Below are 72,089 nucleotides of genomic sequence, written 5' to 3'. Positions count from 1 at the left end.
AGCAGAGAGAGTCAATTATCACATGGTTTCACTTATTTGTGGAGCATAACAAATAACGTGGAGGACATAGGGAGATGGGGAGGAGAAGGGAGTTGAGGGAAATTGGAAGGGGATGTGAACCATGAGAGACTATGGACTCTGAAAAACAATCTGAGGGTTTTTGAAGGGGTGGGGGTGGGAGGTCGGGGGAGCCAGGTGGTGGGTATTATGGAGGGCACATATGGCATGGAGCACTGGGTATGGTGCATAAACAATGAATTCTGTTACGCTGAAAATAAATAAAACAAATAATATGGAGGACAAGGGTAGATGGAGAGGAGAAGGGAGTTGAGGGAAATTGGAAGGGGGGGTGAACCATGAGAGACTATGGACTCTGAAAAACAACCTGAGGGTTTTGAAGGGGCGGGGGGTGGGAGGTTGGGGGAACCAGGTGGTGGGTATTAGGGAGGGCACAGATTGCATGGAGCACTGGGTGTGGTGAAAAAACAATGAATACTGTTACACTGAAAATAAATAAAAAATTTAATTAAAAAAAAAGTAAAGAATGTGGGCACCATGGACATGCAATAGAGGACATGTTTCTGGTGAGAAAGAACCATGTGGGTTCCACAAATTACACTTCGTGAGATTCAAATGAACTGTTGCTACAGTGGGAAGAAAGTGGAAGACCTCTCTGTGCCCAAAGGTTCTATCTATAATATCTGCAATATAATTTCTCAACTGCCATCTTCATATGGTAACAGAAAAAAAAAAACAAATCTAAGTGATGTAACTACATGAAGTGTAAGGTATTGTATAAATAGTCATGTAAAATGTATGAAATTAGCTCATAAACTCATAATGAAAAAATATATTTTAAAAATTCTCTTTAAATTCTCTTGCTTGTACTCTGAGTGTCCACAGTACCCCTCATCTGGTGGTTCTTCTCCCTGGTCAACTTATTGTCCTGGAATCCCTGACAGGTTCAGACCTCTGGGACTTGGGTCTTGCCCACCCCCCCCCCCCCACACACACACACCAGCCATCATTTCTGGAATATCACACAGTCTCTGGGAAGCTACCATGGAGCATATTCCAGGCTTGCTTTTACCCAGAAACTGATGACTTTGACTTCTTTACAGCCTCTGAGAGACACTAAAAAGCAAGATTTGAAGCTTGATGTTTATGACCAGAGACTCTCCTCTGCTGACCTTCCTGCTAGGCAACCTGGGAAGCACTTCTCAATTGCTGTGAAGAACATCTGCTGTAATCATGGGCAGGTTTTTCTCTACCCAGAATTCTCCAGTTTCCTAACCAAGAGGTATCAACCTAGCTAGGAGTATTTTGAGAGTTGAGTAAGTGAATGGAGTATGTGTGCAGTGGAGAAAGAATCTCCCTATGTGATTTTTCACTATGCAGCTATTACTTCATCCTCCTATTTTTTATATTTCCCCCATAGATCTGTCTGATGGCCCTGGGCCCATATATCTTAGTTCAATTCTCCAGAGAAGAAACCTCCAATATTCTACTAGAGGGAGAGAGGAATGATGAGGACGAGTGGAGTTTCCTGTATGCAAGTGGAGGGGACAGGCTGGTCTAGAAGTCAAGTTACTTTTAGCAGATTTCAATCAAATCTCCAGTATTAAGCCCCACCCACTATGCAGGTCCCTAGAGCCCACAATCCCTGATCCTTCTGAGGGCTGTGCAATGGAAATCGGTTAGTGTCTTCTTGGCTTTCCTGTCCCATCTACCCAAGACCCATAGCTTCTTGATTTCTTGAAACCGAGTGGGTTATTCCTCATAGATCTGCTTCTACCTTCAGCTTCTGTTGTCATTTCTCCTGGTATACCTATCTTAGTGATTTTATGGGTTTGAAAAAATATTTCATTGCCATTTTAGGCAGGCTCAAGGAAGGAGTAAAGGCAAATGTATGGATTCAGCCCATTATGTTTGCTCACATATCACAACTGTATTTTCAAAAAAAAAATTTTTAAGTTGGATCCACACCTAGCATGGACCCCAATGCAGGGTTTGAGTTCACAACCCTGATATCAAGACCTGAGCTGAAATCAAGATTGGACACAACCAACTGAGCCACCCAGGTGCCCCTATTTTCAAATTCCTTAAGCCATTTTATATTTTCAGTAGAAACAACTGACTATATACCATTGTTAGTGGTATTTTCCCCAGCTTTTAGATAATGCAATTTAAAAATTATTTTAACAGTTGTTTTTTTTACTGATATTTCATTAGGTTAAAAAACTTTTAATTTCCTCTTATTACCTTTGAAATGAAACTTTTTTATGTTTATATATTTTTAATCATATTCATTTCTATCCTAATTTCTATTCTGCACCTCTACTCATAAAAAGGTAACTAGTTTATACTGTTATTTTACTAATGGCTACAACCTACTGTTACAACCACATTTTTTAAAATTTATTGGACAGACAGAGATCACAAGTAGGCAGAGAGACAAAGGAGGAAGCAGGCTCTCCGCTGAGCAGAGAGCCCCATGCGGGGCTCAATCCCAGGACCCTGGGACCATGACCTAAGCCGAAGGCAGAGGCTTTAACCCACTGAGCCACCCAGGCACCCCTACAACCACATTTTTTAATGTTTAAGGCCTTTAATCTGAGTAAAAAGTATGTATAGATATATATATATATATGTATAGGTACAATATGATAAAATCACATTTTGCTTTATTCCAAAACTATAATTAGACCATAATTTAAAAATTAAATTTCAATATGTCAGAGTTTACTGAAAAAAAGAAATTCTGTATCTCACACCTAGCATCCAAAATAAATCATCTCACTACATTTTAACTGATCTGCAAAACAAGACCGTCTGAATCACAATTTCAATTCACTATGAGACCAATTCTTTAAAAAACAAAAAAGTAAAGATATGTTGTTACAATGTAGTACAGCCTGAAAATTAAATAGTCATATAACTGGGGCACCTGGGTGGCTCAGTAGGTTAAAGTCTCTGCCTTCTGTTCAGGTCATGGTCCCAGAGTCCTGGGATCGAGCCCCACATCGGGCTCTCTGCTCAACGGGGAGCCTGCTTCCCCCCTCTCTCTCTGCCTGCCTCTCTGTCTACTTGTGATCTCTGTCTGTCAAATAAATAAATAAAATCTTTTTTTTAAAAAGTCATATAACCATATTTCCCTCAAAAGCACTCTACAGAGAACTTACCTGCCACATGAATGATTCCTCTTACTGTTTGTAAAATACTTTCAGGAACTTTGCTGAATGTAAGTTCTTGACTTACAGTGCTAAGTAACAACTTGGTCTTAGGAACCAAAATATTGGTGCAGAGGAAGAACCAACGAAGGACCAGGGCGCCCTCTGTGAGGACGACACCGCCCACAAGAACTGCAGCGGTGCAGCCGTCTACACCCATGGTGAGAAGACTGCACGGCGGCCTCAGGCTCCAACACCGGAACACCCCACCCCCCGACACCCCAGCCGGGATGCCGTCCAGCCCTTAGGCAGCTCTCCACAGACCTCTCTCAACAGACCTGCCTGGTCTGTTGTCACCCCAAAAGGCCTCCTGAGCGAGCAGCAGGCAATCCTGGAGAACACTTCCCTCCAGGAGGAGATGGCCCGGCAGATGAAGGCCTAGAGAAGCAGTGGGGAGCCCCTCGTGGAGGGTCCCACAACCCCTCACGCCCAAGGTCGCCCCAGGAATGGCCCAGATGATGCCCGACAAGGGCCCAGTGCAGGCAAGGACAAGGACAAAGCGCTCCCTGGATCCTGTGGCTGATCCCAGGCCAAACCCACCAAGCTGGGAACACCCTCGCCTGCCTTGACCAGCCCCACGTCGGGGAAGCCACTGCGCATGTCCTACCTGATGCGCATGCGCTTCACGCACTGTCGGACTTCGTGGGGCTCATCACATGCAGGGAGCACTGCACATGCTCAGTGAGTTGCGACAGCCATGGAGGGGAGACTTCATATGTACGCTGTGTTGCGGTTCCCTAGGGCTGGGGTCACCCCAGAAGGCGTGCAGAAACTGACTCGGAAAAAGAAGGTGGACCTAGTGAACTGGGAGGAGCAACGTCCTCGTGATGCAGCAGAGGGGCCCTGGACTCCGCGGTTCTGGAGTGACGCCACAGGCCAGGAAGTCAAGGCCCACGATGCCACCAGGCACGCAGCAGACCACCTCAGCACTTGCACGTGACTGGCCGGGTGTTGCCCTCCTTCCTGGGCTATTTGAGAGCCAGGGGACGCAGTGGACGAGGACGCCCGCAGCTCCAGGACATGCCTGCTGCAATGACTGGGATTCGAAAGTGTGGGCTAAGAAGATTTAATGTGGTGTCACCTTAAGAATAAAAACTGAACGTAAATGCACGGTTGAAATGCAGTCAGACTGGCCAGAAGTCAAAGTCCAGGCTGTGACCATATGAAGGCGCCACTTTAAGGGCAAAGTAGAAATCACCTCACACCATCTTGAGTTAGGCCAAATTTGAAGTCCTTGCATAGTCTAGGAATGTCACTCCCAAACTGAAGTGTGATAAGACTCCCAAAGGGAATAAAATGCAATTGGGGGGTGGGGGCAGGAGAGAAAGAACTGAAATACTAAGTTTGTAGTAATATACTTGGGTTAATTCTTCTGAAAAATATTAAGTGCATACAATGTGCCAGGCATTATTCACATATGAGGAACACTGAGGGTCCTGTTAATATAAATGATGGAAGCCAAGATGGCAGGGTGTGAGAGGGGAGCAGTCTTTCCCTAGCTCCTTGGAATCCAAGTAGGTACACAAAGTCACAGAAAGATTTACTGAATTGAGATTCCTCCCCTTTCTACTCTGAACCCTTCTAAGGTCTCTTGCAAGTGAAAGTTTACCATGTGGTGGTAGAGAAAGGACACTGTCAAACTCAGTTTAACAACACATGCTGAAAATAACCAAATGGCTAACAGCTACATGAAAAGATGCTCGACCTCACTAATCATTAGGGAAAAGCCATAATGAGCTATCACTGCCCATCTGATTGAATGGCCACCATCAAGAAGACAAGAGATAACCAGTGTAGGTGAGGATAACCCTCTTGCACTGGTGGTGGGAATGTATATGGAAAACAGCATGGAGGTTTCTCAGAAAGTTAAAAATAGAAATATCATACAGTTCCCGTAATTCCACTACTGGCTATACACCCAAAGGAAATGAAAACAGGGTATCAAAGAGATATCTGCATTCCCATGTTTATTATAGTGTTATTTACAATAGCCAAGATAGGAAATAACCTGAGTGCCCATCAATGTATGAATAGATAAAATGTGATGTATTTCTCCCTCTCTCTCTCTCTCTCTCTCTCTCTCACACACACACACACACACACACACACAGGAATATTATTTAGCCTTGAGAAAAAATGAAATCTTACCACTTTAGATGAAACGGATGGGCCTTGAGGATGTTATATTGAGATAAGTCATACAGAGAAAGACAAATACTATGTAACATGTATGGATACTAAAAAAGCTTAACTCAAAAACAGAGTAAAAACTTGCAACTAGTGGTAAATAAGTCTTAGAGATGTAATGGAATATAGGCAATGTAATGATGTAATGTAAAGATCTAATGAACATAGGTAATAATACTGTATTATAATCATCAAACTTACTAAGAGACTAGATCTTAAATTATTCCAACCACAAAAAAGAAATGATAATTATGTGACATGACAGAGGTGCTAAGTCTGCTACAATGACCGTCATATCACAATATATAAATGTATCAAATCAGGGCACCTGGGTGGCTCAGTAGGTTGAGTATCTGACTCTTGATTTAGGCTCAGGTCATGACCTCAGAGTCCTGAGACTGAGCCCTGCATCAGGCTCCACTCAGTGCAGAGTCTGCTTGTCCTTATCCCTCCCCCTGCTCGCCCTCTCTCTCACAAATAAATAAAATCTTAAAAAAAAAAGTCTAGTGTCTTCATCAAAGACACTTAACTGGCTAACACAAGAAAATCTCATGCATGGCCTTCTGTTGAAAAACTGCCAGAGATGGCAAGTATATGAAAAAACAATTCCAGAGCCTTCAGAGATCTGAAAACCACAGACACCAAAAGTGTTAAACCTTCTGGTTTACCTTCTGGTATAAAGAGGGACTGCAATGGACAAAGTGGCATCTAGACCAGACAGTACAGATAATACAGCAAATTATAAAGACTGTCTGAAACAGGATTCATGAAATGAGTAAAGGAAAGATTGGACAGTTAGGTTACCTGAGATGTGGGATTTCTCAGAACTCACCTCTTTTTGATAAAGTTTATGGACCACTCCTTCCTGCAGCTCAGCCTCAGACTTTATCTCTGTATTCTAGACTGAGTGTCAAGTTGAAGGGTGAGATGATTCCTACCAGGCTACTTCCTTAGCTTTGGGTTGTTAGACAATGAACTATGAGTCTCAGGGAATGTCTAATACAGGGACTTCCTCCTTCTGGTCCATGTACATCAATAATTTTGTTCCTTAAACATTTCTTAAGATGAAACCACCCAGCCTTCATCTGCACAAGAAAGAGGTTTTATTTGAACAAGAATATTTCATACAGTATCAATGAGATACTTTACATATGTCAGTATTCTATTTATGCTGACATTTAAGTCCAATATAACACCATGACTCTATTTCAGAAAAAAAATTTGTTTTGAGAGAGAGATGAAGCCTGTTCCTCTATGGGGTCTCCCTGGGTCCAAGATGCCCGTCTACTTCTAGAGTGTGGTCTCAGCGAAGTGGGAAGTTTGTCTGTCTTTCATCTAGTTTGACAAAACCAAAGAGAGATGCTGCCACATCCATTTGATACAAAACAACTTGTATCCTCCATGACTGCAGGAGCCTGCTAAGGCTATTTCTTTACTCGTAGGGAGTGGGGGAATCTCATCCCTAGCCATATTGCACATAGATTATCTTGGTCAGCATTAGAAGGGGAAAGGAAAGCATGAGAAGAGTGACAATGGAATAAAAGCAGCAAAGGTTACATAAAACAGTTGGTTTATCTCCCCATTATTTAGGAGATGTTACAGATAAGGAGACCCACCAAGAATTCAAGGAAGGTAGCCATAGATCAAGCTGATGGGATAATGCTGGAATACCTGGTATATCTTCATACATGCAAGACATTTAGGCTCTCCCAGATTAGTTGTAGATCAGAGAGATCCAAGTCAGTTATCTGGACACAGGCAAGTGAATTGCAAGTGTTTCCTCATTTACGTGGATGATCACAGAACAGGCAAGCTCTGGGTTTCTCTAGGTTTATGACTAGAAGAATGAAACTGATGATCTTTAAGGAAAAAAGTTTAAATTCTCATCAGAACCCATTAATGTATCAGTCACTAATTCCTGAGTGTGTGAGTGAGTGAGTAAATGAGAGAGTAATCATTTATACCTACCCAAAAATTAGGGGAATATAGGTGGTACATAGGGACAATAACCAGGTTTCTGAAAACTCTAAAAATCAAGCCACAAAGTCATATCATAATAAATAAAATGTGTAACAGAGGCATTTTAGAGACAAAATATTTCCTACAACCAAAGATGGAAAATCTATTAATTGATCTGTGAATATAGTGATGTTTTTTAATATAGTGATTAGATGGGAAGATGGTCACTTAGAAGAGAGGAAGATGAATACTTTGGGAGAAAAATTGTCAGTGCCCTGGCCCAAGGCCTCTCAGCCTGTCTGAACTCTGTAGTTGGGCACACCAAGCACTGACACGCATTACCCACTTTCTCTCCAAACAGACTTTCAATTTTAATTTGTTTTTATATGTGGCTTCCTCATCAAGTCAAAGAATTGTGCCACTAGCTCAAGTACAAGCTTGGCAGTTTTGTTCTTCCATGAAAACTAAAAATGGCATCTGGCTTATGCAGTTAGCTATTCTGAGCTTGGTAATTCAAGTCCATCTGAAAAAAGTCTTCAGAAGTTGCAAAGATGAGTGACACACCCTGAATAATGCTAATTTTACTAAAGTGAATTCATCTTCAGCTAGCTAACTGCCCACCTCCCCTAGACAGCTGTACCTTGTCTTGCTTCAAAGAGCTATAAAATGCCTGATTCTTTTAGTGCCAAATATATTGTTTAATATATGTCTATTTATATGTCCCATAATAAATGCACTTATTTAGGAAGTTTTACTTAACATGTGGCTTACTATAAACCCCAGATCATTTTTGCCTTATTCAAGTCCCACGACCAAACCCCACATTGTGCGCTATATTTAACGATTATTAATGATTGTTATTTTCTCTTTGGCACTTGGGAAAACTGCAAAAGTGCATTATATCTTCTCAATGCAAGAAGAAAATTTCCATTAGCAGCGAACATGTATGTGGCTGAACAAGAGAGATTTTCTAAAGATCTTATATTCAGAATCTTTGTTCAAAAATATTTAGAGATGAGGGGGAGGAGTCAAGATGGTGGAGAAGTAGCAGACTGAGACGACATCCAGTAGCAGGAGGTCAGCTAGACAGCTTATCTAAACATTGTGAACACCTACAAATCCAACGGGAAATCGAAGAGAAGAAGAGAAACAATTCTAGAAACAGAAAATCAATCACTTTCTGAAAAGTAGGACCTGTGGAGAAGTGAATCCAAAGCGATGGGAAGATAGACCGTGGGGGGAGGGGCCAGCTCCCGGCAAGCGGCAGAGCAACGGAGCACAAAATCGGGACTTTTAAAAGTCTGCTCCACGGGGGGAGACAAGATGGCAGGGAAGTAGGAGGAGGCGCCTTTTCAACCTGTACCCTAAAGTGAGCTGATTACCTACCAAAGAACTCCGATCACCCATGAAATCAGCCTGAGATCAGAATTATACACGTCTGGATCTCTACGGGGGCCAGAAGACGCTAGTGGGCAGGTAAAGTGGAGTGGGAACGTCGGACTGATATCGGAAGATAAACAAAAGGGGGAGGGAGCCACCAGAGATGACCAATTGGAAAATAATACCCCAATACGAGAGTGCCCTGCATCTGGGGACCAGCATTAACTTGGAGTCTTGTTGAAAGCACTCAAAAGAGCAAAGGATCGCGGGGGGAAATTGTGGGAATCGGGGCGGCTAGGGACAGGGGCTTAAGTCCCCAGACCCAGGACAGCCTCCCCTGGCGCTGAGCCAGAGAGAGTGCGGCGGAGAAACCTGGTCTTTGTCCCTGAGCCGCCAGTGCGCCCGAGAACGGGTGGAGTCCGGCTCCCGTGAGGGGCTGGGAGCCACACCAGATGGCAGAACGCGCACCTTACTGGAGATCCGCGCGTGCCTCACCCTCCCCTGAGAGAGGTGCACGAACACCCAGCCTGGTGTTCTCGGACCCACGCGGCGATAGAGCCCATAGAGCTGGAGGCGCCGCGCCCCAAACCCTCCCCTGGGAGAGGTGCGCGCAAGTCCGGCGCTCTTAGCCCCAGCCAGCGGGAAAATCTCAGTGTGCGATCGCTGCTTGGAACCTCTCTGGCAGTCTGGAGCTGCCCAGACAGCCACCGCTGCCTTGGTTTTGCGTACAAGCAGGAGATCCTGCGTCCCCAGGGACCGCGACTCAGAACCTGCTCTGCCAGCGGCCCAGCGGCTGCAGCACCTGCAGGGGAGCAGACTGAGGCTTCTCTCTGAGAGGGAGGTTGGGGTGCAGTTTGCTTTCCTCTAAACCTCCAAAAACCATCAAAAGCTGTCAAGGCGAGAGAAAAGAAGTGAACAAACATAAAAACCTCCAGAGAACAAAAACCTGAAAAAACTGTTTTTCTCAGAGCCCACCCCCTTGAGGGGGTCGGGAGGACTTAACTCAGGGAACATCATTGACTGAAAACCCACGTGGCAGCCCCCTCCCCCAGAAAACAAATCAGGAAAGAAAAAAAAAAAAGACTACAAGAGAACAACCACCACTACTTCATAGATACAACTTTTATTTTTAATTCTTTCCCACTATTCTGGTTCTTTTTTTTTCTTTTTTTATATAGATAATTTTTTAACCTATTTACCATCACAGTGAGATGTCCAGTACATCAAATTCCATGATAAACTTCTAACCTGAATTTTTTGATACATACACATGTGTTTTTCTTTTGCTTTTCTATTTTCTTAATTTTTAAAAAAATTTTTAATTTAGTTTAGTCCAGTTTATTCCTTTTTTATTTTTATTTTCTAATATTCATATAGAGTTAAACTTTAAGGTAACCCCCTTTCTCCAAGCAATGCTACCCCTATAGGTGAACCAATTTTTAATCCCCCTTTTTCTTAGGAAAGTTGAGTCCTTTAACAAAGATATCAAGATACATCCAGGAAGAATCAAAATAACCTTCCTCGCCCACACCGAGAATCTATAACCATGCTCCCATCTTTTTCTTCTGCCAGTGTCTCTGTGTATTTATGTTTGTCCTGATAGTATATAAATCTTATACTTGGGGTTCTTCTTGACAAGGCTCCTCCTTTTTTTCCTTATATATATATATTCTTTCTCTCGTCATATACTTTTATCAGTCTTTTTGTTTGTCTGTTTTTGTTTGTATACGTCATAAATCTTACCCTGGGGCCCATTTGGGCTGAACCTCCTCTTTTATCTTCCCTTTTTTTCCTGTCTCTCTCTCTCCCTCTTTTTTCTTTTTCTTTTCTTTTTTCTCTCGTTTGGGTGGGGAATCCTGAGTGCTCAGAAGCGTTCCAGGGTGCACCTTGACTGCACCACGGTCGATACATCCAGCTACATCTGTCCAGTCATCTCTCACCAAAATGACTAGGAGGAGGAATCCCCAACAGAAGAAAAATACAGAGGATGGGCCTTCTGCAACAGAGCTAATGGCTATCAACATAGACAATATGTCAGAAAGAGAATTCAGGCTAACAATTATCCAGGCAATAGCTAGGTTGGAGAAAGCCATGGATGACCAAACGGAATTGATTAGGGCAGAATTGAAAGCGACCAGCGAGGATGTTCATAATGTTAGGGCAGAGCTGAAGGCCACCAGGGATGAGGTTCACAATGCTCTCAATGAGTTCCAATCTAATCTAAATTCTCTAAAAGCTAGGGTAACTGAGACAGAAGATAGAATTAGTGATCTGGAGGACAAACAGATAGAGAGAAAGGATCAGGAGGAAGCCTGGAACAAACAGCTTAGAAGCCATGAAAACAGAATCAGGGAAATAAATGATGCCATGAAACGTTCCAACGTCAGAATTATTGGAATCCCTGAAGGGGAGGAGAAAGAAAGAAGTCTAGAAGATATAGTGGAACAAGTTTTTCATGAAAATTTTCCCAATCTTGCCAATGGAACAAGTGTTCATGTACTAGAAGTAGAAAGGTCCCCCCCCAAGATTATAAATTCAAAAAAAACATCCAGGCACCTCATAGTAAAATTGAGGAATCATAATTGTAGATACAATCTCTTGAAAGCCGCTAGGACAAAGAAGCTCCTTACATACAGAGGAAAGCCCATCAGAATAACGTCAGACCTGTCCACAGAGACCTGGCAAGCCAGAAAGGGCTAGCAAGATATATTCAGGGCACTAAATGAGAAGAACATGCAGCCAAGAATACTTTATCCAGCAAGACTGACATTCAAAATGGATGGAGAGATAAAGAGTTTCCAAGACCGGCAAGGCTTGAAAGACTATGCAACCACCAAGCCGACACTGCAGGAAATATTAAGGGGGGTTCTATAAAAGAGGAAAAATCCTAAGAATAGCATTGAACAGAAATATAGAGACAATCGACAGAAAGAAAGACTTTAAAGATAACACAATGTCAATAAAAACGTATCTCTCAATAATCACTCTCAATGTGAATGGCCTAAATGCACCCATAAAACGACACAGGGTTGCAGATTGGATAAAACGACAGGACCCATCCATATGTTGTCTACAAGAGACCCATTTTGAACCTAAAGATACACCCAGACTGAAAGTGAAGGCATGGAGAAGCATCTTTCACGCCAATGGGCCTCAAAAGAAGGCCGGGGTAGCGATTCTCATATCAGATAAATTAGATTTTAAACTAAAGACGGTAGTCAGAGATACAGAAGGACACTACATCATTCTTAAAGGGACTATCCACCAAGATGATCTAAAATTATAAATATCTATGCCCCCAATATGGGAGCACCCAATTACATAAGAAAACTATTAATCAAGATAAAGAGTCATATTGATATGAATACATTAATAGTAGGAGATCTTAACACGCCTCTCTCAGAAATAGACAGATCATCGAAGCAGAAAATCAATAAAGAAATAAAAGCATTGAATGACACATTGGACCAGATGGACCTCATAGATATATACAGAACATTCCACCCTAAAACAACAGAATACTCATTCTTCTCAAGTGCACATGGAACCTTCTCCAGAATAGACCACATACTGGGTCACAAATCAGGGCTCAACCGATACCAAAAGACTGAGATGATTCCCTGCATATTCTCAGATCACAATGCTTTGAAACTGGAGCTCAATCACAAGGAAAAGTTCAGAAGGAACTCAAATACCTGGAAGCTAAAGACCACCTTGCTTAAGAATGCTTGGATCAACCAGGAGATCAAAGAAGAACTTAAACAATTTATGGAAACCAATGAGAACGAAGACACTTCACTCCAAAACCTATGGGATACAGCAAAGGCGGTCCTAAGGGGGAAATTCATAGCCATCCAAGCCTCCCTCAAAAAAATTGAAAAATCCAGAATACACCAGCTGTCTCTACACCTTAAAGAACTAGAGAATCAACAACAAATCAAACCAACTCCACACGTAAGAAGGGAAATAATCAAGATTAGAGCAGAGATCAACGAGGTAGAAACCAGAGATACAGTAGAACGTATCAACGAAACTAGAAGCTGGTTTTTTGAAAGAATCAATAAGATCGATAAACCATTGGCCACACTAATCCAAAAGAAAAGAGAGAAAGCCCAAATTAATAACATTATGAATGAAAAGGGAGAGATCACAACTAACACCAAGGAAGTAGAAACAATCATCAGAAGCTATTATCAACAGTTATATGCCAATAAGCTAAGCAACCTAGATGAAATGGATGCATTCCTGGAAAACTATAAACTCCCAAAATTGAACCAGGAAGAAATTGACAACCTGAATAGACCAATATCTAGTAACGAGATTGAAGCAGTGATCAAAAACCTCCCAAAAAACGAGAGCCCAGGACCTGACGGATTCCCTGGGGAATTCTATCAAACTTTCAAAGAAGAATAATACCTATTCTCCTGAAGCTGTTTCAAAAAATTGAAGCAGAAGGAAAACTTCCAGACTCTCTTTATGAAGCCAGCATTACCCTGATCCCCAAACCAGGCAAAGACCCTACCAAAAAGGAGAATTTCAGACCGATATCACTGATGAATATGGATGCTAAGATTCTCAACAAGATCCAAGCAAACAGGATCCAACAGCACATTAAAAAGATTATCCACCATGACCAGGTGGGATTCATCCCTGGGTTACAAGGATGGTTCAACATTCGCAAATCAATCAATGTGATAGAACAAATCAATAAGAGAAGAGAGAAGAACCACATGATCCTCTCCATTGATGCAGAAAAAGCTTTTGACAAAATCCAGCATCCGTTCCTGATTAAAACGCTTCAAAGTATAGGGATAGAGGGAACATTCCTGAACTTCATCAAATCTATCTATGAAAAACCCACAGCAAATATCATCCTCAATGGGAAAAAGCTTGCAGCCTTCCCATTGAGATCAGGAACACGACAAGGATGCCCACTCTCACCACTCTTGTTCAACATAGTATTAGAAGTCCTAGCAACAGCAATCAGACAACAAAGAGAAATAAAAGGTATCCAGATTGGCAAGGAAGAAGTCAAACTCTCTCTCTTCGCAGATGACATGATTCTTTATATGGAAAACCTGAAAGACTCCACCTCCAAACTACTAGAACTCATACAGCAATTCAGTAATGTAGCAGGATACAAAGTCAACGTCCAGAAATCAGTGGCTTTCTTATACACTAACAATGAAAATACAGAAAGGCAAATTAGAGAATCGATTCCATTTACTATAGCACCAAAAACCATAAGATACCTCGGAATAAACCTAACCAAAGAGGTTAAAGATCTGTACTCGAGGAACTACAGAACACTCCTAAAAGAAATTGAAGAAGACACAAAAAGATGGAAGACCATTCCATGCTCTTGGATCGGAAGAATAAACATCGTTAAAATGTCTATACTGCCCAGAGCAATCTATACTTTTAATGCCATTCCGATCAAAATTCCACCAGTATTTTTCAAAGAGCTGGAGCAAATAATCCTAAAATTTGTATGGAATCAGAAGAGACCCCGAATTGCTAAGGAAATGTTGAAAAACAAAAATAAAACTGGTGGCATCACGTTACCTGATTTCAAGCTTTACTACAAAGCTGTGATCACCAAGACAGCATGGTACTGGCATAAAAACAGACACATGGACCAGTGGAACAGAGTAGAGAGCCCAGATATGGACCCTCAACTCTATGGTCAAATAATCTTTGACAAAACAGGAAAAAATATCCAGTGGAAAAAAGACAGTCTCTTCAATAAATGGTGCTGGGAAAACTGGACAGCTATATGTAGAAGAATGAAACTTGACCATTCTCTTACACCGTACACAAAGATAAACTCGAAATGGATAAAAGACCTCAACGTGAGACAGGAATCCATCAGAATCCTCGAGGAGAACATAGGGAGTAACCTCTTTGATATCAGCCACAGCAACTTCTTTCAAGATATGTCTCCAAAGGCAAAGAAAACAAAGGCAAAGATGAACTTTTGGGACTTCATCAAGATCAAAAGCTTCTGCATAGCAAAAGAAACAGTCATCAAAACAAAGAGGCAACCCACGGAATGGGAGAAGATATTTGCAAATGACAGTACAGACAAAAGGTTGATATCCAGGATCTATAAAGAACTCCTCAAACTCAACACACACAAAACAGACAACCATATTAAAAAATGGGCAGAAGATATGAACAGACACTTCTCCAATGACGACATACAAATGGCTACCAGACACATGAAAAATTGTTCATCATCACTAGCCATCAGGGAGATTCAAATCAAAACCACATTGAGATACCACCTTACACCAGTTAGAATGGCCAAAATTAGCAAGACAGGAAACAACGTGTGTTGGAGAGGATGTGGAGAAAGGGGAACCCTCTTACACTGTTGGTGGGAATGCAAACTGGTGCAGCCACTTTGGAGAACAGTGTGGAGATTCCTCAGGAAATTAAAAATAGATCTTCCCTATGACCCTGCAATTGCACTGCTGGGTATTTACCCCAAAGATACAGATGTAGTGAAAAGAAGGGCCATCTGTACCCCAATGTTTATAGCAGCAATGGCCACGGTCGCCAAACTGTGGAAAGAACCAAGATGCCCTTCAACGGATGAATGGATAAGGAAGATGTGGTCCATATACACTATGGAGTATTATGCCTCCATCAGAAAGGACGAATACCCAACTTTTGTAGCAACATGGACAGGACTGGAAGAGATTATGCTGAGTGAAATAAGTCAAACAGAGAAAGTCAAGTATCATATGGTTTCACTTATTGGTGGAGCATAACAAATAATATAGAGGACAAGGGTAGATGGAGAGGAGAAGGGAGTTGAGGGAAATTGGAAGGGGAGGTGAACCATGAGAGACTATGGACTCTGAAAAACAACCTGAGGGTTTTGAAGGGGTGGGGGTGGGAGGTTGGGGGAACCAGGTGGTGGGTATTGGGGAGGGCACAGATTGCATGGAGCACTGGGTGTGGTGAAAAAACAATGAATACTGTTACACTGAAAATAAATAAAAAATTTAATTAAAAAAAAAAAGTCTGCTCCAGGGAGGGACATCGCTCCAGAGGCTAAATGGGGGGGAAGCCCAGGCGGGGTCAGCATAACCCCAGGTCCCGCGGGGTCACAGAAGGACCAGGGGCGTCTGAGTGCCGCAGAGCTCGCAGGTATTAGAGCGGGGAAGCCGGCTACAGCAACAAAGCCGAGGAGTGAGCTCTCAGCCCGGGGTTACCTTGTGCTGGTTGCAGGCTGGGTGGGCTCAGAGCGCGGCCGGAGGCCACAGAGAGGGACGCGACCGGGTGCTTTTCTCCAGGTTCCAGCAATTGACTGCTTTCCTCAGGGCGTGACCGCAGGCCAGGGAGGCCAGGCGGTTGGGCGCTTCTCTCTGAGGGTGCACTGAGGAGCGGAACCCCAAGCTCTCGGTTCCTCTGGGCCGAGAGATTGGGAGGCCACCATCTTCATTCCCATCCTCCGGAACTCTACAGAAAGTGCTCAGGGAACAAAAGCTCCCAAAAGCAAACCCAAACGGATTACTTAGTCCGGCCCCTGGCAAGGGCGGTGCAATTCTGCCTGCAGCAAAGACACTTGAGAATCACTACAACAGACCCTCCCCCAGAAGATCAACAAGAAACCCATCCAAAACCAACTTCACTCACCAAGAACAGCGGAATTCCACAGCAGGAGAAAGCAAATCTTATCTGGACAAAATGACAAGGCAGAAAAACTCACCACAAAAAAAAGAACAAGAGGCAGTACTGAAGGCTGGAGACCTAATCAATACGGACGTTGGTAATATGACAGATCTAGAGTTCAGAATGACGATTCTCAAGATTCTAGCCGGGCTCGAAAAAGACATAGAAGATACTAGAGAAACCTTCTCCGGAGAGATAAAAGCCCTTTCTGGAGAAATAAAAGAACTAAAATCTAACCAAGTTGAAATCAAAAAAGCTATTTATGAGGTGCAATCAAAAGTGGAAGCTCTTACTGCTAGGATGAATGAGGCAGAAGAAAGAATTAGTGACATAGAAGACCAAATGACAGAGAATAAAGAAGCTGAGTAAAAGAGAGACAAACAAATACTGGACCACGAGGAGAGAATTTGAGAGATAAGCGACACCATAAGATGACACAACATTAGAATAATTGGGATTCCAGAAGAAGAAGAAAGAGAGAGGGGAGCAGAAGGTATATTGGAGACAATTATTGGAGAGAATTTCTCTAATATTGCCAAGGGAACAAACATCAAAATCCAGGAGATGCTAAGAATGCCCCTCAAAATCAATAAAAATAGGTCCACACCTCGTCACCTGATAGTAAAATTTACAAGTCTTAGCGACAAAGAGAAAATCCTGAAAGCAGCCCAGGAAAAGAAGTCTGTAACATACAAGGGTAAAAACATTAGATTGGCAGCAGACCTATCCACAGAGACCACGCAGGCCAGAAAGAACTGGCATGATATATTCAGAGCACTAAACGAGAAAAACATGCAGCCAAGAATACTATATCCAGCTAGGCTATCATTGAAAATACAAGGAGAGATAAAGAGCTTCCAGGACAAACAAAAGCTGAAAGAATTTGCATACACCAAACCAGCTCTACAGGAAATATTGAAAGGGGTCGTCTAAGCAAAGAGAGACCCTAAAAGTAGTAGATCAGAAAGAAACAGAGACAATATACAGTAACAGTCACCTTACAGGCAATAAAATGGCAATAAATTCATATGTCTCAATAGTTACCCTGAATGTTAATGGGCTAAATGCCCCAATCAAAAGACACAGGGTATCAGAATGGATAAAAAAACAAAACCCATCAATATGCTGCCTACAAGAAACTCATTGTAGACCCGAAGACACCTCCAGATTTAAAGTGAGGGGGTGGAAAACAATGTACCATGCTAATGGACATCAGAAGAAAGCTGGGGTGGCAATCCTTATATCAGATCAATTAGATTTTAAGCCAAAGACTATCATAAGAGATGAGGAAGGACACTATATCATACTCAAAGGGTCTGTCCAACAAGAAGACCTAACAATCTTAAATATCTATGCCCCTAACATGGGAGCAGCCAACTATATAAACGAATTAATAACAAAATCAAAGAAATACATCAATAGTAATACAATAATAGCAGGGGACTTTAACACTCCCCCTCACTGAAATGGACAGATCATCTAAGCAAAAGATCAACAAGGAAATAAAGGCCTTAAATGACACACTGGACCAGATGGACATCACAGATATATTCAGAACATTCCATCCCAAAGCAACAGAATATACATTCTTCTCTAGTGCACATGGAGCATTCTCCAGAATAGACCACATCCAGGTCATAAATCAGGTCTCAACCAGTACCAAAAGATTGAGATCATTCCCTGCATATTTTCAGACCACAATGCTCTGAAGCTAGAACTCAATCACAAGAGGAAATTTGGAAAGAACGCAAATACATGGAGACTAAACAGCATCCTTCTAAAAAATGAATGGGTCAACCAGGAAATTAAAGAAGAATTGAAAAAATTCATGGAAACAAATGATAATGAAAACACAACAGTTCAAAATCTGTGGGACACAACAAAGGCAGTCCTGAGAGGAAAATATATAGCGGTACAAGCCTTTCTCATGAAACAAGAAAGGTCTCAAATACACAACCTAACCCTACACCTAAAGGAGCTGGAGAAAGAACAACAAAGAAAGCCTAAACCCAGCAGGAGAAGAGAAATAATGAAGATCAGAGCAAAAATCAATGAAATAGAAACTAATCAACGAAACTAGGAGCTGGTTCTTTGAAAGAATTAATAAGATTGAAAAACCCCTAGCCAGACTTATCAAAAAGAAAAGAGAAAGGATGCAAATAAATAAAATCATGAATGAAAGAGGAGAGATCACAACCAACACCAAAGAAATACCAACAATTATAAGAACATACTACGAGCAACTCTACACCAAGAAATTTGACAACCTGGAAGAAAGGGATACATTTCTAGAGACATATAAACTACCACAACTGAACCAGGAAGAAATAGAAAACCTGAACAGACCCATAACCAGTAAGGAGATTGAAACAGTCATCAAAAATCCCCAAACAAACAAAAGTCCAGGACCAGACGGCTTCCCAGGGGAATTCTACCAAATATTTAAAGAAGAATTAATTCCTATTCTCTTGAAACTGTTCCAAAAAATAGAAATGGAAGGAAAACTTCCAAACTCGTTTTATGAGGCCAGCATCACCTTGATCCCAAAACCAGACAGGAATCCCACCAGAAAAGAGAATTACAGACCAATATCCTTGATGAACACAGATGCGAAAATTCTCACCAAAATACTGGCCAATAGGAGCCAACAGTACATTAAAAGGATTATTCACCACGACCAAATGGGATTTATTCCAGGACTACAAGGTTGGTTCAACATCCGCAAATCCATCAATGTGATACAATACATTAATAAAAGAAAGAATAAGAACCATATGATACTCTCAATAGATGCTGAAAAAGCATTTGACAAAATGCAGCATCCCTTCCTGATTAAAACTCTTCAAAGTGTAGGGATAGAAGGTACATACCTCAATATTATCAAACCCATCTATGAAAAACCAACAGCAAATATCATTCTCAATGGAGAAAAACTGAAAGCTTTTCCACTAAGGTCAGGAACACGGCAAGGATGTCCGTTATCACCACTGCTGTTCAACATTGTACTAGAAGTCCTAGCCTCAGCAATCAGACAACAAAAAGAAATTAAAGGCATCCAAATTGGCAAAGAAGAAGTCAAACTATCACTCTTTGCAGATGATATGATACTATATGTGGAAAACCCAAAAGGCTCCACTCCAAAACTGCTAGAACTTGTACAGGAATTCAGTAAAGTGTCAGGATATAAAGTCAATGCACAAAAATCAGTCGCATTTCTTTACCCTAACAACAAGACAGAAGAAAGAGAAATTGAGGAGTCAGTCCCATTTACAATCGCACCCAAAACCATAAGATACCTAGGAATAAATCTAACCAAAGAGGCAAAGAATCTATACTCAGAAAACTATAAAGTACTCATGAAAGAAATTGAGGAAGACATAAAGAAATGGAAAAATGTTCCATGCTCATGGATTGGAAGAACAAATATTGTGAAAATGTCTATTCTACCTAAAGCAATCTACACATTTAATGCAATCCCTATCAAAATCCCATCCATTTTTTTAAAGAAATAGAACAAATAATCCTAAAATTTATATGGAACCAGAAAAGACCTCGAATAGCCAAAGGAATATTGAAAAAGAAAGCCAAAGTTGGTGGCATCACAATTCCAGACTTCAAGCTCTATTACAAAGCTGTCATCATCAAGACAGTATGGTACTGGCACAAAAACAGACATATAGATCAATAGAATAGAATAGAGAGCCCAGAAATACACCCTCAACTCTGTGGTCAACTAATCTTCAACAAATCAGGAAAGAATACCCAATGGAAAAAAGACAGCCTCTTCAACAAATGGTGCTGGGAAAATTGGACAGCCACATGCAGAAAAATGAAATTGGATCATTTCCTTACACCACACATGAAAATAGACTCAAAATGGATGAAGGACCTCAATGTGAGAAAGGAATCCATCAAAATCCTTGAGGAGAATGCAGGCAGCAACCTCTTTGACCTCAACCGCAGCAACTTCTTCCTAGGAACATCGCCAAAGGCAACAGAAGCAAGGGCAAAAATGAACTATTGGGATTTCATCAAGATCAAAAGCTTTTGCACAGCAAAGGAAACAGTTAACAAAACCAAAAGACAACTGACAGAATGGGAGAAGATATTTGCAAACAACATATCAGATAAAGGGCAAGTATCCAAAATCTATAAAGAGCTTAGCAAACTCAACACCCAAAGAACAAATAATCCAATCAAGAAATGGGCAGAGGACATGAACAGACATTTCTGCAAAGAAGACATCCAGATGGCCAACAGACACATGAAAAAATGCTCCATATCACTCGGCATCAGGGAAATACAAATCAAAACCAAAATGAGATACCACCTCACACCAGTCAGAATGGCTAAAATTAACAAGTCAAGAAAGGACAGATGCTGGCAAGATTGCAGAGAGAGGGGTACCCTCCTACACTGCTGGTGCGAATGCAAGCTGGTGCAACCACTCTGGAAAACAGTGTGGAGGTTCCTCAAAAAACTGAAAATAGAGCTACCCTACGACTCAGCAATTGCACTACTGGGTATATATCCTAAAGATTCAAACGTGGTGCTCCAAAGGGGCACGTGCACCCGAATGTTTATAGCAGCAATGTCCACAATAGCCAAACTGTGGAAAGAACCTAGATGTCCATCAACAGATGAATGGATAAAGAAGATGTGGTATATATACACAATGGAATACTATGCAGCCATCAAAAGAAATGAAATCTTGCCATTTGCGACAACATGGATGGAACTAGAGGGTATTATGCTTAGTGAAATAAGTCAATTGGAGAAAGACAACTATCATATGATCTCTTTGATATGAGGAAGTAGAGATGCAATGTGGGGGGGTTGGAGGGAGGTAGGAAAAGAAAAAATGAAAAGATGGGATTGGGAGGGAGACAAACCATAAAAGACTCAATCTCAAAAATCAGACTGAGGGTTGCTGGGGGGAGGGGGGATGGGAGAGGGTGGTGTAGATATGGACATTGGGGAGGGTATGTGCTATGATGAGTGCTGTGAAATGTGTAAACCTGGCGATTCACAGACCTGTACCCCTGGGGATAAAAATATATTATATGTTTATTAAAATAAATTTAAAAAAATAAAGAAAGAAAGAAACAAAGAAATTTATAGACCAGTGACAGCTCCATGTAAGTCCAAAGCATGAGGCATATTTTCATTTGTTTGTTTGTTTGTTTGTTTTGTTCCAATGACTTTGGGCATTAGGAGAATTTAAGATTAGCTACCAAAGGTAAATTGAAAGAAAAGACTTCAGTAAACTAGAGTACAGATAAGGAAAGGTTGAGGGGAAAACTGAATATAAGGAAGGCAAGGTGACCACGTGGCTGATAGAGTTGGCACAATGGTAGCATTCCCATGTGTGACCGCTTCTATGAACTTGAGTTCTATTTTCCTAATGACTGCTTCCTACATGTAGAAGAAGCAGCAGACATGAGATGTACAGGCATGCCTTTTTACTGAGACTATTACGTTCCAGTTTGAGTAGATATCCCAACGCTATCTAATTTGCCTCTTCTTAGCACATTAACCTGGATTTCTCTTGATTTATACAAAATTGATTAATAATATGAGTTAACATTTATTAAGTATTACCATATACCAGCCACTAAGTTAAGCCCTTTTCATGCATTCTCACTTAGTTTTTGTATCAATTCCGTGAGGTAGATGCAATTATTATCCTCATTGTACAGATGAGAAAAACAGATCTTATAAGTAACTTGCATAAGGTGACCTACCTATAAAGTGGTGGACATGAGAGTAATAATTGCAGGTCTGATGACTTAAGAATACTTAACAAATACCCAAACAACTTTCACTCCAGTCTCTGCTGTCCCACTTTCCAGTGCATCAAAGCTATGTTGAAAATCACATTTTTTTTTAACAAACTAAGAAAATGGCTTCTATTTCTTTGGCTCAAATGGTGATAAGTAAATATTATTATAGAACAACAATAATAATAATGCTCACCTCTTAAGCATTTGCTATCAACCAGCACTATTCTAAGTGCTTGTATATACTGAGTTGTTTAATTCATCACAATAAGCCTATGAGACAATTACTGTTATTATTCCTATTTTGCAGATAAGGAACTAAGGTACACAAAGCCCAAGTAACTTCTCCAAGGACAGATAGATACTTCCTTGTTCATTTATGGCCAACCGAGAACAGGCACAGCTGAATAAATGTATGCCGGTTGTCTACTGCTGGTTCAAGGACACATAACAAGTTCTGAGATAATATGAAAAAGAAAAATCACTCTCTTTAATTCCTAGGCTAAATCCCATCCTAAAACTTATCATAAAACTTGTGAAAACCTAGAACCTTTTTCCCAAATGACAGTATGCTCCTCTTCTATAGGTTCCAAGAAACTTTTGAGTGTTGGCTGGAAAGCAGTTACTTCAGACTGAAATGACAAATCCCTGGCTTTATTTAGATCATAGTAGTGACTATTTTTTGTACAGCTGATTGAATTAGCCATGAGGTTGTTCAGTCATTAACGCCCTAATCAGAGATTTTTGAACTCTTTCCTACCTTAAAACATTTAAAAAGTCAGTTCTATACCCTCTTCACTCCCAGTGGCTCACAATAGCTGGATTCTCAAACAAGAGACCGTGTCTGCCTTGTGGTGCTCACACGCCATAAAGGAAGCATGTTAAATTTCATTACAGGGAAAGGCAACTGTTTTTAGAAAAAGTGTCTCCCTCCTCAGGTTATTATGCTATATATCCCTACGCTACCTTAAAAATCACCATCCTGAATGCTAGACTAATTTTTTTTTCAACACTTTTCCTCCTATAGACACAAACTCTGTTTTGATATTCTTGGTTGTTCATTCTTTGTCATATGAAGCTTTCTGCTAAATTGAGTATTTATAATCTCAGTATATGCAATGCTATTCATTCTAGAAAACAATAATGGCCAAATCATTTTCTGATAACCAATAAGTAAACTAGTTAAGGGAATATTGGAAAGTGAGGAAAGGTCTAGTCAACACAAACCACTATGTAAATCAACTAGTCCAAAACTACATGAAAATCTGCACAATTGACCCAGCTCACAGCCTCTTTGTAAACATCAGCTTATGGTCAGAAAAACAAAGGCACATGAGAAAGCACATGTTCCTTCTGCACAACTTTCTTATGGCATTTTTAATCTCCTTATTCCTAAAACTGTAGATGATAGGATTCACCATAGGGATTACCAGAGCATAGAATATGGACACCAACTTGTCCCGGTTTAGGGAGTAGCTAGAACTGGGTCGCATGTACATGAAGAGACCAGAACCATAGAAAAGGGTCACAGCAGTCAGGTGAGAGGCACAGGTGCTGAAGGCTTTGGTCCTACCTTTAGCTGAGTTGATCTTCAGGACAGCAGCAACAATGTAACCATAAGAGATGAGGATCACAAGGACAGACACCATTCCAACAACAACACCCACAACAAAGTTCACCACCTGGCTGGTAAATGTATCAGAGCATGACAGAACCAGAACTGGAGGAAGGTCACAGAAGAAGTGGTCAATCGTGTTGGGCCCACAGAAATCATGCTGGTAAACAGAGTATGTTTCAATCAAAGAACTGAGGAATCCACCCACGTAGGCCCCAGCCACCATCTTTAAACAGAGCGTATAGGAAATTAGGGCTGTGTAGAGCAACGGGTTGCAGATTGCAGCATAGCGGTCATATGCCATGGCTGCCAAAAGAAAGCATTCAGTCAGCCCCATCCCACAAAACACAAAGTACTGTGTGGCACAGCCAACAAAGGAAATGGTTTTCTTCCCTGTGATAATGTCAGAGAGCATCTTGGGAGTTGTGGAGGACACATAGCAGAGATCTAGGAAGGATAGGTTACTGAGAAAGAAGTACATGGGCGTGTGCAGGTGAGAGTCCATCCTGATGAGGGCAATGAGGCTCAGGTTCCAGGCTAGGGTCAGGAGGTAAATCCCCAAAAATAACAGAAAAAGGAAAAGCTTCATTTGAGGATGGTCTGAAAATCCCAGGAGGATGAATTTTGTCACAATCGTGTTGTTCCTTCCTAGAACCATAGACCTACTTCCTGCATAAAGGAAAGAAACAATCCTGTGGTCAGTTAGATTGTACTTGTTAGTATATGAGTGGATATTTCCTGGAAGATCATTTAAACAATTAACACGAAGTTAACATCACATTCACCTGCTATGCCTTCTTCTTGGAGGAAGTCTTCCCATGATAATCTCTTCACCCTATTTAAAATCCATATGCTATACACCTTGCTGATTAAAAGAGGGTCTGTCTAATGGGGTAGAGAATGACTGGGAGTCAGTAATCTGGGTTTTGTCCTCAGCTCCATTCCTCTCTGGGACTGTGGAAAAGTGACTGCACCTCTCCAGATTCTCATTTTCTCAACTGAAAAATGGGAAGGTTGAATCAGATAAGTCTCAAGTTACCTTTAGATTTAGGTTTCCTATGGCTTTTTAGACCTTCTGACATAAACCCAGATTAACAATAAGATTAGGAATTTCTTATGTTTTATATATCTTTAGTATAAGAATCTGGAAAAGGAGCTAAACACAATAGGCTATAATATTTGATATATTCCATTTTGAGGGAGCAAGTCTAACACATAATAAAGATAATCCATTCTTTCAGGTTAGAAAACTAAGAGAAAAAATATACACAAACATTATACACACACACACACACGTATGCTTAGAACTAGAAATTTTTTCTAATTATATAATAAGTTTTTATAGAAATAATTGCATAAAATGCATAAAAAGATCAAAATCTGGATGAACACAATCATCACCATTATGGGACAGAAGGGCTCCAAATAATATCTCCATGTTTGGGGGAATGGCAGAACAACACAAAGTTGACTGAAAATGGATGAGCCATGGTGGTCAAGAACTAGCAGAAACCAGTACATTCTGACCAAGAAAAACTGGAAAGGATTCATTCAATATTTAAGTATAATATTTAAGGATAAGGATAAGCATGGGACAACCTTAATGTCATCAAGCCAGACAAGATTAACATTTTCAAGACATAAGGAAAACCCATATGCATTTTACATTAAGAAAGACAAGCTGGCACTGATATAAGATCAAAATGAGGAAATATAAATGGGATATTTATATAAATATAAATATGGGCTATAATTATAATGGGATGTGTGTGAAAAGGCAGAAGTACCCCAGGGAAGACTCAGCAATAAGATTAAAGTTGCTGATATTTTATCATTTTATGGAATTTGACTACCCATGCATGTTTGCAACTGACTGCAACTATCTGACTGTGTTTCTCTATCACCCATCATATTAAAAAGTGTTCTACATGAAGAGGTGATCATCAGGGAAATGCAAATCAAAGCCACAACAAGTTATCATCTCACATCTGTTACGACGGCTATTATTAAAAAGACAAAAGATAAATGTTGGTCAGGATATAGAGAAAAGTGTTGTGCCCTGTTGGTGGGAATGTAAATTAGTGCAGTCATTATGACAAACACTATGGAGGTTCCTCAAAAAATTAAAAATAGAACTACTGTCTGATTGAGCAATTCTATTTCTGAATATTTATCCAAAGTAAATGAAGTCAATATCTTCAAGAGAGAGTTTCACTTCCATGTTCATTGTGACATTATTCACAATAGTCAAGATATGGAAACAACCTAAGTGTCCATCAATGGATGAATGCGTAAAGAAAACTTGAGATAGGGCACCTGGGTGGCTCAGTCAGTTAGGGGTCTGCATTCAGCTCAAGTCATGATCCCAGGGTCCTGAGATTGAGCCCCACATTGGGCTCCTGGCTCAGTGGAGAGCCTGCTTCTCCCTTTCCCCCTCCCTGCTGCTTGTGCTATCAAGTAAATAAATAAAATCTTTAAGTAAAAAAGAAAGAAAACTTGAGGTAGATGATGGTGATGATGATGATGGTGGTGATGATGATAATGACAATAATAATAGATAAATAGATGAGAGGGAGAGAATGGAATATTATTCAGCCATTTAAAAAGTAGGAAATCTTGTCATTTGCAATGACATGGATGAACTTGGAGGACTGTATACTAAGTGAAATAAGCCAGACACAGGAGGATAAATTCTGCATGATCTCACTTATATGTAGAATCTAAAAAGCCAAACTCATAAAAGTAGAGTGTCAAATGGGACTTGGGGGGTTGAGCAGGAATGGGGGAAATGTTGGTTTAAAGGTGCAAAGTTTCAGTTGTTCAGGATAAATAAGTTTTGGACATCTAATGAACAGCATGGTAACAATAGCTGACATTACTGTATTGTATATTTGAAGTTTTCTAAGAGGATAGATCGTAAATCTCAAAACACACACACCTATACACATACATAGAGACACACACACACAAAGGATAACTATGTAGAGATGACGGATAAGTCACTTAGCTTGATTGCAGTGATCTTTTCACAATGTATACATATATATAAAAACATCACGTTGTACACTTTAAATATATACAATTTCTATATGTTAAAGACATCTCAATTAAGTTGTTAAAAAAATACATGCTCCTTCTAGGTTTGTGTTTTCTAAAATTTTAGATCTCCCCACAATCAGTCACTGATTGAGCAGCCAAAATCAAGAAGAGCCAAGAGTGCTCTTCCCTATGACATCCATCTATGAACCTATCAAAGAGGAAATGATATGAGTTTGGTGTTTCTTATCTTAAGGAGATCTCCCCTACCAGAATGTAAGCTACTCAAAGGCAGGCAGGGAGATCTGTTTATTGATCTATTTATTGCTTTATTCTATCACTAATCTAGAACAGTGATTGGGACATAGGCATCATAAGTATCAGTTGAATGAATGAATTTTTTCACTGCCTATCTACAAAATCTTCACATAGTGTTTGGCTCATAATGGGTGCCCAATTATAATGATATAATATGCAACATATAACACAATCACAAATACTTACTCAAGGCTTATTGAGTACCAGGCACTGTTTTAAGGACTTGATTTATATTAACTTATTTAATCCTCCCTGGAACTGGGTAGACATACTCTGCCCCTTTTAGAGAGGAAATGTGAAATAGGTTACAAGTTATAATTGTCATTTGTTGGATGAATGAGGTGGGAGTGAAGGAGCTGAACTTACTGAATGATTTCTGACAGAAGTGTCCTGAGATCTCATCCTACAGAAGAATTATTGGTTGTCTTGCTCCACTAGCATGTTTTACAAAATTTGGTTCATCTGCATTTCCCACTGCTCTATGCCTGGCTTCTGGTTCAGTCAGTTTTTTATAGTTTGGCCTCATGCAAAGAATAATATCTGCTTCTGGAATCCCTGCTCCTTTATTACCAAGTCTTCAAAATGGCCTTAGGGAATTCATTATTTTAATGGGCAGGGGTAGCCACACTTTTCCTCCACATGGCTGCCCTGTCACCCACTCCTGGGTCCAAAGTAAAAGTCTAGCAATCATTAGAACTAAACATTTCTGAACACTAATTGTTCTCTGGGGTGATAGGGACAGGGACAACCACCCATTGCCAGAGTGCTATTTGCAGTGCCCTGACTTATTCTCCTCTGAGCTTCCTCTGGGTCCAGGAAGACATCCTGTTGCACTGGTGGGCAACCTTCTGCTTTGAGACCCTTCACTGGAAATAAACCACACACAAGAGAGTTGGGTTCAAATTTTGGCTCTGCCATTTTATAATATGTGTATAAACATACACACATTTTTAAAATCTCCGAAATATCAATTTCCTCCCTTGTAACACTGGGGTAATAATTATAATACCAATCTCAAAGGGTTGTTGTGGTTTCACTTACTTGTGGAGCACAAGGCATAACATGGAGGACATTAGGAGGAGGAAAGGAAAAGTGAATTGGGGGAAATCAGAGGGGTAGACAAAGCATGAGAGATTGTGGACTCTGAGAAACAAACTGAGGGCTTTGGAGGGGAGGGGAGGGTTGTTGGGTGACCCTGGTGGTGGGTATTAAGGAGGGCACGTATTACATGGAGCACTGGGTGTGGTGCATAAACAATGAATCTTGTGGCGATGATGAAATGAGATATGAATAGGAAGGTCTTAGCACAGTGTCCAATGAATAGAAATCTCTCAATGAATGTTGGGTAATAATGTCATTAACTCTGCCTCTAGGGTTGTGGCCAAGAGCTCTTTCTTATCTATTTGACATTTTATGGTGATGAAAACAGTTTCTTTACCCTTCAAGATTTTGGGTGCTATTTCCGGCTCTGCCATGACCTGGATATGTGGCTGTGGGCAAATCAATTAGGCCTTCTCCCACCTCTCAGGGCCTGAGGAAATTCAGCTCACTTTCCAAGGACCCCTCAAGCTCTGAAAATCTAGAATTTTGAAACATTCATATCTTGTTTTTTGAAACTTTTTCTACAAGAATAAAGTTTACAGAAAGGAGTTAATCTGTTTCATGGAGATCAAGTTACCAAAACTTAGTCTGAGAATAAAAATTAATTAAATGACAAAAATATCTTCTATATGAAAAAATACAATTACTGAAACCCTTGACACACAAGGTAATAAGTTGAATTTAGGGAAAGAAATTTAACAACTGAGATCATTGAAAAAAAAAGGTAAGTGACTTCAAAAATAGACTGTGAAATTTAAAAAAATAAATAAAAAAATAGACTGTGATGGAGAAAAGTCAAGGAAGTTCTTTATTAAAAGAAGAATTTTGGACTAAGATTGGGGATATACCGGCCCAGGAGATCCCAAAGCTAGGAAAGTCAAGTCCAGCTAACTATGAAAGTGTTTTGATACTGAATTCAGATCCCAGATAATTTAGAAGGTAAATCTCTAATTATAATCTATATGTTTTCTTGAGATTAGAACAGCTGATACATAACAAAAAAGGAAAAGAAGAAAAGCTGATAATGGAGGATGGTAATAGATTTCATCTATCATGACAACTCACCCATAGTGATGATTATCTACAAAGTAAGACTGAGAAACTCAAGAAAATGTAGGGTGGGGACATTTGATGTATTTGTCAACCTATTCTATAAAAAATTTAAGAACAAGGAAGAAATTTGCCTTATTAAATTCATTTGGATATAACCATAAACTCTCATTACCCTACTTTAAAATATCAGATTTCATGTATGATTAAATTTAAGAATTCTTTTTAAGATTTTATTTATTTATTTGACAGAGACACAGCGAGAGAGGGAACACAAGCAGGGGGAGTGGGAGAGGGAGAAGCAGGCTTCCCACTGAGCAGGGAGCCCGATGCAGGGCTCAATCCCAGGACCCTAGGACCATGACCTGAGCTGAAGGCAGATACTTAATGACTGAGCCACCCAGGCGCCCCTAAATTTAAGAATTTAAAGCAGAAAGTTAAAGTGAACATCAAAAAGTATGAAGGCAAATAGCTCATAAAAGAAAATAAACTTCATATAGAATTACAAATGTTTAGGAGGCAATTAAGGTCAACTCAAAATTTATCTTACTAGGATTCTATGCATCTTAATGTTTGTTTGCTGACAGCTGCTCCTAAAACACGATTTGCTTTCATGCTTATTTAATATTTTAGTGTAGCTATTTTAATGAGTTTAATTGTTTCAAAGAAAGCCCCGAGAAAAATCCAGAAGTGCTTGGCAATAAAACACAATCTTGATTGTCAAATTGGAGTTTGAAAAATTATTTCAGTTTGTATATCTTCTACTAGTGAGGAGTATAAATGTCAACTGTTTACAGATCCAAAGACTTTTCACCAGGCATTCCAAACAAAGATAAGATACAAGACAATAGTACATGTAGAGGTTTTAAAGGTCATAGACACGGGAAAGGAAAGACTGGAGGTGACACAACCTGAGTTCCAATTCCCATTCTACTGTGAGAAATTAGGTTCTTGACCTCTCTGGTCCTCATTTTTTTACTCTAACACACACACACACACACAAACTAAAGTGAAAGACCACTAAGAACCCAAACAGCATGATTATAACTTAGGTAACTATAAATTATATTAACAAACCGTTATCTGCACAGAGGACTGCTACTTTAGTCCCTCCTGTGGAATGTTGCTGCCACCTAGTGGAAGTATGCCTAAACTCAGTCTTAAAAGGGTAAGTCTGGAGACTAAAATCCATGTAAGAACCTAGCATTGCAATAGTAATTGATTATCCCCAAACACATTATATACCCACCATGCTCTAAGCACTGTCCCATGTGCCCCCTCAAGTACCTTAACTCAGTAGTATCACAGAGTTCAATTCTGGGAAAGAAACCAGACCAGGGAGATGGACAACTTACTAAGCATATTGAAAATGGTGAATAACACTAATAACACTAACAAACAACTATACTTAGATAAGAGTGATGTAACTGAGAATAGGTAAGTCACAAGTTTACTTTTAAGGTACCATCTTAAACAAATCAGATTTTTAAGTTCTCAAAAAGAGGCATCATGGGGCGCCTGAGTGGCTCAGTGAGTTAAGCCTCTGCCTTTGGCTCAGGTCATGGTCTCAGGGTCCTGGGATCGAGCCCCACATCGGGCTCTCTGCTCAGCAGGGAGCCTGCTTCCCCCTCTCTCTCTGCCTGCCTCTCTACCTACTTGGGATCTCTCTCTCTGTTAAATAAATAAATAAAATCTTTTTAAAAAAATAAAGAGGCATCATAACAACAAAGGAACAGTCCAGGAGAATTACACGGGTTGAAAGAATTAAAAATGGTAGTGTTAACATATGACATGGGTCTGAATCCTGCCTATTTTCATCTATGTGGTCCTGCATATCTCTACTGATTTCACATTACCTCCTCCTTCTTCCATGAAATTCAGCCGAAGAGTACCAGCCTTGTATGACTGTGTTTGGACCATATGTGAAACCTACATGAAAACCATTATGTAAAAACTATTCAAATGGGATGAATTATTGTTCTGACTTTTAAATTACGAATGTGTCTTGGAAGAAACACTTCCAGCTGTAGTATTCTGATACCAGTTTATTAGAAATGCATGGTAATCCATATTATTATTGAGTCCAGCTAACTATATGCTTCCATTAAACACCAACTAACTACTATACATGTTTTAATTAAAATGCCAACTAACTTGGATACAGTTTTTAAAAGACTTCCATGTTTAGCAAATCTTGGCACAATAATTTTTTTTATAAACAGTCATGGCTATCAATGTCATTTTTTTATTATTTTGAGCTTAGTATTACTATGAACAGTATTCGCGAATGGTATGATGCTATACTTCTGGAAAATAGTTCAGTAATGTAGCAGGATACAAAGTCAATGTCCAGAAATCAGTGGCTTTCTTATACACTAACAATGAAAATACAGAAAGGCAAATTAGAGAATCGATTCCATTTACTATAGCACCAAAAACCATAAGATACCTCGGAATAAACCTAACCAAAGAGGTTAAAGATCTGTACTCGAGGAACTACAGAACACTCCTAAAAGAAATTGAAGAAGACACAAAAAGATGGAAGACCATTCCATGCTCTTGGATCGGAAGAATAAACATCGTTAAAATGTCTATACTGCCCAGAGCAATCTATACTTTTAATGCCATTCTGATCAAAATTCCACCAGTATTTTTCAAAGAGCTGGAGCAAATAATACTAAAATTTGTATGGAATCAGAAGAGACCCCGAATTGCTAAGGAAATGTTGAAAAACAAAAATAAAACTGGTGGCATCACGTTACCTGATTTCAAGCTTTACTACAAAGCTGTGATCACCAAGACAGCATGGTACTGGCATAAAAACAGACACATGGACCAGTGGAACAGAGTAGAGAGCCCAGATATGGACCCTCAACTCTATGGTCAAATAATCTTTGACAAAACAGGAAAAAATATCCAGTGGAAAAAAGACAGTCTCTTCAATAAATGGTGCTGGGAAAACTGGACAGCTATATGTAGAAGAATGGAAAATAGTTAAACATATTAGACTCTCTTGGAATTGCTAGGTAAGACTTAAACTCAAAATGAATCATTAGGAGATAGTAAGTGTTGAATTCTAGGGGTGCCAAGGTGCCAAGGTTGTTTGAGTGTCCAATTCTTGGTTTCAGCTCACGGTCATGATCTCAGTGTCGTAAGATTGAGAACCATGTCTGGCTTCAGTTTCTCTCTCCCTCTCCCTCTGCCCCTCCCTTTTGCTCTCTCTCTCTCTCTCTCTCTAAAAGTAAATTAATCTTTTTTAAAAAGTGTTGAATTCTCGGGACGCCTGGGTGGCTCAGTTGGTTAAGCAGCTGCCTTCGGCTCAGGTCATGATCCCAGCGTCCTGGGATCGAGTCCCACATCGGGCTCCTTGCTCGGCAGGGAGCCTGCTTCTCCCTCTGCCTGCCACTCTGTCTGCTTGTGCTCACTCTCGCTCCTCTCTCTCTCTCTCTGACAAATAAATAAATAAATAAATCTTTAAAAAAAAAAAAAAAAGTGTTGAATCTCAAGTAAAACAAAAATATCTTTAACCATTGATATAGTAAAAATGGTAGCAAAAATTTAAACTTTAAATGATCTTAATGGAAATAAAACAAAACATCCCTTACTTAATAAGGCATTTGAAGACACATATAAATCAACATTATCTCAACACATATAATCAACATTATTAAGAGTTTTCGAAGAAGGCTTCGAACATTGTTTTGACTAAATGTCCATGGATCTAAATTTCCCTCAGGAACTCTCAAAGGAAGATCCCAAAAGAAGAATCAAAGTGCACTCATCTGGTTTCAGGACAATAGTGCAGCCTGAGAGGAGAGAAGGGATTCCGGAAAGAACCATTTTTTTAATCAATTAAATAATCCTTCTGCCCAAGCCCAAAGGGGATAGGCTCTTCAGACAGGGTAAGAGACTATTCTCATGGCTAGGAAGGTTCAGTCACTTGGAGATTCAAGATTATCTACTTAAAAAAAAAAAAAAAAAAGATTGCCAGCTACATTTGAGCTTGCTCAAATTCCCCCCTTCCAATTCTCCTCAAAGTTCAATATTCTCAGTTTAAGAAACAAATGAATCAAACCTCTTCCTTTTCTCTCTCCCTCTCCAAACACGTGAATTAGTGACTTCCTTTTTGTTGCATGTCTAGCCTCAAATTATTTTTTATTTGTACGTGGTCCTCTGTAGAATAAAAGTCTTACATCTTTATATTACATCATGTTAGATCAGAGTAAATTTTTTAAATTTTAGAGGAAAAGCCCTGTATCTAATGTCTCTCTCTCTGAGAAAGATACTCAGTTTCTGTGGAAAGAGAATGGATTTACAAATGGTGGGGTACAATTGACCTTATTAACACACTTATGTGCAGTTGCATTCCAAAATAAATGCATGCAGACTTATGCAGACTTTGGTGTCACATAATTATGGGTTCAAATATTGGATCAATCTCTCACTAGTTGTAAAATTTTGAGGAACTTATTAATTTTTCTGCATACATATGCAATTCTGTTTTCTTTTGCAGAGTAGGTGATTATCTTGTCCTCCAAGTCCTGCTGCTGTCCTGAGTTCACTCATCATGGACTACCAGAAGAGATTTTGAATGGCCTTGGGGATCAGAGGAGCTGGCCATTGGGATGAAGTTTGGTAAGCATTTACCGTCAGAGCATTTTATGTGTTCTCCATAACCACCCCAGAGATCAATTAACTACAAATCTGTGAGGTTTGGGTGATACATTTCTTTCTCTTTCATAAAAGACCCTCAAGGGCAAATGTAATGAAACATCTCCAAGGAGAGAGGGGAAGAAATCCTCTTCTCAAAATCATTTCCAATCCCAGCTTTACAATATTTTCAAAATGATGCCAACTGCAGATACTGGCAGATACTAGAAGAGCTTCTTAAAGATTCTCTCTCTTGTTTCTGTATAATTTTTCCTTCCTCCTTTCTGCCCACAAGCACACATTCTATGGATATTTTTATTTCTGATGAACAAACCAGCCCCAAGCTTGCTCTCCCAGCTCATTAGTACTTTGGGGATTGGAAGCAGTTACCGAAGCATGACTAGACTCCTTACAAAGCAAAACTCAAGACAGGCATCAGCTAAAGGACAGACAAACAAGAGGAAGAGGGTGAGTGCAGTCATTCTTTTACTTTTTGTCTTCTTGCCCACATTAATCTCGCTTTATAGAGCACTTTAGATCTGCAAGCCCATACAGATGACTAAGCTGTTCTTTGGATTTGAGTTTTTCTCCACGTACCTCTCAATTCTTTCCCCAAATTTAGCCACAATCTTACCCTAACATTGCTTTAATGGGTTTCCTGGACTATGAGCCCTTGCAACTAAAAAGAGAATTAATAGGGAATGAAATTTTGAAAGGAATTGTTACACCCTTGAACAGAGCTCCAATTATTAGTAAGTGGTTTGAAAAGCAATTTAAAGAGCTGTGATTGGGCAGACTTTACACAGCAGATTTTCCTAACATGACAGAGACCTCTAACCTCCAATATCCTCTTTCTCTATTCTAACTGGTGGCCTGAATTTGACCATCTGAGTCTTAATTCTTGGATTAAAGTTTTGATGCCTTATGTCGAAAGGGACTCTTCCATTTCCATAAATTATTTGTATGTTTGGATGAAGGATAGACCTGGAAGAAGACCTTGAGGGCATCAGGCTCCTGCAAGGGTGAGAGGAGGAGACTTCATAAAGAGGAAGACAAAGCCCAGAGCAGGAATGATGGGGAGATCAGACAATCCACTCCTACTCCCCAGTTTGGCTGAAGTTCTCCTTGTCATTATACCATGGGGTTTTTTTTTTTAATTTTTTAAGATTTACTTATTAGTTTGAGAGAAAGAGAGAGAACTGGGGGAGGGGCAGAGGGAGAGAGAATCCTCAAGCAGACTCCCTGCTGAGCACAGAGCCCCATGCTCAGCTTGATCCCAGGACTCTGAGATCATGACTGGAGCCATAATTAAGAGTCACCCACTTAACCAACTGAGTCACCCAGGAGCTCCCATTGTACTGTTTTTTTAACTCCATCACCAACTGTGTTAAGCTTAGACTAGGCAGACTTAGCATGTCGGTGACATGAAGTACTCCACAGAGCCTGAAGACACCTTCTGTTTAATGTTCTAGGGTAAGATGGCTGAGATTCATGGCATCCATGGGCAAGAATAAAACTCTGGATATGCTTTTCCTTTTTTTCCAATTTGTTCAGATTCACTTTCTGTTTCTGGAGATGGGAAATTTCATCCTTAAATGTGAAAGTTTTCCCCATGATGGCATCATTCAAAACAGACTTGCCATTGACCCATCAACCCCCTCCTCCCCAGATCATTACAGTCTTCACCCTCACTCCCAAACATTGTCACAAACCTACATGGCCCATCAGTGGACCCCTTATTTCAACCCACCACGTGAGGAGAAGTGTTTTCAAAGAAGACTCCATTCCTTAAAGAATTCTTTAAGGAATAGTCACTGCTGATAGTAATCACAGTCCCAGTTTGTTAAGCAAAGATCTTATCTCAAGACCCGTGAACCTTTTGCACATTGTCTTAAGCAATCCTCCAACAACTCTGTTAAGAAGTCGTGATTATCCCTATTATACAAATGGAGGCACTGAAACTCAGAGAGGCTAAATGAGTTGCCTAATATCCCAGAGTTGGCAAGTGGCAGAGTCAGGATGAGAACCAAGCTTGTCCTGAAGCCTATCCAGAATCATAACCACCATCTTACTCCCCTCCTTTTGCTGCTAACCTGAACAAGTGTTTTCCAAAGACCTTGAATCACATCACAAACCTCAGGATTCTACCTGACTGAGGGCTGAGTTTACATGAACGGATGAAGGCTCCAGCAGAGCTGTTTTTGCTCACAATTTCTCCATGTGGCTCTACATCTGTACTAGATGATGCCAAACATTGCTGCAGGTCTCTGTCTTTTCTTCAAGAGGAAAAAAATCCTCTCCTGATTCTGGGAAGTCTACATACCTTTCACAGACAGGTGCAGAGTCTCTGAGTAAAAAGCTTCAAGCCATATTGGCAAGATTGTTAAGTGTGTGGGATCTCCGGAACTCTGCACAATGATGGCATGGTGATGGCCAAAAGGAGCTTCGCATTCTCTCACTATCCAAATTTGAGAATTTTAGCACTGAAAAGTCTGTAGCAGGAACAATTAAGAGGGAGAAGAAGAGATCCCAATTCCATGGGCGTCTCTTTGTGTATAAGCTTCAGGAAGAAAGTTAAGGTCAAAGAGACCTTGACTGGCAATGGGTAGATATGAATTGATTTTTGAAAAACTAGGAATATTAAAATAAAATGGCTCTCTTAAACTGATCAAGAAAATTCAGAGCAGGGACTCAGTGGGTTAAAGTCTCTGCCTTCGACTCAGGTCATGATCCCAGGGTCCTGGGATTGAGCCCCAGATCGGGCTCTCTGCTCAGCAGGAAAACTGCTTCCTCCTCTCTCTGCCTGCTTCTTTGCCTACCTGTGATCTCTGTCTGTCAAGTGAATAAATAAAATCTTTAAAAAAAAAAAAAGAAAAAGAAAATTCAGAGCAAATAGAGAATTACTTCCCAAACTGTGAAGGGACTAACTTGGAATGACTTCTATAATATGTGTAATTTATAGAGGGTTTGTGTTCTACGATATAAACACCCAGACACATATACATATATTCACACAAGTAAGGTATACACCAAGATGTTAAGAGCTCTTATTTCAGGAAATAGAATGTCATAATTCCCAAGTTTTTTTTTTCTGGATTGATTAGGAACTGCACATGATTTTTTTCTTATTATGTTCAGTTAATCAGCATATAGTACATCATAATTTTTGATGTGGTGTTCAGTGATTCGTTAGTCACATATAACACCCAGTGCTCATTACAACACATGCCCTCCTTAATACCCATCACCTGGTTACCCCATTCCCCTGCCACCTCCCTTCTGTAACCCTAAGTTTGTTTCCCAAAGTACAGAGTCTCTGATGGTTTGTCTCCCTCATTGATTTCTTCCCATTCAGTTTTTCCTCCCCTCCCCTGTAGTTCTCCACTCTATTCCTTATGTTCCACATATGAATGAAACCATGTGATAATTGTCTTTCTCTGCTTGACTTATTTCACTTAGCATAATACCCTCCAATTCCATCCATGTCAGTGCAAATAGTGGGTATTCACCCTGTCTGATGGCTGAGTTACATTCTATTGTATATATGGACCACATCTTCTTTATCCATTCATCTGCTGAAGAGCATCTCAGCTCCTCCCACAGTTTGGCTATTGTGGACATTGTTGCTATGACTATTGGGGTGCTTGTGCCCCTTTGGATCACTCCATCTATGTCTTTGGGGTAAATAGCTAGTAGTACAATTGTTGGGTCATAGGATAGCTCTATTTTTAATGTCTTGAGGAGCCTCCGTACTGTTTTCCAGAGTGGCTGTACCAGCTTGCATTCCCACCAACAGTGTAAGAGGATTCACCTTTCTCCACATCCTTGCCAACACTTGTCGTTTCCTGTCTTGTTAATTTTGGCCATTCTAACTGGTGTAAGGTGGTATCTCATTGTGGTTTCGATTTGCATTTCCCTGATACTTAACGATGTGGCCCATTTTTTTCATGTGTCTGTTGGCCATTTGGATGTCTTCTTTGGAGAGGGGTATGTTCACGTCTTCTACCCATTTCTTGACTGGATTATTTGTTTTTTGGGTGTTGAGTTTGATAAGTTCTTTATAGATCTTGGATACCAGCCCTTTATCCAAAATGTCATTTGTAAATATCTTCTCCCATTCCATGGATTGTCTCTTAAATTTGTTGACTGTTTCCTTTGTTGTGCAAAAGCTTTTTATCTTGAAGTCTCAAAAGTTCATTTTTGCTTTTGTGCACATTATTTTTAGTTTCAACATTTCACTTATATATTGATCCAATTATTTTACAGTGCTCACATTGCTTTTAAATTCATAAAATAACACTTCCATTTTGAAAAATAAAGTGGAATTTATGAGATTCTCTGTACTTTAAGAGGTAGGTATAATAGACTAAAAGTATAGTTTTAAAGACAGTTAAGGTAATTTCACTGATTTCCAAATTGTTTGTTTATTTATTTTTTTATTATGTTCAGTTAGCCAGCACATAGTACATCATTAGTTTTTGATACAGTGTTCAATGATTCACTAGTTGCGTATAACATCCAGTGCTCATCAAAACACATTAAGACCCAAGGAAGAATCAAGATATGTTCCAAACATATAAAAGCCATTCGCTGTGAGCCACAGGGTCCTTCTTACCACACTTTTTTTTCCTTCTGCAGGGACTGGACCTCAGCATCGGAGATCTGCTGACAGTGGGAGTTCTCTCCTGATTTATAGGGACTGAGACTTAGTGTGGGTGTATCGGGGGGTGATAAGAATTATTATCCGTGTGAAATGGGTGGAATCAACCCTTGATCTATGAAAGGTGTTTCATACACTGAAAATTCTAGGAATCTGATTAAAGAAACTTTGTATTTAGGTTTAAACAACAGCAGCAACAACAAACACAGAGTACTTACTATAGGTCCGACATGTGCTAAAGGAGATGATAGAAGATGACAGATTAGATAGATAGGTAGATAGAAGATAGGTAATAGACAATTGATGACAGATACTAATAACAAAGTAAGTGCTACTATGATCTCTGATTTGACAGAGAGAGAGGCAATGTCCAAGTGGCCTGCCCAAGATCACACTAAGTGGTAAACCTAGGGACTGAATACAGGCCATCCAAATCCAGAGTCCCCATTTCTTTTTATTTTTTTATTTTTTATTTAATTTCAGCGTAACAGTATTCATTGTTTTTTCACCACACCCAGTGCTCCATGCAATCTGTGCCCTCCCTAATACCCACCACCTGGTTCCCCCAACCTCCCACCCCCCACCCCTTCAAAACCCTCAGGTTGTTTTTCAGAGTCTGTAGTCTCTCATGGTTCACCTCCCCTTCCAATTTCCCTCAACTCCCTTCTCCTCTCCATCTTCCCACGTCCTCCGTGTTATTTGTTATGCTCCACAAATAAGTGAAACCATATGATACTTGACTCTCTCTGCTTGACTTATTTCACTCAGCATAATCTCTTCCAGTCCCATCCATGTTGCTACAAAAGTTGGGTATTTGTCCTTTCTGATGGAGGCATAATACTCCATAGTGTATATGGACCACATCTTCCTTATCCATTCGTCCGTTGAAGGGCATCTTGGTTCTTTCCACAGTTTGGCGACCGTGGCCATGGCTGCTATAAACATTGGGGTACAGATGGCCCTTCTTTTCACTCCATCTGTATCTTTGGGGTAAATACCCAGTAGTGCAATTGCAGGGTCATAGGGAAGCTCTATTTTTAATTTCCTGAGGAATCTCCACACTGAGTTCCCATTTCTTAACAAGTCAATAGCTTAGAGCTCTGACTACAGACAAATTTGAAAAAGGAACTACTTAGTATATTCAGATCTAATAGTTGACAATTGAGAGCACTTCTATATACCTCTGGCCTAATCCTTCAGATTAAAAACATTCTAAATGTCTGGTCATTTCACTACTACAGAGATGAACCTGGTTGCTCTATTAATTTACCTGTTCCAGTGTGGAAACTTGAATAAGGCTAGATGACTAGTTAATTCAGGGTATGACATGACTCATCTGGGACCCACGAAACTGTCCTGACAACTTTCACTTGTCGTACTATGTGTCAGTCACTTTACCCACTTTACCCACTTTGCCTTGTTTAATTCCTAAAACACATATGTTCCCATTTTGGAAGATAAGGAAACTGGAGCCTATGATGTTGGATATCTCACCCAAAGTGACACGCTCAGTGGTAAAGAAGGAGCCGATCACAGGGAGTCTGAATCCAAAGCCTGAGCTCACATCAATCACACTGTACTATGTAAGCATATATAGTACAATGACTAAAACTGCCTTCTGAGAGGGAGAATCTTTGCATAAAGTTATGATCTTCTCAATACTGTACTGTCCCTCTTGTGCCCTTTGTAATTTTTTTACATCACCTGTAATGTGGATTATCCTTATTATGCCAGGTCTGCATCTTGTCCTTGTGGTCCTTGGGAAACATGTCCACAACCAAGGCCTGGAACAACAGCTCTTCGGTGACCATGTTTATCCTCCTGGGATTTGCAGACCATCCAGAACTCCAGACCCTTCTCTTTGTAACCTTCCTGGGTATCTATCTTGTGACCCTGGCCTGGAACCTGGCCCTCATCTTTCTGATTAGAGGTGACTCCCGCCTGCACACACCCATGTACTTCTTCCTCAGCAATTTGTCCTTCATTGACATCTGCTACTCGTCCACAGTGGCCCCCAAGATGCTCACTGATTTCTTCCAGGAGCAAAAGACCATATCGTTCTTAGGCTGTGCTGCTCAGTTTTTTTTCTTTGTCAGCATGGGTCTCACTGAGTGCTTCCTCCTGACGGCCATGGCATACGACCGATATGCAGCCATCTCCAATCCCCTGCTCTACACTGCCATCATGTCCCAGGGCCTCTGTACACGCATGGTGCTTGGGGCATATGCCGGTGGTTTCCTGAGCTCCCTGATCCAGGCCAGCTCTGTATTTCGGCTCCATTTCTGCGGACCCAACATCATCAACCATTTCTTCTGTGACCTCCCACCGGTCCTGGCACTTTCCTGCTCTGACACCTTCCCCAGCCAAGTGGTGAATTTTCTCGTGGTGGTCACTGTGGGGGGGACATCATTCCTCATCCTCCTCATCTCCTACAGCTACATAGGAGCTGCTGTCTTGAAGATCCGCTCCGTGGAGGGCCGAAGGAAAGCCTTCAACACGTGCGCCTCACACCTGATGGTGGTGACTCTGTTATTTGGGACGGCCCTTTTCATGTACCTACGACCCAGCTCCAGCTATTCACTCAGCAGGGACAAGGTGGTGTCTGTGTTCTACGCACTGGTCATCCCCATGCTGAACCCTCTCATTTACAGTTTGAGGAACAGAGAGATCAAAGATGCCCTGTGGAAGGTGTTGGAGAAGAAGAAAGTGTTTTTCCTAGTTCGTGATTGAAAATATATTTCTCCAAACTGACAGAGACAAATGATCCCTGGCATCTACCTTCACCTCTGGCATCGATGAGGGAGACATCTTATGTGCATGGTCATCTATCTGCTGAGCCCACCATGAATAATGAAAAGGAGGAAGACATTATTTCCACAGAAACACCACCCCAAGTTACCCTATTCTCACAAGTGGTATTACAACAACCATCTTTTATTGGATGCTTAATGTGTACCAGGCACATTATTTAATAAAATATTCATTGCAGCTCTGTGAAGCACATAGTCTCATTCTTTTGTTACAAATGAGGAAATGCAGTCCCAGCAAGGAAGACTGACTTACCCAGGGCCGTACAGGAAGTCAGAGGCAGAACCTGTTCAGACCCAGGTCTTCCCAATTCCAGAACCCAAACACTACCTTCCACATTCAATAACAAATAGCCCTGAATTTGTACAAGTGTATGACACTTACTACTGGCATATGGCAGAACCCAAAAAGATAACACTGTGTATGGTTGAGATGAATTAAAAGAACAAGATGCCTACTCCATTAAACACTCTTCCAAGACATTCCTGTTGGACTCCCATTACGACTAGTAAACAATTTGCTAAGACTAAAGGACATCACCTTTGACTGCCTTTCTATCTCAGCTATGTAGGGGCCTAGACATTCTGAACCCCAAAGAATCACATCAGTGCTCTTCTTTCCAGTCTCAGTCACCTAAATTGCCTACTTGCTCAGCATCTCCTTGATTTCTACCATATCATCCCTCTACCTGCTTGGCCCCTGACTCCACTTCACAGCATGCCCTCCTTTTCTCATCACATTCCAAGTTCCTCTTGCTCTCTTCTCTCTGAACCTATTGCTCCTATAAGATCCTTGTTTCTTTACCTGTATAGATGTAACCATGAGAAAATTTTTTATTAGAAAGGCAAAGGTTAGGGGCACGTGGGTGGCTCAGTGGGTTAAGGCCTCTGCCTTTAGCTCAGGTCATGGTCCCAGGGTCCTGGGATCGAGCCCCACATTGGGCTCTCTGCTCAGCGGAGAGCCTGCTTCCTGCCTCTCTGCCTACTTGTGATCTCTGTCTGTCAAATAAATAAATAAAATCTTTAAAAAGAAAAAGAAAGGCAAAGGTTAAAAGTAAACATAATACTGAATGCTAACAAAACACAGGAAAATAAGCTCTCTTATATACAGATAGTGAAAACGTAAATTTACTGTCTTTCTAAAGACTTGGTAACATGCATCAAAAAATCATTCAAAAGTACATGCTTTAGTCCTAACTACTGTCTTTCTAGGAACGTATTCTAAGATATGGACAAACATCCAAGGATGTCCATCACAGAGCTATGCATGATGGCAAAAATTGAAACGACCTTGTAGTCCTTGAAAGTCATACCTTATTTCTTAATGTAGGTGTCTTTCTTCCCTTTAATTGGCCATAACAGGAATTAAGAATCAACTTTGCTGTAGCTTTTTACAATTATTTTACCTATTTAATAAATGTTCAACCATGCTGTTTCAAAGCAAGTGAACTAAAAGTTTTATATTATGTTGACTTAAAATTTATAAATATAAAATTTATATCAAATTAAAATTAAATATTTATTTAATATAATTAAGTGGTGTGCCAGATGAAAATGTTAATGTATATTTAGCTAGTAAGTTGCTTTTCTTATGAGTCTGTCATCTTCTATTCTATTTATATGCATGTTTTTCCTCCATAGAAAAGATATTCACCACTCCTGCCCTAAACGGTACACACACCAAAATAACCAAAATATTCTATGGAAAGCCCATGTATTTTGTGCTATGTCACCTGAGAGAAAGGTCATAATGTGTGCCAAGAAGAGAGTATGGGCTCATGATGTGAAGACTGTAGTGCAAAGTGTCCTTGTGTGAGTGTCGATGTCCATCAAATCATCTGCAAACGGGTGGTTTGCAGGATTTGATATGTTAACGTAGGCAACATGCCCATCCTGACACCTGGCAAATGATAGAAACTCAATGCTTATGAGACTCTGCATGCTGACAGGCTGTTTGGAGGTAAGAAAGGCAGGGTTTTCTATGATCAGTTGTTTACCCTGTGATTGGTCTTTCAGACCCTCCTGTGTGTTTTCCTCATGGACCAAAAAGGAAAATTCCAAGATTGATCAACTCTAGGGAATCTAAGGGTCTGACCACCAGGATATATAATCAATTATCTCTGCTTTTAGAAAACGTAAGTAAGAATGTTTCCTCTACACCCCAGAGAGTGAAAAATTAGTGAAGACATGGATTTTGGATTCTGCAAAGCCTTCCTTCACAGAGACACTCAGGAGAACATGCAGTGATTCATAGGGATATATATCTTCTATATATACATAAAGGGATATAAAGATATAGGGATATAAAGAACCATCTCCCCAAATGCACCCTCTAACTTTGGACTTTGGAAATCCCTTCTCTGTTGTCCAAAGCTGCGGTGTTAGCAGGCACCGAAAAAGTTTATTTTTTTTTAATTTAAATTCAATTAATTAACATATAATGTATTATTAGTGTCAGAGGTAGAGGCCAGTGATTCATCAGTCTTATACAGTACCCAGAGCTCATTACATCACGGGCCCTCCTTTATGTCCATCACCCCATTACCCCATACTCTACACCCCTCCCCTCCAGCAACCCTCAGTTTGTTTCCTATGGTTTAGAGGCTCTTGTGTTTATTCTCCCTCTCTGATTTTGTCTTATTTTATTTTTTCCTCTCTTCCCCTATGATCCTCTTCTTTGTTTCTTAAATTCCACATGGGTGAGATCATATGATAGTCTTTCTCTGATAGACTTATTTCACTTAGCATAATACCCTCTAGTTCTCTGAGAAACAGAGGGTTTTGGAGGGGAGGAGGGTGGAGGGGTTGGGTGAGCCTGGTGGTGGGTATTAAGGAGGGCACGTATTGCATGGAGCACTGGGTGTGGTGCATAAATAATGAATCTTGGAACACTGAAAAAAATTAAATTAAATAAAATAATAATAATAATAGTAATAATACCCTCTAGTTCCATCCATGTCTTTGTAAATGGCAAGATTTCACTTTTTATGGCTGAGTAATATTCCATTGCATTCACACACACACACACACACACCCGACATCTCTTTTATGTATTTATTCTTTATCCATTCATTTGTTGATGGACATCTCAGCTCTTTCCATAGTTTAGCTATTGTGGACATTGCTACTATAAACACTGGAGTGTAGGTGCCCCTTTGGATCACTACATTTGTATCTTTGGGGTAAATATCCAGTAGCGCAATTGCTGGGTTGTAGGGTAGCTCTATTTTCAACTTTTTGAGGAACCTCCATACTGTTTTCCAGAGTGGTTGTACCAGCTTGTATTCCTACTAAAAGTGTAAAAGTATTCCCCTTTCTCCATGTCCTCACTAATATTTGTCATTTCCTAACTTGCTAATTTTTACCATTCTGACTGGTGTGAGGTGGTATCTCATTGTGGTTTTGATTTGTATTTCCCTGATACCAAGTGATGCTGAACATTTTTTCATGTCTGTTAGCCATTTGTATGTCTTCTTGAAGAAATATCTTTTCATGTCTTCTGCCCATTTCTTGACTGCATTATTTGTTTTTTGGGTGTTGAGTTTGATAAGTCCTTTATAGATTTTGGACACTAGCCCTTTAACTGATAAAACACTTGCAAATACCTACTCCCATTCTGTCAGTGGTCTTTTGGTTTTGTTGACTCTTTCCTTTGCCATGTGAAAGGTCTTTATCTTGATGAAGTCTCAAGTTCATTTTTGCCTTTTTTTTCCCATGCCTTTGGAGATGTGTCTAGCAAGAAGTTGCTGCAGTCAAGATCACAGAGGTTGCTACCTGTGTTCTCCTCTGGAAAATAGTTTTTTAAAGGTTACAGTTTCTCTCCAATCTCCCTCTGTCTTATCATGTCTAGCATCTGGCCACAAATACACCCTCCTGTGCCCAGGAGGATGGATGAATAAGCCAGATGTAAATTCTTGTGGCCTTATTAGAGAGCAGTAACATGAGGATGGGAAGGAGCTACATGTGCCTGATTAGACCACATGCAATGCAAAGTCAGTCCAAGTACAAAGTACTCAGAGAACCGACTGGCAGGTGCATGAGGGAGGGAGTGTGCCCACAGACTGTTGGCGTTTGCTGCGTGTCATGTACCAGCCAGGCTTATTTACTATTTATGAGCCCACTGGGGACTATAAGATTCAGCCAGAGAACAGAAACTTCTTGAGTATCTCTTCTCCATGCATTGCTCTAGACTTTGTCTTTCTATAAACTCAACCCAGATTCTTTCTTTTCCTCTTCTGCTCCTCTGATGACATCCTGATTAGCATCCTGACCCATGTTCGAATCTTTGCCTCAAAGAAAATAAATTTAAAAAAAAATTTCCTGAGGAGGTTGCCTGCCATCAACCCCCTACCTAAAAAAGTAGGAGTGATATATATTCTAAGCACAGGAGAGTCCCCAAACTCCAAACTCCCCCTATTTGCATGCTGATGCCTAGAATTCTACCATCTGAAACTCATCTGTTAGTTTAAGGCTTGTCCCTCTTAAAATACCAAGCTCCCCCTTTAATAGAGGTTACTTTACTCTTTGAGGTTCATAGATGTGAATACAGTCAGGATCTGAGAGCGAAAGAAGGTGTTAACCCCCGGGAACTTGGAGGACAAGTTCTGGACCAGAAGAGAAATGTCAACCTGACACAGGTCTGGTTGCTTACCTTGACATCAATGTATGTATCCATTTCACATTCATGGTCAAGACACCTGTCAAATAAAAACTGTTGATTCAAATGGTCAAGCCACAAATTTTAAGACATTTGAAACTGGCACGAGCCAATTCAGTGAGGTAAGATATGTAAAACATTCTGGGTCTTGCACACCAATAAAATTGCATGTTTTATTAGTTCTGGTATTATCATCCAATTGGAGAAGGATCAACTCCCAAGATGCCTCCCACCACTCCCCCACAGTATACATAAAGGAATTAATGTTTGCCTATTACTCATGGAACATTGTGCTAGACAGCACACTGGCTGTTTTATGTGATCAACATGATAATCTGCCAGGTGGGTATTTATCAGATGATCAAGGTTCCAATCGCAGAGCCACAAACTGCTGACTGACAATTTATGAATGTCAATGGTGCAGTCACATCCTCCTCTAGATCTACCAAGCGGGTGCTACTAATTTAAAGTTGATTAATATTTAACTTCACATCTATTTTGCACAATAAATGTGGGAATTAAATTATATAATATATGTAACATGTGTAATTTATGTTAGGTTTCCTTCTCTCTATGTGATTCTCGGTGCAGACTGATTTCTCCGTTTTATGGTGAGGGCAGGGACTTACCCCTCTGTCTCAAGGAATGAATATCCCCTCTTGTAAGTTCAGAGAATCCCTCTACCTTTACAATAAAAGTTCAAGGATCCCAGTTACATCAAAAATCCCTGATGATAAGTCATTTTAATTTGTTTGTATGGTAATATTCAGAGTAGTATATCCCTATGCCTCTCCTTACTGTGTAAACTTATCAAATAACAAATAGAATTTATAGTGTTAGGAAATCCTACCCTTAAACTGCGAATGTTCTTTCTCAAGGCTACTCTCTAAATTGGATTTTTAAAGAAAAGATAAAAAAAATCAAAATCCTAGAGGAGAACATAGGCAGTAACCTCTTTGACATCGGCCACAGCAACTTCTTTCAAGACATGTCTCCAAAGGCAAAGGAAACAAAAGCAAAAATGAACTGTTGGGAATTCATCAAGATCAAAAGCTTCTGCACAGCAAAGGAAACAGTCAACAAAACAAAGAGGCAACCCACGGAATGTGAGAAGATATTCGCAAATGACACTACAGACAAAGGGCTGATATCCAAGATCTATAAAGAACTCCTCAAACACAACACTCAAAAAACAGATAACCACATCAAAAAATGGGCAGAAGGCATGAACAGACACTTCTCCAAAGATGACATAAAAATGGCTAACAGACACATGAAAAAATGTTCATCATCATTAGCCATCACGGAGATTCAAATCAAAACCACATCGAGATACCACCTTCCACCAGTTAGAATGGCCAAAATTAACAAGACAGGAAACAACATGTGTTGGAGAGGATGTGGAGAAAGGGGAACCCTCTTACACTGTTGGTGGGAATGCAAGATGGTGCAGCCACTTTGGAAAACAGCGTGGAGTTTCCTTAAGAAATTAAAAATAGACTCCATAGTCTCTCATGGTTCACCTCCCCTTCCAATTTCCCTCAACTCCCTTCTCCTCTCCATCTACCCTTAGAGCTTCCCTATGACCCTGCAATTGCACTACTGGGTATTTACCCCCAAAATACAGATGTAGTGAAAAGAAGAGCCATCTGTACCCCAATGTTCATAGCAGCAATGGCCTCAGTAGCCAAACTATGGAAAGAGCCAAGATGCCCTTCAACAGACTAATGGATAAAGAATATATGGTCCATATATACAATGGAATATTATGCCTCCATCAGAAAGGATGAATACCCAACTTTTGTATCAACATGGATGGGACTGTAAAAGATTATGCTGAGTGAAATAAGCCAAGCAGAGAGATTCAATTATCATATGGTTTCACTTACTTGTGGAACATAAGGAATAACATGGAGGACATTAGGAAAAGGAAAGGAAAAGTGAATTGGGGGAAATCGGAGGGGGAGGAGAACCATGAGAGACTATGGACTCTGAGAAACAAACTGAGGGTTTTGGAGGGGAGGGAGGTGGAGGGTTGGGTGAGACTGGTGGTGGGTATTATGGAGAGCACGTATTGCACGGAGCACTGCGTGTGGTGCATAAACAATGAATTTTGGAACACTGAAAAAATTAAATTAAATTTTTAAAAAAGCAGAGCCCCTTGATTGATGCTTCAATCCCAAGAACTGCATCCCAAACATCACCTCTACAACTACCTTCCTCTGAACTTGTCATAGGGGACTCAGTTTTTCTGTACTTAGCATATGTCAACATGGAGTCCATGACATATACTCCACTGATGCCCAAGAACCACCATTGGTAATATGGTCCTCTTCAGGAGCACTCACTTTGTGCCTGGAACCTTATTTTAAACCTTATATACTTCTTCTGAAACAGGGATCTCAACAGCCCCGTGAGATAAGCGATATCACTCCCAATGCATAATAGGAACCTAACCTCAAAAATAACCTGTTGCAGGAAATGCAAACCAAACCACAATGAGATACAACCTCACACCTGTCAGAATGGCTAGACTCAAAAACACAAGAAACAAGTGTTGGCGAAGATGTGGAGAAAAGGAACCCTCACACGCTGTTGGTAGAAATGTAAATTGGTGTAGCCACTGTGGAAAACAGTATGGAGGTTCCTCAAGAAATTAGGACTAGAACTACCATTTGATCCAATAATTTCACTACTGGGTATTTACCCAAAGAAAACGAAAACACTAATTGAAAAATATATACCCTATGTTTATTGCATCATTACTTACAATTGCCAAATATGAAAGCTGTCCAAGTGTCCATCAATAGATGAATGGATAAGGAAGATGTAATACACACACACACTCACACACACACACACACACACACAAATATTACACAGCCATAAAAAAGATAAAATCTTGGTATTTGCGACAACATGGATGGACTTATTATGCTAAGTGAAATAAGTCAGCCTTAGACAAATACCATACGATTACACTTATATGTGGAGTGTAAAAAAAAAAACAAACAAAAACAAATGAGGGACACCTGGATGGCTCAGTCAATTAAGCGTCTGCCTTCAGCTCAGGTCATGATCTCAGGGCCCTGGGATTGAGCCCCATGTCGGGCTCCCTGCTCAGTGGAGAGCCTACTTGAAGATTTTCTCTCTCCCTCTCCCCCTCTCCCTGCACTTGCACCCTCTCTCACTCTCTCAAATGAATACATAAATAAATCTTAAAAAAAAAAAAAAAAAAAGCCAGAGACCACAGAGTGGATTTTTTTTAAAAGACCCAACCATCTGTTTCCTACAAGAAACCTTCTTTAAATATAAAGACACAGATTTAAAGTAATGCACTGGAGAGAAAAATACCAGAAGAAAACTGGATAGATACATTAATATGAGATGAAGTGGACTTCAGAACAAGGGAAACTATCAGAGAGTAAAAGAAGATCTTTATAATGATGATGATAAAGGGGCTAATTCTCCCAGTATGTAACAATGATTAATGCACATGCACTTAATAGCAGATTATCAAAATAGGTGAGGCAAGAACTGATAGAAGTACAAGAAGAAGTAGAGAAATCCACTATTAGAGCTGGAGACTTCAACATCCCTCTACCTGTAATTTAAGATCCAAAAGGCAGAAAACCAATAATGATACAGTTGAATTAAGTAGCAACATTAATCAATTGTATCTAATTAATATTTATAATACATTTCATCCAACAACAGCCGAATACACATTCTTCCCAAACTCACACAGAACATTCACCAGGAGAGATCATATTCTGGGCCACAGAATATGGTGTTTACACCTTCACAGATCATACAAGGTAAACTCGTAGACCACAGTGGGATTAAACTGGAAAGACAGACGGAAAAAATCCCAATATATACACGTTAGTAACTTTTTAATAACTCCCATTGCATCTGCAACTGCCAGCTTCCCCACTGAAAATTATATTTCTTACAAATATCTGACACTATTCCCTATGCTGATTATTATATGAGTCTTCCAATTCAGTGTCTAAGGGAGCATGTAGACTGTGCATGCATTTGGGAAAAGAGGAGCAGAGCAATGAAGATGGGGCAACTGGCAGTCTCCCCTGTCTAATGCAGAGGTAGGTGAGGATACCTGAAGATGCATCTGCAGGCAACCTGGCTTAACCCACACACAATTTTAGGATCTCAATAGTGTTCAGTCTCCAGTGCCTGAAAGATACCATATCCCTGTGCAATTCTTGCAGTATTTGTCCATTACAGCTAAAAGTCTCAGGCTGATTAAGATCTCTTGCCTCTTATGTAAAATGCTAGGCTTCTCAAGATACATTCAAATTAGAAGTGATTTTTTTTTTCACTAAAACTCATTCCGTAAACATTACTGAGCATGTAGAATATATAGAAAAATAACTGGTACAGTCTTTCTCTAAAAAGAGATTAAAAGCTAGCAGGATGCAGGGAGATAAACAGAATTATATAATGCCATTAACATTATGGTGATATTAATACCCCATGCTCCTACAGTGCTTTGAAGTTTACAATGTGCTCTCACATGAATTTTCATTCAAAGGACTTGTACAGCAACAAAAGTGAATAGGGGGACAAAGGGGGATGTTTAGGATGAGGCTGGAGATAACGTGAAAACAAACAAGAACTTGTTGAGTCCCTGCTGTGTATCAGACACTGGCCATCCATCTCTCCATTCTTCTATTCAAAAAGAATCACAGAATAACTGATATATGCCAGGTAGGAACAAGAGATACAATGGTGACAAAACAAAGTCTCCACCCTCAAGGAATTTACATTTGGAAGAAGAGGCAGAAACAAATAGATACATAATGACAGGTGGTAAAAGTGCTAGGTTATCACAAGTAAACCCCAGTCTGCAAAGTAAGCCTTATGCTTCCCCTTCCACAGAGGAAGATTGGGAAGTGCATAAAAGTTAAAGTTTCTCAGGGTCACACAGCCAACATTTAAAATGCTTGAGCACTGGGTGTTATACATAACTAATAAATCATGGAACACTACATCAAAAACTAATGATATACTATATAGTAGCAACGGAACATAATTTTTTTTTAAGGAAAAAATTTCAAAAAATAAAATAAAATGCTTGAACCTGAATTCAAACGCTGTGCTCTTTTGAACAAGGTGCTTCTAGGGTCCACAATGCAGCCATGGGCTTATGAGATAGAAAGGTCACCATTCTATCCTGTCCTGACATTGCACCAAAATCTGGAACCTTCTAAGATGATTGGCCAGAAGAGTGAGTGGAATCACATTAATTCAAAAGAGAAACCAATAGTAAGCAACTTCAACACCAGTGTTGAGATCTGACTTGGCTGGTCCCAGGCTGTCTTCTAGACATCAGCCATTGATGATAGAATAGATAGAATGAGCCACAACTCATTCTGTGAGACTGAGCCAATGGTTCAGTCTCACAGAACCATTAAATATCAAGAGAATACTTAGCACTGTCTTCCCTAAACTTTTCTTTTCTAAGAACTCACCTTTCTAAAGACAATTTTACAGAAAAGGAAGAGAAAAATACAAGAGGCATAATATCAGAATTCAAATTAATGGGAAAATCTACTTCAAGTTGTAAATACATCAGGTTGGGTTTTTTTTCCAAAATCAGAAGGCATTTAAAATCTTTTTTTTAATTGGACACAATAGAATATCTTCTTAAAGTTAAATTGCCAAAATCCAATTACTCACAGGTAATGGCTGCTACTATTGCAATATCTTTCCAGATTTCTTCCAGGCATGTAAATTTTTCCCCATGATAACATTATATGATAAGTTCAGTGTTTCAATCTGTTACTAAAAGGGAATATTTCCAAGTCTACAAGTTCTACATTTTCAATCTGAATGACTGTAATACTAGATTTTCCATCATACCATAACTTACTGAAACAATTTAATATATCAGACATTAACTTAAATTCTAATCTCCTCTATGATCAACTTTTTTTTGTACTTACAGTATAAACTCTGGGTTTACTAACACTTTACTATAAATTCCTAAAGTAGAGTTTCTGCATGAAAGGATTTTCTTATTTTAAGTTTCTTTTTTAAGATTTAATTTATTCATTTGACACAGAGAGAGAGATCAGAAGTAGGCAGAGAGGCAAAGGGAGGGGCGAGAAGGCTCCCTGCTGAGCAGAGAGCACGATGTGGGGCTTGATCCCAGGACCCTGAGATCATGACCTGAGACAAAAGAAGAGACTTAACCCACTGAGCCACCCAGGTGCCCCCTTATTTTAAGTTTTGACACATATTTCCAGAATGACCCCAGAAAGTTTGTCCTTGTGTATACACTCTTACCCACCATATATGGAGCTGACCATCTTTTTATATGTAGACTGACCAACTGCATTTCTCTGTGAATTATGATCCATTTTTTTTAAAAATTTTATTTATTTATTTGACAGATGGAGATCACAAGTAGGCAGAGAGGCAGGCAGAGAGAGAGGAGGAAGCAGGCTCCCTGCCGAGCAGAGAGCCCGATGTGGGGCTCAATGCGGGGCTCAATCCCAGGACCCTGAGATCATGACCTGAGCTGAAGGCAGAGGCTTTAACCCACTGAGCCACCCAGGCGCCCCTATGATTCATTTTTGCTTTCAAGTATCTTATTGACAAAAGTTTTTTATACATCAAAGATATTACGCCTATTTTACATATTTTTTTACATATTTTTTTATTTTTTTTATTATTATTTTTTTTATTTTTTTTATTTATTTTTTTACATTTTTTTATTTTTTTATTATTTTATTATTATTTTTTACATATTTTTATATTTTATTTTACATATTTTTTTACATATATTTTCCAAGGTTTTTCATTTATTTTAAACTTATTTTTCATGCTTTTAAAACACAAATTTTGCTATTTTTATTCAGTCAAATCTAATAATCTTTGGTGGCATGATTACAAAGTCCTCTACCCCCAAAATTATAAGAATATTTAGTTAAACTTCTTTCTAATATTTTAATTAATTTTTTGACATTTATTACTGAGATAACAAAATCTTTAGTCTTCTATTCCCATGAGAAGTTAAAAAGTAATAAAATTTATTTCAACTCATAACATCTACCTCTAAAAAGAAATCAAACAAAAAGCAAAAGAAATCGTTCAAACACAGCTAAAATTAGGCTGTTTCTTTACAATATCTTAATCATCAGCTAAAACCAGAAAACTGACATATTATTTGACCTAGTAAGTCCATTTCTGGACTTAAAGGTGCACACAAAAATGCATTTACAAAATGTTGAGAGCAGCATTATTTGAAAACGGTAATTAAGGGCCCAACTAGGAAAACTGAAGATGTCAATATATAACTTTTGTGATCTCTCACCTAAATATATTCTACAAGCCTGACTCCCAATGCCATCCACCCACCCCTTGTTTCCATATTCCCTGTCCTACCCTTGTCTCCCAAGACTGCTATATTTGCCTGGCTAGCACCCCCCCACCCAATCCAGTCTAGCCTCATGACCAATGCTCATTCTCGACCTGCCTGGTTAACATAAACCTATGAAGACCATTCTCTACCTTAGTACTCAATGTATTTACCTATTGCATTCTATAAAGGATTAGGGAGATCTTATAGCAGCAGCACCAAAACACACATAATAAAACAATAAAATGTAAGAAACTGTTAAGAGACTACACTTGAAAAAGTATGGTGTAGGAAATTAAGCCACATATATGTTTTGAGTGTATGGAAGACAAAGCAAGGGGTAATGGTCCAGTACCTGGTCTTCATTGTCTATGAGGAAGAATCTTACTGGTTCCCAGGGGAACACTCCCTTACACTGGGGTTTAGGACAAATGTTTCCCTTGTGGTCTCAAATGGGGGATACTGAACAGATTCTGCCCTTAATAAAGTCTTAAGGTGGGCTCTTCTTGGTAGACATCCTTGTTAAAGACAGTAACATAATTCTGAATACAGAATACCATTTGCAAGGCTTTCTGTTACTTGTTAGGTGGCACTAAAATACTCCAGAGTGCCAGTTCTAGGTAATGTAGTGTTCCTGGATGCTGGCATACATAGGATTCCTATCAAATTAGAAAAAAAATTTAAATTCACTTTTCAACAGGAATTAAAAAGTTCTAATGAGAAGAATATAAGGGATCTAGGAAAATCAACAGAGAAGTTTATTGCAGAGGATTTTTCAAAGACTTATTTATTTATTTATCTATTTGAGGCGGGGAGGGTCTTAAGGAGAAGGAGAGAGAATCCTAAACAGACCTCCAGCTGAACGCAGAGCCCAAGGCAGGGCTCCATGCCAGGATCCCTCATGATCCCATGACCCCTCCCATAAGATCATGACCTGAGCCAAAATTAAGAATCACTAAATTGACTGAAACACCCAGGTCCTCCCAGAGGCTTTTTATATGCCCCAAACCCTCAATTTAAATCATAAAAAGCTCCCAAGTATAACAGAACTGGAAAAAGAAACATCAAGGAATAGGTTGTTTGTGGTATGCTTTGTTACTATTATTTTGGGGGAAGTGCTCGTTTCTCCTTTCATCTAGTTCACTCTCTCCTTTCTTAGCTTATTCTCTTCAGATATAATGTCTTTCCTGCAGATTCCGGGACTATCTATTTTCTATGGTTGAACTGGATTTTCGTCATCTCAACTATTCGAATTTTTAAAACTTATGTGCTATATGAACGTCCTTGGGCATACAGATATTCTTCTTGAAAGAGTTTTGTCTTCTGATGGCCAAATATCTGATCTGAAAAAAACAAACAAACCTATTTTGCTATAATATAGCAATAGTAGAAAATCCCTGAGGTTTGAATCATCAAACCTGGTTTAAAATCTCTATTAGTTCAACTATTTTAGAATACTTAGTTCGGCTATTTTAGAATACTTAGAATATTTTAGTACTACATATGAGATCATGCAGTACTTGTCTTTCTGTGTCTGGCTTATTTCATTTAGCATAACTTGCCCTACTCATAGGGACAGAGAGTAGAATGGTGGTGACCAGGGCTGGGAGAAGTGCGAGATGGGAGGTGTTGGTCAAGAAGCACAACATTTGAGTTATGCAAGATGAATAAGTTCTGGAAATCTAATGTAGAGCATGGTGACTACAGTTAGAAATATTTTTATTCTTAAAATTTGTTAAAAGGGTAGATCTTCAGTGTTTTCATGACAAACAAAAAAGAAACAGAAAAGTACTTGAATATTAAAAAAAAATTCTCTGTCTTTCACCAAGTCAGACTGGTTGTTGAAAAATAAACAATCTTGTCTGTTCACTCCTAAAGTGAGGAGTTTTGGATTAAGTCATCCCTGAAGCTTTAACAGTCAGTTTGTCCATAATACCAATGACTGTAGCTCTACATTCCATCAAGAGCCCTGTGGGCAATGAATACTGTTACGCTGAAAAGACATTAAAAAAAAAAAAAAAAAGTACTCATATACAAAAAAAAAAAAAAAAAAAAAAAAAGAGCCCTGTGGGGCCAGTCAGGTCTAAGTGTCTCTTGCTGCAGGGAGGAGTACTTTATCAGGGCCTGATTCTTCTTTTCCTTTAAAGGAGGAGGTGAAGATTAAGTACTCAGGCTATTTAATGAACCACTTAAGCCCTATCCACCCACTATAATTCTGATAAACCAAAGTAAGTTCCAGATTCTCTCATCTGCCAGAATGGTACCAGGAGAAAACTTCTGGAGTCTATCACACAAAAATTATTCACTGAATGCTTGTTTAAAATGACAAGATGTGTTTTATTCAAGACTATTGCAACAGGGATTAAGATGATTGCAATAAAGGAGAGAGATGAAGCTTAACTCCAAATACAATAAGGATAGGAGGAGATTTATAGCCAACTAGCAGAGTGAAGGGGTCAGTGGATGGAAAATTATGAAAAGGACACGTCGAGACCAAGGAGTTCTTGCTAAACTAGCTTAACAGGATCTTACAAAGATAAGCCAAGAACTTAGATACAAGGAGTTAGATATCAAGGGTTAAGGGATGACACATTTGATCAGATGTCAAAGGTCGGGGCTTCTTGCTGAACTGATTCAGCAGGATTCTCAGCAAGGAAAGATACAGATGGCCAAGAACCAGGCCTAGTTGAAGAAGGCTCAGAAGAGCCCAATTAAAACGCTAATCACAAAAGTTTACACAGTGTACAAACCGATTTATATAACATTCTTGAAATAATGTAGTTATGGGGATGGAAAACAGGTTAGAGATGTCTAGGGGATAGAGCTTTAGAGGGAGGAGGTATGGGTGGCTGTAGGTTGTAACATATGATGCATCTTGACTGTGGTGGTAGTTCCTAAAGTTACACATTGAATAAAATTAGATACACGCATGTGAAAGCATGTGTAACTGGTAAAATATGAAAAAGGTGTGTGGATAGTACTAATGTCAATTTCATGGTGTTGTTATTGTATTGTAGCTATGAAAGATGCTAACATTGGCAGAGGGTGGGTGAGAAGTGCATGGGTCCTCTGTGTTTGTGTGTGTGTATGTGTGTAAAACTTCCTGTTACTCTATGTTTAAGAGCTTAAAAATAATGGTTTTTGTAATAGAAAAATTTGATTGCTATATTTTTTCTTTTTTTTAAGATTTTATTTATTTATTTGACAGACAGAGATCACAAGTAGGCAGAGAAGCAGGCAGAGAGAGAGGAGGAAGCAGGCTCCCTGCTGAGCAGAGAGCCCGATGCGGGGCTCGATCCCAGAACCCTGGGATCATGACCTGAGCCAAAGGCATACGCTTTAACCCACTGAGCCACCCAAGTGCCCCTGATTGCTATATTTTGGAGTGAATTTAAAATATACTCAAGCTATAACTGCTGAATAATTTGGTAACATTATAGATCGCATTTTCATTTAAGCAGTAACTAAATTTAAAAAATCTTACAGATATTAAAAAAAAAAGAAGAGCCCAATTAACATTTGTTCCTTGTCAAGTCCAAAAAATATTTGGATTTGAATCCTTGATTTGCCACTGACTAAATTTGCAGTTGTGCAAATGTGGGCAAGACATTAACTTCTTCTTAAGCTTCAGCTTCCCCTATGTGGAGATGATCATACCCACTCTCCTGACCCAACAGAGACATCATGAGAATGAAAATCAAGATGAGATGCTGCAGGTGAAAGCCTTTGGTAAAGTATAAAGCCCTTCATACATGTGACGAAGCCACTCCTGCAGGACAGAAGGCAAGCCATTAGTCAAATGACCATAGCATTGCCATCTCCCTCTTGTCAGAGGAAAGGCACTGGAGTAGGATGACTTTTACTGTCCAGTCAGGGTATTTCCAGCAGGAAACAAGAATCATCAGGATAAAGAATTTCTAGGCCACAAAGGGGAAACCCTAGCCAGTTTTTTGGAGTAGTCATGATGATCTGCATGCTCAAGAGAGCCTTGTAAGAATATCCAATAAATGATGCTCTCCCCTCACAACACTATACTCCTAACCCAAACGTACTTTCTCCCGAGATAGACGTGGAGGAGGATGGTCTGCACCATGGGCCAGAGCAACCACACCGATGTGAAGGAATTCATCTTCCTGGAACTCACTCACTTCCAGGAGCTAGAATTTTTCTTGTTTGTGGTCTTCCTTGTTGTGTATGTAGCAACTGTGCTAGGCAATGCCCTCATTGTGGTGACCATTAGCTGTGAGTCCCACCTTCACACCCCCATGTACTTTTTGCTGCGGAACAAATCGGTCCTGGACATTGTTTTTTCATCTGTCACCGTTCCCAAGTTCCTGGTGGATCTGTTATCGGAGAGGAAAACCATCTCCTACAATGGCTGCATGGCACAGATCTTCTTCTTCCACTTCGCTGGTGGGGCAGACATTTTCTTCCTCTCTGTGATGGCCTATGACAGATATCTCGCTATCGCCAAACCCCTGCATTATGTGACCATTATGAGGAAAGAGGTGTGGGTGGGCTTGGTGGTGGCTTCCTGGGTAGGTGGTGGTTTGCACTCAATTGTTCAGATAATTTTGATGCTTCCGCTCCCCTTCTGTGGCCCCAACATCCTGGATGCCTTCTACTGTGATGTGCCCCAAGTGGTTAAGCTGGCCTGTACCGACACCTTTGCCCTAGAGCTTCTCATGATCTCTAACAATGGGCTCGTGACTCTGCTGTGGTTCCTCCTGCTGCTGGGGTCCTACACTGTCATTCTGGCGATGCTGAGAGCTCACTCTGGGGAGGGTCGGAAAAAGGCCCTGTCCACCTGCACCTCCCATATCCTCGTGGTGACTCTGCACTTCGTGCCTTGCGTCTATATCTATTGTAGGCCCTTCACTATGCTGCCCATGGACACGGCTGTGTCCATCAATAACACAGTCATTACCCCCATGCTGAACCCCATGATCTACACCCTGAGGAACCAGGAGATGAAGTCAGCCATGAAAAGACTGCAGAGAAGGCTTGGGCCTTCCGAGAGCAGTAAACTGGGGTGAGCACTCACATGGAGACTGGAAATCTATGATCTGGTTTCCGCAAACTGCTATCCTGAGGCGACAGGCCACTAGCTCTCTCACCAGTCATTTCTGTATATCCTCATAGCCTCTCAACTCTCAGCAGGAATCTAACAACCAAAGGAAGAGATGGGATTGAACATGAGCTATTGGGCTTGTGAACTTGGGAGAAGCAGGAGGTAGAAGATGAAAATCAATGACCTAATGCTAATTTGGTGCAATCTTTGATTCTCATGCCAACATATTTTACCTAACTTTTATCACCTGCAATATGGAAATGACACTGTCCATTTACAAGGTGTTCATGAGAATGAAGAATGATAAATGTTGAGAGGATGGTTGTTCTGACGATTAACACCATTCATTAATCAGGCATACAGTCCATGTTCCCTAACTGTCAATCCCTCTAATCCTAGATATGCACATATGGAAATTATGGATGTATCTATGTCACACACGCTCTCTCTAGTGACCCTGTATTTCCAGTTAGTTATTAAAATTACTTCTTGGCTTAATATTCTGAATACAGAATCTCCAATATATTTCACCAACTAGTGAAAAGAGAAGAAATGTTTTAAAAGTTGTGTTCAGTCAGATATATACCTGGACAAATCTACACATGGACCAAGAATTTCCTCTTATTGGGTCCATTCTACTAATTTGCCCACTGAAATTAATCTCAAAAGTACAGTTTGGGGATATAGCTGCACAAAACCCACCATGGTAATTTATATTAACCGAACTTTCTTCTTCCCTCTCTCTCTTCCTCTTTCACCCTCAGAGCTTTTATAGTTGGAGAAAATCTACAGTTTTTGTCTTTGAATGCCTGACAATTCCAGAGAAGTCACTTAGAACAGCAACAATAAAAATACCTAAGGAACACCTTTCCACACACTCAAGACCCATTTTGTGTGCCAGGAGAGGAAAGAAACATATTATATGCAGGGTCATTTAGGAACAGCCCTGGGTCTGTGTCATAATCCACCTCTCTCCTAAGAAGAATTCCATAGAAGTTAGTATGTAGAAAGACAATAAATGTCTCTTTGCTCCCTAGGTTCACATCAAATTCCACCCCTCAGCCTACAATCGTCATTCAAAAATCAGACAATTAGTAAAGAAGCAACATACAGGAAATCAGGATATTGTAACATACAGAACAATTTTTTTTTGCAAGTTGTTATGATGCATTAAAAAGTCCTGGTAAGTGACACACATCTGTGATCTTCACTGAGTCCTACAAGACAGAGATATTAGGCCAAGACTTTCTTTTTTTTTTTTTAACTTTTGTTTTTATTTTATGCAGAATTTACTCCCAGGCCATAAGGTTTTTTTCTTTAGTTTCTTCTGTGATGCAACCTCCTCTTCTAGTTTAGGAACAACCTTCTCTTTTGCACTAGGGATCATCTCAGTGGGGCAGGGAGAGCTCATGTGTGGGTTAATCCGACCATGAGCTCTGTATGGGGGCTTTGTTCACCTGGATGTGCTCAGTGACCAGAGAACCTCCATCTAAACCCTTAGGTTCAGCATGACTCTGCATTTTTAAGCATGTGCAGTAAGAATTCAGTCCTCCTTTTGGGCCACCAACCCTGTATCCAGCCCCACTGTTTGGCCTGGGTGCACCAACCAGCTCCTCCATTATAGCAACAGAATGGCAGACATTGCTTCTGCAAAGTGACATCCTTCAGATACTTGGTCGCTTTTCAGATATGCACACCCTTGATGGCCTGGGTAGTTTTATGTGTGTTCTTAAAATGAATACGGAGATTTGCATGATTTTGTAGGGTTTTCTGGGTCAAGTGAATAGTGAACCATTTTCAGAGGTCACTTATGGAAGAGGCTAGGACAAGATTTCTAATCACACATCAGTGCTTCTCAAAATTTTAAGAATTATTGCCCCCCTCCAAGGAACTGTATTAGGTATTTTTCCTAATCCTCTCCTACAAGAAAATTTAATACCAAAGATATACTATGTATCTTTTTATGGACTGAGGTTCTTTGAAGGGCCAGGCAGCATTCTAATCTAAGATTTTTTTGGCCCCCCCAAGAACCAATTTTTGTCCCTTGGGCATGTTGTTCACACTGAGAATAAATGATTATATGACATTGGATATTTCTATTAATGTGTTTCCCTAAAACTCAGAGGAACACAGCATAGATAGATTTATGCCTTCTGGGGCTTTACAAGAATTTGGAAAGCATAGAAATGTGGGCATCTCGGGCACCTGGGTGGTTCAGTGGATTAAGCCGCTGCCTTCGGCTCAGGTCATGATCTCAGGGTCCTGGGATCGAGTCCCGCATTGGGCTCTCTGCTCAGCAGGGAGCCTGCTTCCTTCTTTCTCTCTCTCTGCCTGCCTCTCTGTCTCTGTGATCTCTGTCAAATAAATAAATAAAAATCTTAAAAAAAAAAAAGAAAGAAATGTGGGCATCTGTGTATGTGTGTATATGTATGTGTATGCAGGGAGTGGGTGGGTATGCATGTACATACATGTGGACTTGCATGCAGTAATGACTTGGAAACTGTTTAATAACTCCCACTGGAACTCCAACATGATCAAAGAAGGTCCGTTCTCTTTCCACATTCACACCCAGTGAAATTCCCTTTGCTAATTCTTGTATTAGGCTTAGGCCTGAGGGACTAGTGCATGTGGCAGGGGCACGTTGGGACAAGCAGAAGAGCCATGATGACATGACTCCCTGAGTCTGCCCTTTCCAGTGCAAAGGTGAAGAGAAGACCTTGAAGACTAGCATAACTAATCTTGAGAAGGACTTGACCTTCTAACACAATGGTTACCCGGCATCATACGTGCTGACACCCACCCACCCAGTCTCAGATGGTGCGAGTTCCTGGTTAGATACCGAAGGTTTAGGTAAGGACATGGACCTATCAGTGTGAGACATGTGGATAATGCATGAATAGGATAAGCATGAAAAATACACCAGGTGTATAAGATACTGTCAAAATAGCTCTCTCTTTAGTGAGAGACAATGAAGTGGATGTTAAATATTGGGAAAGGAGGAATGTCTTTCTAAGAAGGGGCCACAGACATGGGGTCAGCCTGTTAAAAGAGAAAGCAGCTGGTATTTGGTAGAACAACTGAATTGCATTTAAGAAGATTTTGTTCTATCTTGGGGTCTGTCCATGGGGATCACAGAACATTTTTCCACAAGACGGGTGCTTCCTCAAAAAAACATGATTTTAAAATGCCCTAAATTTCCTTAAAAACTGTAGAAGTTTCAAAGGCAGCCTCATATCCACACATTGCCCATGATTCACTGGGTCCCTTTTGCCTTTGACCCAGAGTCAGTTTTATTCCCAAACTGATGACTTAGCACTGAAACCTTTGGTCCACTTGGTTAATCCACACAAGTTCACTGAAATACAAACAAGCAAGTTGGTTCAAAGAGAAGCTGTTCTACTGGATAGCATTTTACATTCTGCCAAAGTCTTCTTAAATAACTCTTTGTGACAGGGAAGATCCTGTTTTTCAGGGGAAAGGGAAAGAAATCAAGTTATTTGAACTTTACAGACATGATTGTAGTTGCTGTTTATGCTACCCAGTGAACTAAGTGTTATGCTTGCTAGTTTACAGAGGAGGGAACTGAAGAAAAATAGAGGACTTGGTCCAGGTTAAAAAGAAGAAAGAGGCAGAATTCCAGTCCAGGTATGCCCTACTCCAAAGCCCTTATCATTGTTCCACACCACACCACATTATTTTACAACTCAGGATCTGAAAAACAGAGAGAGAAGTGACTTTTTCAAGGTCACAAAGCTATTTTATAGCCTGGATCAGAAAACGCATCTTTATCTGGTATCCCTGAGGTCAAGTCAAGGACATTAACAAAAGAGTTGCTTAGTCTGTGTTTGTCAAGATCCTTCTTACTCACCCACACTCCAGTGTCAATGCTCATAAGTCTTGATAAGCCCTTAGCAGGTAGGTTTGTTCATTAATCTAAAAACAAAACAAAATAAACAACAACAACAAAAATAACACCTTTTTTGAGCACCTAACACATGCCCCAGACTAAGTAAAGCTTTGGTGATGTAACATAAATGAAACACTGAGCAGGCAGGATGAACTTGAGAGGTAAGAGGGAAATTATACTGAACTAAGGAGAGACAGACACGTAAGCACTTAGATGGAACAATGTTACAAGTGCCAGAGGAAAAGTCAGAGCAGGGAATGATGAGTCCCAAAGCCGTGTCAGGAAAGTTTTCACAACAGAAGACTCTGAACCTGAGTGTTGTGAAGGCGGATAAATGGGAAATTCTGGAGCTGGGGAGTGCATGGTGGGTAGATCGAGCCACAGGAACACGGATCCAAAGGCGTGGGCCAGCAAGAAGTTGCATAACATTTAAACCCCTGAAACAGGACCAAAAGAAACAGGGTACCAGATAATACCAAGAGGAGTTTAATCTTTATTCTGTAGAAAATAGGGAACCATTAAAAATCTTCAGACAAAGAACAGATGGTCCCATTTGTGATTTGTAATTACATTTCTGAAAAAAAACAGAGAGGATGGGGGCGCCTGGGTGGCTCAGTGGGTTAAAGTCTCTGCCTTCAGCTCGGATCGTGGTCTCAGGGTTCTGGGATCGAGCCCCGCATCGGGCTCTCTGCTCGGTGGGGAGCCTGCTTCCTCCTCTCTCTCTCTTCCTGCCTCTCTGCCTGCTTGGGATCTCTGTCTGTCAAATAAATAAATAAAAATCTTTAAAAGAAAAAAAAAAGAAAGAAAGAAAAACAGAGAGGATGAATTAGAGAAAACTATACTGAAGGGAAGGAGACCAGGAAAGGACAACAAAGGAAACTTGAAATGATCTAAGGAGAGATAAGGGGTTAACTGAGGAGGAAGAGAAGGGGGCCACACTGGGAGAGGTTAAGAAAGTAGAATCCTCCGGAGAGCCTGTACAGTGTCCGGGTTCCTTGCAATGTGAGTGGCTCAGTATAAATCTTTTGGATAAAACATGCTACCTGTCAGTGCCTGCTGCAGAGGCTACTGTGCTCACCGAGAGAGAATCAACAGAGGAAACAAGGCAAGTGGTCATACTCTTCAGAGCAAAGGAGATGCAAGCTGTGTTTGGGGGTTATTTACCCACATAACTTCTCAAGGCTCTCAAAGCTTGTTTCTACACCAACCAAGAGCAATGCTTCCCAGGTGGACACGTTCTGGAGACCACCTAGATGGTGGTGCCAGATGGCTCAGACAGATGCTTAGGCTGAAGATGGCTTTTTTCCTCTGTGTTAACTTTGTTACCACTGCCACCATCATAAATCTCAGAAATTACTGAAATGGCATGAGTAGAATATGTATTGTGCTGAAAGCTAAACTTCATCACTAGCTTTCTCTATGTCCTCCTGCGTGTCAATTAAATCTCCCTGAGACTTAATTTTTTTTTTTTCAAAATTGACCCTCAAACAATAAAAGGTTGCTCACTCCTGACTCCCACGGGCAAAATAGAATGAACTGAAAATTCTCTAAGTTGTATCTGCCACCTTCTTCCCAAACAGGACTCTATAGTAAGAGAACCTATGGGAGTCCAGGGGCAGGGAACTACCATTGTTCCATTGGGTGTACTTGCATTGCCTACAACCCTGCAGAAAGCTTGCTCTTCATGCCCTCTCTCTCTCTATGTATGCATGCCTGGATTCTGCTGTCTTCTTTGGGAACAGAATCATGACTGGTGCCATCCTTGTCATCTTTTTGTTAAACCCCGACCTCTGGGTATCAACCAAATGAAATTTTAAAAAGTTAAAAAAAAAAAAAAAGGCTTGTCACTTCTGAAAGATAATAGAAGGGCCGTGGTCTAAAATTCCTTAGTCATGGAGAGAGGAAACAAAGGGGCTGATAAATCCACCCTTGAAAAGACTAGGAAAATTCTGTAAAAAGAGTCTCTTACACAAATTATCCTTGGATTTATATATTCTCAAGCTGGCGAGCAATGTGGACGAGTAGAAAGATTCTAGAACTAAGAGAAGAGATTTGTGTTATGTTTCCTGGGCCACTGGTTTTCCATATGACCTTGGAAAACTGGCTTAATGTTTCCTGAGTTCGCTTTTCCAGTTTTGGTATTAACTGATGTGGGAATGTTAATACTTTCCCCTCTAACCTCAGAGGGATATTAGAAAAATTGATTATAATTAGGTGTGCAGTGCTTTAAAAACTATAACATGCTGTTCAAATCAATTCCTATCATGGTGTCACTGTAAGGCCTGAGTGTTGGTTTATTCTAATGGGTTTTAAGGCATAGAAACAAAGTGGAATGAGAATAAAATCAGAGGAGCTGATTCCTCTTTTTTATAGAATTTTCCCACACACAGAGGGGTAGGGAACCCACAGCTCCTTCCATGAAGCCTTCCTTAGTTCTCTTCCTTGACAACCTCTGGGGTGGATTTTTTTTTTTTTTTGAACCAAAATATCATGTAACATTTAATAATTTCAAATATATTTATGACAAGCTACAGATTGAAGTTATATACACAAATATGATTTTAGCCACAAAAACCCAACAAACTGCTTACATTTAAGTCACTGGATCTGGCAGAAGTCAATTTAGAGTCTTCTAGTCCGCTAAATTCACCTTCCTTAAGTTATACAGAAATACAATCTGATAGTTTTGATTTAAAGAGGTGCTGTTATCACATTGCAACACTCAGAAAATTGTATCTGTCTGTACAATGTCTTTCACATGCTCTACTAATACTTAAAGCACCATTGCAAGACTAAATGTGTACAACACTGAATCACAATTTCCAAGCTTAACTGGGTTCTAACAACTAGGATTGGGATGAAATGACAAGAATTTCCTCTCCTTCAGTCCAACGCAAAAACAGCCCCTTCTGTCCTGTCTAGGGTTGAATTTTAACAGATGCCAAAAGCCCCTGTGAATATAGTAGGGAGGTGAATGATCTAGCTCAAACCACATTTTGGGCTAATGAGGGAGCTGAAGCAAGTAGAACTGAGTGACCTCCCCAGGTAACATAGCAGGTTCATAAAGAATAAGATATATGATTAAAATATATTTATGCTGTTCAATTTCCATGTAAGAGATAAATCTTTGCTCGATTTCAGTGCCTCAGCAGTATTATTGTTTCTTTCAAAGCTGTACATGGTGGAAGGAATATCATCCAATGGCCCTGAGAAATCATACCAGGGTGTCTGAATTTATTTTTTGTGGACTTACCCAGTCTCAAGAACTGAGCTTGCTCTTATTTTTCTTTTTATCTGTAGTTTATGTAACAACTGTGTTAGCAAATGTTGCCATCATGGTCACTGTGACCTGTGAGTCCCGCCTTCACACCCCCATGTATTTCCTGCTCCGCAATCTCTCGGTCTTGGACATCTGCTTCTCCTCCATCACTGCTCCCAAGGTCCTCGTGGACCTTCTGTCAAGGACAAAGACCATCTCCTTCAATGGTTGCATCACTCAGATGTTCTTCTTCCACCTTCTCGGTGGGGCAGACATTTTTTCTCTCTCTGTCATGGCCTTTGATCGCTACATGGCCATCTCCAAGCCTCTGCACTACGTGACCATCATGAGTAGGGGGCGATGCACTGCCCTCATTGTGGCCTCCTGGGTGGGGGGCTTTGTCCACTCCATCGTGCAGATTTCCTTGTTGCTGCCCCTCCCCTTCTGTGGACCCAATGTCGTTGATGGCTTCTACTGCGATGTCCCCCAGGTCCTCAAACTCGCCTGCACAGACACATTTGTTCTTGAGATCTTAATGATTTCCAACAACGGTCTGGTCACTACTCTGTGGTTTGTCCTTCTTCTTGTGTCCTACACAGTCATCTTGATGATGTTGAGGTCTCACACCGGGGAGGGCAGAAGGAAAGCCATCTCCACCTGCACAGCACACATCACTGTGGTGACCCTTCACTTTGTGCCCTGCATCTATGTCTATGCCCGGCCCTTCACTGCCCTCCCCATGGACAGAGCCGTCTCCATCACCTTCACGGTCATCATCCCTGTCCTGAACCCCATGATCTACACCCTGAGGAACCAGGAGATGAAGTCATCCATGAGGAGACTGAAGAGAAGACTTATGTTTTCTGAAAGAGGATAGACTCATTATAGATTGTCAATCAAGATACAAACATATAATTGAAATATGTTTTAAAACACCAGCTGTCTTATTTCACTCAGCATAATCTCTTCCAGTCCCATCCATGTTGCTAGTCAAGTATCATATGGTTTCACTTATTTGTGGAGCATAACAAATAATATGGAGGACAAGGGTAGATGGAGAAGAGAAGGGAGTTGAGGGAAATTGGAAGGGGAGGTGAACCATGAGAGACTATGGACTCTGAAAAATAACCTGAGGGTTTTGAAGGGGCGGGGGTGGGAGGTTGGGTGACCTTGGTGGTGGGTATTAGGGAGGGCACGTATTGCATGGAGCACTGGGTGTGGTGAAAAAACAATGAATACTGTTACGCTGAATAGAAATAAAAAAATTAAAAAAAATCAGCTGTCACATATCGGGGCTCAACCACACATAGACAATTAACTACAGTAGGATGGCACAGACACAAAGGATCAGTGACCTGAAATACTGGTATTGAGAAAGAACACCGACGGGAAGTTAAACAGAAAGAACATAGTCCTTGAGGAGCAACTGACAGCAAGCGGGTGTAAATGTGAAATATAATAGAAGATCTTGGGTGTTCCAGCAATAGGGTGGAGGTTAGTGCTGCGATACCCATACATGCAGTAGGCAACGGGGACATCTGTCTCAACATAGTAGGGCTCTAGCAGCTGGGACTCAGTCCAGCAGTAGTTACCCTATGACGATTTATTAAGCATATACCGTGTGCCAGATACCACTTGTAAACCTTCTCTATCACCTCTGCTTTGTCAGCAACAATTGGACCTTCTTTTTAATCAATTCATCTATAAAATACACTGGCACGACCCCCACAACCACCCAAGATACATAAAGACTTAGATTTTAAGGATTTCCATGACCTTTTACTTCCTGTGACTTTGTCAGAATTGGATGTGACCTGGGACCTTGGGGCCTTACAAAATCAGACTGCATAAACACAACAACGGCAAGAATCTGGAACAGCCTGTCCTACCGTTCATACCACTGCTTACGGCAGAAGCTAGTCTGATATTTGGGAAAAGAAAAAGCTGTAACCAACCCAATAAATACTTTTATTTTTCCTATGTGCCCTCCTTTATCATTTCCCTTACCACAGTGTATTAAAATACCCCATAAAATGTCATATTATTCGATCTGGTTTTCCTTTATATTCCCAGTATCTAGAATAGTGTCTGACCTATAAAGCTGTAAATGTTGGTTGAATCTGTGGAGTGGAATGAAATTAATATAAGAAGATGCCAAATTCTACTTAATCTTGTTTTTTGGCATTCAAAACTGACTGTATTTTCTGAAAAGATACTTCCTCATGGAAGCCAAAGGAAATTGAAATGGCTAAATCAGAGTGCACTATGATCCTATACTCAAGGTCTTAGCATCTATATATATCTTTATAAAAATCACCAAATCAAGTGTTAGATCCAAAAACCTTTGTACATGAGTGAAAATAAACACCCCGGAGCAAACAAATGTTTTATAACACTCAAGGCAAACGAGTGTAGAAATTCATTCAGAGTTCCAATAAGCCTGTGCTCTGAGTATGTCCAGACAAACCTTTAGGATGCCTGGTAATCGTACACAGAAGCATGGGATGTATTTCCTCTTCTCTCCTCTCGCCTCCTCTGGAGCATGGGACACGGTAAAACTGAGTAAGGAAAGAAGCTAATTGAAATGTAACTACAGGTTAATAATAATAATAATAATAATAATATGGGACCACATTCCCTTATTTTAATTTATTAGGATCAAATAGGTTTTGGAAGTTGCAGTTCCTTAGATTTTAAAAAGATAATATAGTGCTTATATTATATATTACATCATTTCTCCTGTGGGGAGCATCTGATATCTAAACACTTTAATATATCTGTAAGAAAATGTGTAAGTAGGGGTGCCTGGATGGCTCAGTCCCTTAAGCATCAGACTCTTGGTCTCCAGGTCATGATCTCAGTGTCAAGAGATTGACTCCTGTGTTGGGCTCCACACTCAGAATCTGCTTGAGATTCCTTCCCCCTCCCACGTCCTTCCCCTCTGCTCCTCCTCGGCTCACATTCATTCTCTCTCTCCCTCTCAAAATAAATAAATAAAATCTTTTTTAAAAAAAGGAAAGGAAATGTGTAAATAGTCCCACTAAGTATAATCAATAAAAACCATGCATGGGCTCACACTAATTCAGATCAAATTTTGCCACAAAATTAGTTCAGGTAGATGAGATTTTAGTACCAAACGATATTCTAAAACTCTTCCAGCATTCAGAGCTTGGACATTTCAGAATGAAATACGGAAACTGAATAAGAGGGGATTGTAATAAGCAGAATAATCTCTGTCCAACCCCCCCCACCAAGATAATCAAATCCCAATCCCCAGAATCTGTGAGTGTGCGATGTTATATGGCAAAGGAAACTAAGGGTGCAGATGAATTTAAGGTAGCTAATGGGCTGACCTTTAAATAGGAAGACTATCCTGATTATCTGGGAGGCCCCAGTGTAGTCACAAGGGTCCTTAACAATGGAAGAGGTAGACAGAAGAGGAGGTCACAGTCATGCAGTGTGAGGGGTACTTGACTTAACATGGCTAGCTTTACCAGTGGAAAGATCCACAAGCCGAGGAATGTAACTAAACTTTAGAGGCTAGCAAATGCAAGAGAATGAATTCTGCCTTAGAACCTCCAGAAAGGCATTCAGCCTGCCAACACCTTGATTTTAGCCCATTTGATACTCACGTCAGATTTCTGATCTATAGAATTTATAAGACAACAAATTGGTGTTGTTTTAAGCCACTAAATGTGTGGTGATTTTGTTATAGCAGCAAACGGAAACCAATACAAGGGTAATACTTCAGTTGGAAATGAAGAGGCTGACAGAGCTGAAAAGGGAAAGGAATGGAGAGATGCATGCAAGGAAAAGGGGCTGGGAGTAAGAGGTGGAAATACCAAGGAAGGGTGGTCAGATGCTTCTCCCAGGAGGGCATGCACATATCTCAAGTACAAGTGCACTGGGCTAGAGAAGCCAGTCCCAAGCCTTCACCACTTCTTGGATTCTATATAGGATGGAGTAAGACACTTGACTTTAAAATAAAGATCTAATTTAACACCCTCTGAAATGCCGCATGTAACTGATTAACAGTGAGACCATCTGACACCAAGCAAACCGCTTCTACACTTTGTCAAAAGATACACGGAGATGGAGTTTCAAGTATTTTGCATGGTGACTCTACCATATTTGAATTGAAACAGTCATCCACTGGAAAATGCCACTTTAATAACAACAACATTGTAAAAATGAAGCAGGACCATGTTACATGTACTCATTGATGGGAAGACACATCTTAATTTCATCTTAATTTCAGGATCTATAAAATGTGAAAAACCAGGGCATCTAGGTGGCTCAGTTGGTTAGTCATCTGCCTTTGACTCAGGTCATGATCCCTGGGTCCTGTGATTGAGCTCCGCGTCTACTTCTCCCTCTCCATCTGTCTGCTTGCTCTCACGTGCTCTCTCTCTCTCTCTCTCAAAAAATAAATAAATAAATCTTTAGGAAAAAAAGATATAAGTAATCAGTCCCTGATGTGTGTGCATGCATACACACACACACACACACACACACACACACACAAAAACACACTCTCTCACTTACACTTTCCCAAAGAGAGACAGGTAAAAAGCAAACATGTTTAGTTTGGTCAATTCCATGCTTTAGGAACACATAAGACCATCATCAACTCACTACTACAAAACAGATTTTTTTATGACTAAATTTTGATCATCTATAACACAAATTACATCATATACAGTTTATCAGTTTCTTAGTTTTAAAAGAAAGTTCAAAACTGCTATCTGTCTTCACTTTAGGGGCCCAAAGATACTATTACTATAGTTCCTCATTTTGGAAGTCTTAAAGATACTTATAGGAATCTGACAAAATACTCCCTTCGAGGAACCCTCCTTTTGTTACCCAAATATGCAAGCACATCCAAGAGGGACAATTCTCTGATTGAGTATACAAACAAATGTAATCTAATGACTTGGACCTTACTAAGGGAAAGAAGTAAAGACTCAGTGCACTGAAACATAGTATTAAATTTTTACAGGATGGAAGAGAGAACATAAATTCCATGGAAATATAGGTTACCAAAACTGACTAAATAAAAGGGGAAAAAATCTTAATAGATCAATTATTATACATGAATTGAAAAGGTGTCAAAAATAGACCCTTTGGCACCAGGCACCAGGACCAAATTGCTTTGTGAGTGATTTTCAATAAATATTCAAAAAGTTAATAATTTCAATTTTTTCAAAAATTGCAGAAAACTTCTTAACTCATTCTATAAATATGGCATAACCTGATCTATAAACCAGATAATAGCACCTAATACATCTAGAACTATCATGTATCTAAGATATGGGTACACACCAATCCCACCTTTGAACAAAATGTTTAGTTCTTATTACTCTTTAACAAATTACATACCAATGAATTAAAACAATGACAAATTATCATCAAGGAGGGTTTATTCCTGAAATTCAAAGAGAACTATTAATGTAATTCATAGCAGTAATGGATTAAAATGACAATACAGACAAAGGGCTGATATCTAAGATTTACAAAGAACTTCTCAAACTCAACACACACAAAACAGATAATCATGTCAGAAAATGGGCAGAAGTCATGAACAGACACTTCTCCAGTGAAGACATACAAATGGCTAACAGACACATGAAAAAATGTTCATCGTCATTAGCCATCAGGGAGATTCAAATCAAAACCACATTGAGATACCACCTTACACCAGTTAGAATGGCCAAAATTAAGAAGAGAGTAAACAACATACATTGGAGAGGATGTGGAGAAAGGGGAACCCTCTTACACTGTTGGTGGGAATGCAAGATGGTGCAGCCACTTTGGAAAACAGTGTGGAGATTCCTTAAGAAATTAAAAATAAAGTTTCCCTATGACCCTGCAATTGTACTACTGAGTATTTACCCCAAAGATACAGATGTAGTGAAAAGAAGGGCCATCTGTACCCCAATGTTCATAGCAGCAATGGCCACAGTTGCCAAACTGTGGAAAGAACCAAGATGCCCTTCAATGGATGAATGGATAAGGAAGATGTGGTCCATATACACTATGGAGTATTATGCCTCCATCAGAAAGGATGAACACCCAACTTTTGTAGCAACATGGACAGGACTGGAAGAGATTATGCTGAGTGAAATATGTCAAGCAGAGAGAGTCAAGTATCATATGGTTTCACTTATTTGTGGAGCATAACAAATAATATGGAGGGCAGGGGTAGATGGAGAGGAGAGGGGAGTTGAGGGAAATTGGAAGGGGAGGTGAACCATGAGAGACTATGGACTCTGAAAAACAACCTGAGGGTTTTGAAGGGGCGGGGGGTGGGAGGTTGGGGGAACCAGGTGGTGGGTATTAGGGAGGACACGGA

At 40.1% G+C, this 72,089-nt stretch overlaps 4 protein-coding genes across 4 annotated transcripts; 3 read left to right on the top strand and 1 right to left on the bottom strand.

The window, feature by feature from the left end:
* Positions 1–23,533: 23,533 nt before the first annotated feature.
* OR5A2 (olfactory receptor family 5 subfamily A member 2) lies at positions 23,534–24,492 on the bottom strand (the record flags this gene model as incomplete). The annotated part of the gene is given in 2 exon segments (XM_080816528.1): positions 23,534–23,589; positions 23,592–24,492. Coding segments are annotated over 2 exon segments (957 nt in total).
* A 15,924-nt stretch (positions 24,493–40,416) lies between these two features.
* OR5A1 (olfactory receptor family 5 subfamily A member 1) lies at positions 40,417–41,379 on the top strand (the record flags this gene model as incomplete). Its single annotated transcript, XM_080816183.1, has 1 exon — positions 40,417–41,379. One exon carries the CDS (start codon positions 40,417–40,419, stop codon positions 41,377–41,379), a length of 963 nt encoding a protein of 320 aa, XP_080672309.1.
* Positions 41,380–57,591: 16,212 nt separating this feature from the next.
* OR4D6 (olfactory receptor family 4 subfamily D member 6) lies at positions 57,592–58,536 on the top strand (the record flags this gene model as incomplete). Its single annotated transcript, XM_080816554.1, has 1 exon — positions 57,592–58,536. The coding sequence occupies one exon, from the start codon at positions 57,592–57,594 to the stop codon at positions 58,534–58,536; it is 945 nt and encodes a 314-aa protein (XP_080672680.1).
* Positions 58,537–65,678: 7,142 nt separating this feature from the next.
* Positions 65,679–66,614, top strand: LOC308351110 (olfactory receptor 4D9-like; the record flags this gene model as incomplete). Its single annotated transcript, XM_080816590.1, has 1 exon — positions 65,679–66,614. The coding sequence occupies one exon, from the start codon at positions 65,679–65,681 to the stop codon at positions 66,612–66,614; it is 936 nt and encodes a 311-aa protein (XP_080672716.1).
* Between the last annotated feature and the right edge of the window lie 5,475 nt (positions 66,615–72,089).

Source organism: Martes martes (genome assembly GCF_963455335.1).
Source record: "Martes martes genome assembly, chromosome: 10".
In the NCBI taxonomy this organism is placed as follows: Eukaryota; Metazoa; Chordata; class Mammalia; order Carnivora; family Mustelidae; genus Martes; species Martes martes.
This window is presented reverse-complemented; position numbering and strand designations above follow the sequence as displayed.